The sequence below is a fragment of the Parasteatoda tepidariorum genome, chromosome 7 (assembly GCF_982258835.1).
Source record: "Parasteatoda tepidariorum strain Cologne lab strain chromosome 7, Ptep-v5.0, whole genome shotgun sequence".
In the NCBI taxonomy this organism is placed as follows: domain Eukaryota; kingdom Metazoa; phylum Arthropoda; class Arachnida; order Araneae; family Theridiidae; genus Parasteatoda; species Parasteatoda tepidariorum.
Window position 1 is genome coordinate 81,997,466 of NC_141761.1, and position 72,089 is coordinate 82,069,554.

The 72,089-nt window shown below is 28.0% G+C and overlaps 2 protein-coding genes across 2 annotated transcripts; both read left to right on the forward strand.

Moving 5' to 3' along the window:
- The first annotated feature begins 8,884 nt into the window (after positions 1–8,884).
- Positions 8,885–19,389, forward strand: LOC147807276 (uncharacterized). The gene is made up of 2 exons (XM_087168860.1): positions 8,885–9,130; positions 18,229–19,389. Exons 1-2 carry the CDS (start codon positions 8,885–8,887, stop codon positions 19,387–19,389), a joined length of 1,407 nt encoding a protein of 468 aa, XP_087024986.1.
- A 308-nt stretch (positions 19,390–19,697) lies between these two features.
- Positions 19,698–23,159, forward strand: LOC107446817 (uncharacterized). Its single transcript, XM_016061582.3, has one exon. The coding sequence runs from the start codon at positions 19,698–19,700 to the stop codon at positions 23,157–23,159; it is 3,462 nt and encodes a 1,153-aa protein (XP_015917068.3).
- Positions 23,160–72,089: the final 48,930 nt, after the last annotated feature.

Sequence of the window (72,089 nt, forward strand, 5' to 3'; positions counted from 1 at the left end):
TTTGGAAAAGTTATTAAAAGTATAAGCTTCATTACCTACTTCTTTTCATATTTTCAAGAAATATATATGAATGCTTATTCAACAAGTTGAAGAAGAAAAATTAGTTCTTATTTTGTTGTCTGCTCATTTTTTTCCTTACATTGATGTGCGGAGCGTTTTCTCTGGCTTGCATTATTTGATTACAGAGCGAAACCTCAATTATCGCAAACTTTTCAGCTGAATACTTCTGTTAATGAAAATAATTTCCGAAGACTTTCATTTATTATCGTTAATTAATCTTTTTCGGCACTTGGCACTTCTTTTTTACGCTTCTTCAATTATAATGTACTGTAATGATTCAACGCTACTGAACTGGAGACCTTTTCAAAAGTATTGAGAATATTTTTTAATTTATTGCAGTCTTGATAGCATTGTAAAAGTAAAATATATTTTGCTATTTATAAAAAATATCTACCACAACAAAGATCGCAATTATTGCGTCCCTAATTAAAAATTTTAGTCATGATAAGAATTATTTAGCTGCACATTAAGAAATAAAAAGTATGGTGAAAACTATCGGAATATGGTAAAATTTGCCCAGATTCTAACTCTATGAGATCATTAAACACAAGGTAATTTTTAACCGAAGTGCTTTTGATTTTGGTGAAATTAGCTATAAAATATGGTTTTATAATATGTAATAAAATTTGTTAAATGCATGGCATGTGCTAAAATTTAGTAATTTTATCATGATACCTATGAGCATAGTATAAAAGCCATTTATTCGGTTAAATTTACTTTTCAGTTTTATTTTTGTTACTAAATGAAAGAACAGTTTTGAAAACCAGAATTTCCAATAAACTGCTACCATATGAAGGGAAAGGTTATTAGATGAATGGCTTATATACCATATATGATAGTTTCTTTCTACCAGAATTATAGTTTTTTGTATCAGAAATGTCTTTACCAAACAGAATGGTTAATTTACGAGATTTTTTCCAGTATATTATTTTTGAATGAATGAAAGAGAGAGAAGGGCTACATCACATGCTTGTGCATGAAGTCTTCGTCATAGGAAACTCTGTGACTTAAAAAAACTATAGTTTTGTAAATTTGTGAAGTTAGCAGTTTTGATTTTCAATTTTCTTTATGGAGTTGAAGTTGAAGTTTTTTTAAAACTTTTTGGAGTTTATTTATGTATTTCTTGTGCAATTAAGCTTCACTATGGTGTTCATTTCTAAGAAGGGTGTTACATACATTATACTTTATAACCATGATAATCAGAGTTTCTCTTGAAATTAAATCAATTATTTTTCTAATTAAATTAAATCAATTATTTTTCTAACCAAAAATTTTCGATGATGCGATGTATCTATGGTCAAATTACAGTCAATTAATAGCCAGAAATTTGAGAAAATAGATGCATTACCCATAATTCTTGATTATCTGAAGCATTTATAATCAAAGGCACTTTAAATATTCAAGATTTTACGAAAAAATCTTTCTTTTTATTCTGTTGTAAAAACGAGAAAAACAAGGTAAATTGGAAAATATATTTTTAAAGACAATCTAAGTAAGTAATTAACATCTCAGAGCATTAAATTAGATATCTAAAGAACCTTCAATTACAATGTGGTTGATATCTTATTTTCATAGTTGTATTGCTTAATTTAAAGAACTAGGATATACTGCCTATTTTTCGCTGCAACTATTGTGTACTACATTGCATCATCCTTACTTTTGTGATTAAGGAAACGTTAAAATCGGCAAAAAATTCGTCAGCCCTCTCGACTATATCCGCAGATTAGAGTTCTTTTATATATTGTATCTTGAATATTGTATTTCGAATATTGTAAAAAAGGAAAATATATTAATAATAATTGAGAAACACCAGAAAAATTTGATACAAAAATGACATTATACAAAAAAATTAATTAGAGAATACAAAATAAAGCGAAAATTGAATGAATACACAAAATAAAACATAAAAAGTAACATATAAAACTAGTATTGAAACAAAATGTCGGGTTCTTACTGAAGCACAAAGCCGCATTTAATTTGTCTCTTACCCAGGAATGATTTGAAACTGGTTTTTCGGCAGGTAATTATACACCGAATAATGCAAAGGGGCAAATTTCTCCCAATACTTGATCCAAGAGTTCCCTTGTCTACCGAATTGAATTCAAAATTACAAGGCTATGGAGATGAACATTAGTTATCGTGAATCCAAAAAAATGAGCCGGCTATTCAACGACGGTTATAAAAATAAAATAAAAAATATAAAATTATAAAATTTTAATTTTTATGATTTCCAGATAAATTAATTAGTTTTATTGAAAAAATATTTTATGAAATATTCGGAGGTTTTAGAGACAGATTTTCCCGAATTGGATATGCACATGGAAAAAATATAAGTTTATGTTAATAAATTCTACTAGAATTTTATCACACAGTTATCATAATGATTTTATAGAGAATTTAATTATGATGCTTGGATATCCATTGTTTTAAATACAATTTTAGAAGAGTTTGCCTATTAGCTTTTTGGATAAATAAATATTACTGCAAATTTTTTTTATTTTATTTATATGATTAAAAGTAGTATTTAAATTAATGTTATTGAAACATCAGAATTTCATGTAATATTCCATCAATATTCCAGAATTCCATCAATAAAATTTTAAAATTCAATTCAATATAAAAATAAAATTTCAGGGCTTCAAATTATTTTTTTAACTGTTTATACCAAAATATTTTTTTACACGTATATTAACGCATATTAAGCTTTTAAACAATCTAAGAACGTCCCGCAGTGGACTGATCGTTAAGACACGGTTCCCAGCAGATCACCGAAGTCAAGCACCACTGGCTGCGGTCAGTGTGCGGGTGGGTGACCACTTGGATCAGTCTGCGTAGGGACCGAGGGTGTGCGGTATTGGTCTTCGTTAGACTGTGCTACGGTAAAGTGCTCGACTTCGCGAGCAGGTCGTCGGGCTACCGAAGCGGGGGTGCCATCCCCTCCGCAGAGGATCAAAATTGTGATGGCATGTCTTCGGATCATCCTCAGGGATGTTTCCCAGACCGTCGCCAATAGCCCATTGTGCAGCTCTAGTGCGACGTAAATTAACTACAACAACAACAATCTAAGAACTTCTTGAGGACATGGAAAAAAAATAATTTGGAATACCTTTAAAATTGAAAGATCTGCATTATCAAATTAAACATTTGGTATGTGGTTTCTTTTTTTTTAAGTCCCGCAGTGGACTGATCGTTAAGACACGGTTCTCAGCAGATCACCGAAGTCAAGCATCACTGGCTGCGGTCAGTGTGCGGGTGGGTGACCCACTTGGATCAGTCTGCGTAGGGACCGAGGGTGTGCGGTATTGGTCCTCGTTAAACTGTGCTACCGTAAAGTGCTCGACTTCGCGTGCAGGTCGTTGGGCTACCGAAGCGGGGGTGCCATCCCCTCCGCAGAGGATCAAAATTGTGATGGCATGTCTTCGGATCATCCTCAGGGATGTTTCCCAGACCGTCGCCAATAGCCCATTGTGCAGCTCTAGTGCGACGTAAATGAACTACTACTACTACTACTACTACTACTCTTTTTTTTAATTTCAAAAGAAAATAATAATTAAAATAATTAAATCCATACTACGAAGTAAACAATATTTCTGAGTTATTTTTATTGATTTTTGGGTCTATTTCTAAATAGTGATACTTGCAATAAATAATATAACATCGCTATTTTTATTTCCACAAAACGCATAGACAGCGAACTAAAAGTTTTCAGGAAAATATTTGTCAAAGTATTTATATTTTACTGTGTTAATCAATTGGATTATTCTGCAATAATTAATTCGACTCAGGATGTTTACTTCATTTTCTGACCAGACAAGTCTTAAGACACTTTGCAATTTATTAAATATTGAATTTCTACAAATGAATATTTTTTTAAATTTTATTTACGATACGAACACTGAAATCACGTTTCATTTACAATTGCCATGAAAATCCATAAAATGCAATAGTCACATCAAATGCAATTTCGTTAACATAAAAAAATTTTAGAAATATATTTTGATTCACACAGAAAAATAATAATTTAATCTTATAAATAAAATCTAAGTTATATAAATACAATTCCTACTTGACAAGATATTGAATATACAGTTTGAATTTAAATGTACATTATTTAAGTATAATATAAAATTCCCTTTGGGCATATCTTACAAAAAGGACAGCAAACTAAGTTTCTTTTATGCGACGAAGTAAATATTATCAGAAACAAAAATACAAGCTGAGACATTGTTTACGTATGTGATTCAATTTGAAAATCCCGTTTTGAATGTTATTTAAAGTCATCAATAAGGCTTTAAAGCAATTGAAGAAAATAAAAATAAATACTTAAGATTATATTATTGCTTAGATACTGCTTGTTGAAAGATCTGCGGAAATATTTAAACTATTTCTGTGATTTTTTTTCCTAAAACTGTTATCGAAATCCAAACTATTTTAGAATTTTCTTTTAAATGATAATACTTCAAGGAATTGCTTTCACTCTTGATATACTACTATTTTTATTCCAAATACATATTTTATTTAGCTTCAACTTTTGAATTGATTTCGTGCAAACAAAATTCATATACCTTCATTAAATAATTTCAGAACTTCATTAAGAATTTCAAAACTTTTAAATGGCATAAAATAAATTTTATTTTAAATAAATTTTAATGACTGATTTAACAGATTTAGGATAGACCTTGTAACAAATTTTTTTTAATTGTCTCATAATATTTTCAGCGAACTTTAATCAATATCTAAATTTTCTGCAATTATTAAGACAATTTCAGTCAAGCAATATTTTTTAATTTCACAACAATAATACCCGAAATCCATTTAAACAAAATTAATTTTGTATGAGTAAAACGTTTTAAGCTTATTTAAGCTTTTTTGGTGCGCAGAATATTCTTCTAACTTTATGGCGCACATAAGATAATTTTGTAAATTACATCAAAAACAAAAACTCAATCAAATCTTTAAATTTAGTAGCTTAGAAGATAAAGATGAAGGTGACAAGTATTTATTGAAGTTATTTCCTATCAAATAGCAAAATAAACGTACTCTTTAAAAAATCTGAAAAATTACCATGCTGAATGTAAAGACATTTCTAGAACAATACATGGTAATAAATCTATATATACGGAGTTTAAACAGTTAGTTTGGCAATTTTACCATTCACATGGTAATGGTTTTTCAAAAACTCTTGTTTTACAAAATTAAAGTTCACTTTACCACACATTTCGTACAAAATGCAAAACTGAATAGTAAATTTAATTGAATAAATGGTTTTTCAGCAGTATCTGATGTACCACGATAAAATTACCAAATTTTACAACATTTACCAAATTTTGTAACATATTATAAAGCAATATTTAATTTTTGACTTGACCAAATTATTTCCAAATTTTTTCCGTAAAACGTGCTATGCTCTTTGGTGATCCTTTAGTGCCGGAGGCGTGATAAATTTCATCATATTCCGGTTCCTTTGACCATATTTTTTTCTCCGTGCCATATTAGTCGTGTTTAGGTGATTGCCATTTAAATAATAATTACATATTTCTCAAAATTAAAATATTACAAAAAGAAATTCCTTGAATTTATAACGTAATTTGAAATGACAAGATAACTTAACTGAAAATTTATTAAAAGCTGCGCATAATGCTTTCGAATCATGCATCAATTATGAGGCAATGAAAATAAAAATCGATGTTTTTTTTAACTTTATATACCTTTCGCAATTATGTTTTGATGCTGTATTATAAGACTTAAATATTTCCCACCATTTTAGTATTTATTCATTAAAATGTTTAACGATCACTTATATGCTTGCTTCCAAAGCTATTATAGTGATGAAGATAAAACAACTAGCATTTAAGTTGCACTTGCATACTGAAACATGTCTTCAATTACGATGGGTATAGAAAATCACTCTAATTAATGGTCGATGGTCGATCACTGCAATGATGGAATAATAATCAATGTTTCCTTTTTTACTTTATGTACCTTTCACAATTATGCTTTGATATTGTATTATAAAACTGAAAAATTTCCCACCTTTTTAGTATTTATTCCTCAAAATGTTTAACGATCACTTATATTCTTGCTTCCAAAGTTATTATAGTGATGAAGATAAAACAGCTAACATTTAAGTTGCACTTTCATACTGAAACATGTCTTCAATTACGATGGGTATAGAAAATCACTCTAATTAATGGTCGAAGCCATTATAAACAGGAAACGAAAATAAAGCATTTGTAAAAATGCATCTAGAAGTTCTCGAGTATTCTGAATAACTTTACTAAAAAGAGCTATACTTCCAAACTCCTGTATCTTAATTAGAGGAAGGAAATCTTTCAAGTTCATTTCTTTAAATCGTGAGCACCTGGTACATCGCTAAAGAAGACTTCTTTATGGCTTTTGTTTGAAATCTTTATTTTACAATTTGGGTACTTTTCTGGGAACCAATAGTTTTTTTCCTTCGAAGACTGCAGTATGGTCTAGAATTCTAAATTAAAAATTCCGCTGTTCTAATGGGACTGAAACATTCTATTTTAAGTTTTAAAGACTTTTGCTGAAATTATATTTTATCTGGTAAAACATTTTTCGAGTAAAATGCTTTTTCAGAAAACAAAGAAACTTCATATTTCATTTCATTTTAAAAAAGACAGTTAAGGGAAATAATTAATAATTTATTTAATGTATAGGCGTAGCTTTTATGAAATAGGTGGAATAATTATGTTATTTCAATTTTGTTCCGTTTTAAAATGCAATTTTTCTTTTAAAAAAAGTAACATCTATTTTTTTCCTATTTATAATTGTAAGAGTGCAAATTTTATTTAATTTCTCACATATCAATAAATTGTAATTGTTTTCAAATCTTAATATAAATTATTTTTGGAAACTGAATTATATCGAATAAATCGATTGAAAATATGCAAATAATCTGTACGTTTTTGTGCATATTCTTCGCACTAACGACTAAATTGAATACAAAGTTTTAAGAAAATGTATTTCTGCTTTTTTTCTGTAAATGTTTAACATTTTAGCATTTTATAACTCTTCAAGACGATAATAAATATCAGTGAAAACAATAAATAAAAAAAACATGGATCTGCTTTACGTAATTTACTTTTATCAGACTAAATTAATTAAAAATAGCTGTCTTGTCCATATGTGTTTATACTAATCTGGTCCAAGTACTATGTAAGAGGTGGTGCATATCTAATTTAATTATATTTAACGTAATACTTTAGTAACGTTAATGTAAGTTTAGTAACGTTTAGTAACGTTAATACTTTAGAAAAAACTATAATTCTCAGAATCAGATTGTTCACCATTTCCATTCATAGAAAAACTCTCTGGAAACCTAAAATGTTACAGCCAATTGTGAGAATCAAGTCATATATTGTTACAGTGAACGCGGCTTTAAACTTCGCCTCTTACTTCACTTACCTTTCAGGTCTTGAATACATTTTACCATTTTATGGGTTTTATTGTAAAGAACTTAATTTAAAAAATGGTCTCGTTATGGGATTTTTAAACAGAACTGCCCCAAGAAAAAAATATATGCATTCAATCATTTTAAACAAAAAATGCATACTAAACAGTTTACACTTTTTTTTAAAATGGACTGGCATTATTATTTGTAATTAATTTTGAGTTGGAATTGGAAATATCATATTGCATACCAGAAGCTTTTAATTTGTGGTTTTTTTTAGAACAATTTGAAACAATTTAATGGATATATCAAAGCTAAGCTCACCGGACAAAAAATTAGTCACCCTAGTGCGCAAGCACCAATGAATCGTTAGGTTTCGTTAGATGACGCAGTGGTGACGTCTTCAACTGTGAGCGCACTTCCTCAACGTGATCAAAGGCAAGTAGCCACCAGTGAGATATTTTCTTAAGTGGAAATTGTGTGTAAACATGGGTAAGTGCAATGATGTGATAGAAAGGCCGGGATAGCCTGGTCGGTAGGGTGCTGGGCCCATATCCAAGAGGTCGTGGGTTCGATCCTCGCCGGCCGAATACTCCCCGTGTAGTAAATGGTGACTGATGCACGTTAAATCTGTCGAGTCTCGAAGTCCTCCATGTTCCCACAACAAATCAATACCTCTGGGGGTACTGATCCAGGAGTTTCCTTGTATTCTGGATTGGTTCAAAATTACAAGGCTACGGAGTTGAACGTAAGTAGTCGTAAACCCATGAAATTGGGTTGGCTGTTCAACGACGGTTATAAAATAAAAAAAATGATGTGATAGAGGGGCAAAAAGGGGTAATTGTGTTTGCCCGTGCCCATGGGTGCACGGTGAATGAAGTTTCGGGGCTTCCTGGTGCTTCGATGCGAACTGTTCAACGTGTCTACAAGCAGTGGTGTTATACATGTGGCCACGGAAGACGACGCCAAAATTGTGGTCGGAAAATAATCCTGCATGAAAGGGAACAATCAAAATTGCTTCCAACCCGGACAGGAATTGCTTCAGTTAGTTAATGAAGGTTCACCCCAACCTGTTAGTCACAGAACATTGTGATGAGAGCTGCATGCAGTTTAACATTTGAAATCGAACACCTCGTAAAAGGCCGTTTCTCACACAGGCACATAAAGCTGCGTGACTTCAGTGGGCTAGAAGTTACTGAACGTGGAAATTTGCTTACTGGCGGAATGTAATATGGTCCGACGAATCACGTTTTTGCCTTTATTCAAATGACGCACGTCGTCGAGTGCACCGAAGACCAGATAAAGTATATCCTTAGGGTCAGGTTCGGGACGAAAGTGGGTCTATCATGTCTTGGGGTGTTTTTTTTTTATAATGGATAGAGATGCCTCACTGAGGTTGCCACTAACATGAACCAACATGTTTATTTAAACACTCTGGATGATCAGGTGTTGTCTTTCAGTGAACAAAAAAAACATAATCATGAAGTGTATGCTGTCGATATACCAATAATTTTTCAAGAGGAAAACAGCAAAATTCATAGGTCTGGAGGAATATGTGACTGGTTTTATGATCACTCAGAAACACAATTAAATCTCGAAAAATCACCTGACTTGAACTCCTTTCAAAATGTGTTGTACATGTTGGAACATCGGGTAAAACACGGAAATCAGCATTCTCGAAATTAGGTGGATTTGTGAGATCAAATCCTTAGCGAGTAGCTTAACCTGGATTCGAAGTACCAGCAAAACCTTGCGGACTCACTTCCAAATCCAGGTGGTTATCAAATCCAGATGCAGTATTACACGTTATTAACACGTATATTAACATGTATATTGATGTGTTTCATGATTTATCTAAGGGGGACAAATTTTTGTCCGGTGTGTTTATCTTACGTACAACTTAAAAGAAATTGACAAATTCTGAGTACCGTGCAATTTTCTATCTATTTGAGTTTGTTAGATTTGAATGTGTAAATGCAAACTTAAACAATAAATGTAAAAAATTAGAGAAATTTCGGTAATATTTTAAGGGAATACTGAAGTTGACTTTTCATTTTAATGAGTTAAAACCTTTTAAATCAGTTCATTTCTAGATTTCATGCTCCTTTTTTATCTGAAATTCTAAAGATAAATATTCTATATACTTGTTGTTTCCGCAATATAACGCGTAGGAAAAAGGAAAAAAAAGTTTATTTATTTATTCATTTTAAAAAAAAATCATTCATAGGAGCTTCTCAAAATATAAATAAAAAATGTTGAATGGCTTTGTCATATAAGAATATCATCTTTAATTTGCAAAGAAGATTCAGACATTTTAGATAGTTTTTAACATAAAATGAATTAAACATATAAAATTTTTAACCGTAAGTCATTTATTGAGCTCTTATAAAATTTCCTTTATCTTATTTCATAGAGTCATTTTCGGTTTTATTTTGATTATTATTTGAAATTAAATGCTTAAAAATAGAATTATTAATTATTTATTATTTTACTAAATAATTACTCAATATTACCTTTAGTTGGAACATTTCAAGATAAAGATATCCAACTAATATTTTACTAACTATCAACTAACTTTTACTAACTTTCAACTAACTTATACACGCAAACTATAATATTCGTAACTATTATAATACCAACATATGAATATTTCCAAACTGAGTAAAAAACGTACAACAGTATAACAAATCAATACAGATGCTCTGGAATAACTAAGGTGCACATAGACAAAAACACACGGACAAACTTCCTATTATACGAATTAAAATGTATAAGGTTTGAATTACGTATTGTGGAAAAATTTTACTTAAATTTCAATTTTTTCATTTTCTTATTAGGCAAAATGTGTTTATTTTCTTATTTATTTAATACATTTTTTCATATTTATTATTTATATAAATATATATATATATATATATATATATATATATATATATATATATATATATATATATATATATATATATATATATATATATATATATATATATATATATATATATATATATATATATATATATATATATATATATATATATATATATATATATATATATATATATATATATATATATATATATATATATATATATATATATATATATATATATACATATATTATACACTCTTCGTTCTTATATTTTTTTTTCTAATAACAAAATTATTATATCAATTACTTCATTCAAATTTTTAAAAATGAGTTTCTTACTTGACTTTCAAAGTTATAAAAAAATCCACACAGTCTCTTTTGTGGGTTAATTTGTTACAAGTTCATTAGCTATCGATTATACTAAATTAAACATAATTAGGATGAAGCATAAGGAATAAGAATATGCGAAAGTAAGCTGTGCCACTTACTTTTACGTTCTTAATGTAGATATTGCTCTGGGAGTAAAGATTTATTCAAATTTGAATCCGTTAAGTAATATTTATCTTGAGAATAATTGAGATAATTTATACAACATAACGAAATCTTTGATCATAATATTACCTAATACGCAAGTTTGCTCAAAACTATAATAAAATTCATAAAATGCGATACTTTTACAAGAACAATTTTTTATCAACAAGAACAATTATTTATTAACAAGAACAATTTTCACCCTGATTTAAAAAATATACCTTTTCAAATCAATTTGCAAACATAAGAACACCATATATGCTATGTATAATGTTGCTATTTAATAATCAACCAAAACACCAAGTATCGAATAAGTAGTTAATTGGTGACGTCAATAAGGCATAACTGTTATATGTCTAAGTAACGAAGGCTTTTTTTTTACCTTTTCAGTCGCAAGTCTGAAGTTGAACATGTTTTAACAAAAATTTATTTCATCAAGTGTGAAAAATTTGTGTAAATATAATAGGATCTCAAAGAATTATTTTACTTTTATATAGTAAATAAAGGAAACTGGAAGAGCCATGCTGAGGTTAGGCCCAGATGGCAAGAACTACCAGGGAATGCTTTGGCCTGAACATGTTGTAGGGCCTTTAAAGAAGAAGGGAGAGTAAATTAATATAAGTATTATTTTATTTCTATAATGCATGTGATAATATAGGTCATGCAGATAACGAATTTTGAATAAATGTTTCTTCTAAAATATATTCATCGCAACTTTTTCTACCAACAACTCCAAATTTTGAAAGGAAGTGAATCTATTTTTATTGGATTTTGTATTCCAATACCTGAAGTAGCTGGACCTACTTCGCGCAACTATTATTCATGTGTTCATGTTCGGTTTCAAGAAATTGTAATAAATATATTTTGTTTGTATCTCGTATATTTTGTACATTATTGTTTTATTATTTTCTTTAAAGTTAATATTTATAAGAAAATGTATTACTACATGTTATGGTAAAAAATGTATCTACCTATAACTTTCCATTGATTTTAAAGAAAAAAACTAAATGCCAACTCCTATCATTCATACGCTATCTACTCCGGACAACGACTGCACGTACCCAGATAGTGGGCAACCTTACAACAAACGTTGTATTTGTATTTTCAATTGATTAGCATAGAAAGATTGACTTATTAATCTTTTTTGTAAAAACTTAATAGAAATATTTGTATGTCAATCTTGCTTCCATAAAGATTGAATAAAAGCAAGTAGAAATCTCTTTTTTTAGCCTTTACTGTAAACCTATATTTTTATTTGTATTTTCATTTTAGCTTTGTCCAGGTTCTCAAATGCAATATTTTGTTCGTGTAGAAAGCTTAATAACTGAGCCAACCTTTACTTTTAAAGTATACAAGAAAGTAGATGCAAATCATGCGCAAAAAATCTTGTTTCAAGAATGGTCATAAAATTTAAAATTAACCTTGAGAAGGTGAATTTAACGTCGGTTTGTGAACGCTTCCTACTCTTGATTAGTGAATTTTTCCTCCTCGATTTTAAGAGTTCTCTAGTCTTATTTTGTAAAAGTATCTTTAATCTCCATCTAAAAGTGTTATTTATGAAAGCATAATGCGAATCTCAAATCACGTAAACTAGCATAGTTAAATTTAGCATAATTTCTAGCTCGCAGGGTTCATTTATTAATCCTTCATAAACCTTGTTGGACTTACTGATAAAAGTTTCTGCTGACATTAAAATCAACCTTATACTACTATCTAGATAGTTGGGCGGTTTAAAATCAAAAGCACACGCCTTCACCATTAAAGCATTAACACTCTTTAATTTCTATATTTCTTATAAATGAAGCATTACGATATCTAAATAAGCCAGCTTTGTTACATGTCTAAGCAATATAAATTACGTCCTTATTAATATAAAAATTTAAACTAATTTCATGTGATGTCATTTTGTTACCAAAATGCTTGATAATAACTGCATTGTAATGCTTATCAAAACACCCTTACTACCCAAGATTCAGCCAATATTTTACAAACACGCATAATTTTTCAAAGTACGTGAATATTACAAACATATCTTGTCATACTTGACAGGACAATAACCAATCTTGCAAGTAGAATGATGATACGGATAGTTTGGAGTGTGCTGCCCGTTCTTTTCCTTAATGACATGGAAACAAAATGGGTTTCTGAAAAGCTTTTTCGCATACTTGGCAAATATATGATTCTTAGACCAACGAGTGAAAACATCATTACAGTTAGTAAATGGATTTAAGACTCAAGAAATATTTTTATAGTTCATTCATGGCTTAGGATGAAAATATTTCTCAACTCTTTTAAATAGCTCTTTAAAGATTAGCACTTAAGTCCTTTGATTTACTAGCTGAAATGAGATCCTTAAAGGCTTTCATAAGGAAATAACTCATTTAAATGCTATTGCTTTAGCCCCTAAGGTAATTGCATTATTTTCAAGAGCCATTATTTTTATTTGTGTCGATAATGCAGAACAGCGATATTAATCTAAATGGGTTATTTTTAAAAAAAGTTGAGATTCTTGTTGCAGCTGTGATTTAGATTTGATTGTGTTGATGCATCTTATATTTTAATTTTATATTTATTTTGTAATGCTCTTTTTAACGAGATCATTTGTATTAGTGTAGCTATATATTTCAGATAAAATCGAGAGAGGAATTCGATATATTATAATGTGTAAAACAGCAAGAATCCAGCTTCAATGATACTGGTAATTATTTAATTGATCATTTTTAAACAATTGCCCTTCAGGTTTTCTTCATTTCGTCAAAATTTATAATCTATACATATTAATTGCAAAATCCTTACCCAGGCTGTAAGATATCCCCAAAAAATTGCAATTCAAAGTACTGGCACCCTTAGTGTTGCAGCATCCGTAGAAACTATTACACAAATGATTATTTAATTACAGTGATTCAGTTATTCTACGGTAAATATTACAGTAAAATTTTCGGTTTATCAGAATTTATGTGCAGCAAAACTTTACTGTAAAATACGCAATACTGTAGAATACTAGTGCCGGTACTAAGGGTGCCAGACCTTTTTTACCGTAATTTGATCCAGAATTTTTTGTAGTTATTTCTCTCTAATGATTCTTCCACTTTCCCATAAATTTAAGAAGTTAAAATTAGGATAAATTTTGAATTAGGATTCCATTTAGCATAAATTTAGGAAGCCAAAATTTGGATCATGTGTTCCTTAAAAGATATAAAGGGAAACTGAAACTAATTTCCAATTGAATTATAAGCATAAAGTAAAAAAAAATATGCATTTAGATACTTGAAAATGATCTCGGGAAATAGCCGAATTAGCAATCATATTAACAATGTACCTTCCCTCTCCACCAATTACTATTTTGTATTTGTCGCAGCGCAGCTGATTATGACCCTAGCGACATTAAGCCACGATGAGATGAGATCTTACTGATGGGGAATGATAATGCAAAACTGTAAGGCAATGTAGGCGAATCATCTGACCGCCAATTTGCCTAATTTCGCTTACCAAAGATTCAGAGTCAAGGTTTAGGTGTGACAGTTTGTCTCTGCTGTAGGTTAGTCTTTTTTTTAAATGGCAGAATGTTTATGTTTTTTCGAGCTGTTTCATAGAATTTCCAATTTTCTAATAAATGTATTGATTTAATGAAAGCATTCAAGCACATTTGGATACATACGATTTGAATATTACGCTAAATAATTATATATTTACGACTGATAGTGTTTTAATGCCTTAATAAAGATTTGCTCATAAATTGAAGTTTTGATTATTACCTAAATGTATTCGTTAGAAAATTCATATTACAAAAAATAAAATTTTTATATTTTTGTTTTTGAGTAATAATAATATAAATTATAAAAAAGCATATAAATTGTATTTTTGAATAAATTTTAATTAATAACATATTTTATTTTAAATATACTTTATTTTTAAGGTTTTCAAGCATGTAAAAGTTTCTTTTTACTTTTTACTTCAAATGGTTGAAGTAAATGAGATTTTTTTTACTTCAATACTTCAAATGGTGATACTTATTAAATTCTAACAAAAAATAAAATATGTTTTTACCCTTTTCGGTGTAAAATGTGCTTTTACTAGACTTCGTTTTTTGCTCCTCCAGGTATTGAACAAAAGTGCTACTGAAGCTGAGTTTCTTTCTGTTTCATAATCATTATACTTATATAATTTTTTCAACTTTAGAAATATTGCTTCTCAAATACACAAAAGATAACTACATGAAATTAATTGGATGTTTGAGTGAATATTTCACATAAAAATGTTTTTTCAGAAATTTGAATATTTTTTGATGGAATTTTCGATAGAACTCAAGGAAACAATACATAAATGTCCAATCTCAAATTAAAATATAGTTTTATTTCTTAATCTCTTATGGAAAAACATTTTAAAACATATTCTCTCCATAAATGAAAATGAAATTATGCACTTAAACTTTAAAACTTTAAAAACATTGCACTAAAACTTTACAAACATACAATTTTTTTTAATTTTAAAAACATATGAATTATTATTGTCTTTTCACTTCTTAACTTGGAACAAATATTGCCCTAAATGTTTCTTAAATAAAACTATATTTTATTTATAATATGTTTAGGTACACAATTTCTACACGCATACAAACTGTTTGAAGAATTTAAGCAACAATTAATTACATTGAATCCATTCATTATTATCACAAACGGATTCCTAAATTTGTATCATTACTCATTCAAAAGCCAGGAGTTCGAACTATTTTCAAATTAGGTGATGATTTAAATCGGTTCTAAAAGGATGAATGGAATTTCTCCCCTTGATAGGGACATGATAGGTTTAAATTATTACTCACTATTTGAAACCGGTTTTAATAAATCAACTATTTTAACATTACGTATTGGTAAAAAAAAAGCACTAAGTTGTAAATATTTTGCTTTATGCTTGTAACATAATTAAATCAAAACGTAAATAATTCAGAAACATAATATTCGGTACATAATTAAATTTATACTTCATACACCTTCAAGCTAAACTTTCAGAAACTCTAATTTTAAGAAAAAATCGTGATTAGAAAAGATCTCCACTTATTTTCAAGAAAAATACCTTCATAAATAATTTTCTTGAAATCACCTAAATTTGTGATTTCAAGATTGTATTATTCAGTATAGGGAGATAAGTTTATTATATCCATTAGTATAGGGAGTTAAGTCTATTAATGGATATAATAGACTTAATTCCCTATACTGAATTAGAAGCTTATTCTTCAAACTACTATTAATGTTATTTCATAGATTAAAACAAGAATAGACAAATAAACAATTGTTTTGAATATTTAATTGTCTGCCTTAATTATTATAAACATCAGAGAGTAAAAACCCAGATGTAAATACAAATAGGTTCATTTTATAAAGGGTAATTTAAAATTAACAGTTTAATTTAGTTAGCTTTTGCATTCATTTGTTTAAGCATTTTACCAACTTCTAATTGCATAACTTGAAATAAAATAAGTACATGCTGGTTTTTAATATGAATGCTTAAAGTATTTAATCTCAGTAAGAAAATAAAAATAAAATAAAATTCAATTAATGCATTATTAAAGTTAAACAAACCTTAATGTAAATTGTTTACAGACAAAAATTATATTCGATTAAAAAGTACTGGTTTGCTTAGTTTAGTAAGTGAAGAACATTAAATTATTTAAAATATTTCAGGCAATAATGAGAGTGAGCGTAAAATTTCTTAAGAATTACAAATTTAAGTAATTAGCCGATTAACTAAAATTTGCTTAAATTTTTTTTTCTTCAAATACTTATTAAGAAATATAATTTTTTTAAAATATTTTTTTCCCATAATTGCAACTTTATTACTAGCATCGAAAAATTGACCCAATACTGAGTTACAATGCTAAACTCCATAGTCATATATTTTTGAACCCAATCCGGAAAACTTCGTGGAGGACTTTTGGATGGAACTAACCCGCATTTGCGTTACATGGAAAGGAAAACGACGAAAATCGTTCACAGTTAATCTGGTGGCATGGAAAATCTAACCCATGCTTCTTCTACGGCAGAGAATATTTTACGTCTGCACTGTGAACGGTGCGAGCATAGTGTCTAATTCGTATCGAATTGCAAACTCTGGGATTCGAATATAGATCAAATAAATAGGAGTTATTTCCTGAGTCACTACGGCTCCCATATTTACTATTTAAAATCTAATAATAACATTAAGATTCATTAATGTTTGTTAACTTTACTTTTTTTTAAACAATTTAAAATGTTCCTGTTTTACTTGCTTACACTAAAAAAAACAACCTCAGAACAATTGCTGCACATAATACTGAAAGCTTTGACATGTAAACATTGCTCGTTCACTCCCAATTTGACTAATATGCTCCGCTTGCACATAATAAAATAAGGCTAATAATTATGAATGAAAACGTAAACAGTTGCTGAAAAGGACAATTTTGCTAAATAAAATATGATGAAAACGAATACAATAAGGAGACGAAAATAAAAATCGAAATAGAAAAGTTTAAAAAAAATGTGGTAATTTGAAAGGAATTTATTGCAATTAAATTTTCCGAAAAACAACGACCATTTTTCTAAAGATATATAAAGAGTTAAATTTAAAAATACATAACTAAAACTTCAGCCTAATCAGTTCTCCCTTTATTTGTGATTTCTCTTCATCCATTATGTATATTCTAATTATATTTCGGCTACGTAACAACGCATCAAATATGAAAGGTGGGCGAAACAAATAAAACATATAAAATAAAATGTTTTAACTGATATTTATGACTTAAAAATAAATATTTTAGAACTGTTTTAACTCAAAAAACTAGCAATGTTTGAATTATTAATTTAACAAAATATTATAAAAGGTAAGTGGCATTATTTCTTTACAATGTTAGTTATAAAATTCTAACTGTGTTCGCTGTAATAATAAATTTTCTCAGAATTGCGGGATAACTGAAGTAAAATTAAATCTTAATCAAATTAATTTTAAATATTGAATTGAACTATTCCTTTCTTTTAGCAAGATTTTCCAATTTTTTTATAAACTTTTTATTAGTGTTAGAGATTGTAATATGCTTTTATTGTTGGTGTCACGTGACTCTGACTGCTGCTACTACTTTCATTTAATTTTCATTGTTTAACTTTGGTTTTTATGTTGGCAACTCTTTTGAAATGTTTTTGTGTTGATTATTTTAGTGTTCGAATTAGTTAGGTTTTGTAAATATCACTAAATTTAGATTGCTTTAGAATTAATAAATGTTTGTTAAGTTTTAACTCGTATCTGTTTATTCATCTGTAGAACTTGTAGTTCATTTGAATAACACAAAAAGGCGTCCGCAATATTTATTTCCAATTATTAGCGACATTTGTGGCGTCCGCAATATTTATTTCCAATTATTAGCGACATTTGTGGCGTCCGCGACAGGACCAGAAAGCAGTTTAATTTGCCGAAATTAGAACTTAGGCAATTTAGTGGAGATTTAAAAGATTGGCTACCATTTTGGGGACAATTTGAACAAATTCATAAAGATACAGATATTGCCCCTGAAAACAAGTTTCAATACCTGATTCAAGCTACAACTGTTGGATCTAGAGCAAGAGAAGTTGTAGAAAGCTTTTCTCCAACAGCTGCAAACTATACCAAAGCAGTAGATAGCCTCAAAGCCCGATTTGACAAGGATGATCTTTTGGTCGAAGTTTATGTTAGGGAATTGTTGAAGCTCATAGTTTCCGTTCAAAAACATGAAATGATATCTATGACGTCCCTTTATGACAAACTAGAGTCATATCTTAGAGCTTTAGAAACGGTAGGGGTTACGACCGAGAAATGCGCTTCAATACTATTCCCTATGGTAGAATCTTGTTTCCAAGAAGAGTTTCTAAAAGCCTGGAACCGAAGTTCTTCGTGCGTTGCTTCAGTTGACGCCAAAGAGCGATTAACAAACATCATGGCTTTTCTGAAGGCAGAAACGGAAGGTGAAGAAAGAATTAATTTGGCCATGTCAGGTTTTGGCTTGGGATCTGATGAAAAACGCCAACCCTTTAAAAAGAAAGCAAGAGATTTGCCAACAAAAATATTTCCAACAGCGGCAAATCTATTGACTACAGATGTAAAAGATTTGAAGAAAGGGTGTGTGTTTTGTTCTGGGAAACATAAAAGTTCAGATTGCTTTTCCGCTCGAAATATGACTTTAGCTGAAAGAGAGAGCATAGTAAGAGAAAGTCAATGTTGTTTTGCCTGTTTAATGCAAGGACATCCAGTTCGTAAGTGCAAAGCTTTTATAAAATGTGTCATATGCGGTAAAAGACATGTGGTACTAATGTGTGAGTCTTTAGCTGCAAAAAATCGTGAACCCGATAAATCTGGGCAGAAAAGTGAAAGTTCTGAAATAAACATGTCCAACATCACGTACGGTCCGAAAGTGTTCCTTCAAACTATGAAATTAAAGCTGATATCTGATAGAAAAGAAATTGTGGTGAGAGCAGTTTTAGATTCTGGATCACAAAGAACATATATTTAAAAAAATTTGACTGAAAAGATGGAATATGTTCCCTTGAGAAAAGAAACTCTCATACACTCTTTGTTTGGTGGTCATAAAACAGATAAATTTGAACACACGCGTTATAGAATTAGATTAAGAAATCCAGAGAATAACTTGACCTGTAACATGGAAGCTTTGGATGAAACATCTATTTGTGATACTATAACACCTGTTAGCTTTGGACCCTGGTTAAAAGAGCTTGAAGAAATGAATATAAAGTTGTCAGACGTCGGAAATGAGTCACAACCAGTTCAAATTCTGCTTGGACTGACGTAATAGGAAAACTTATGACAGGAAAACGAAGAGTTTTGGCAAGTGGATTAGTAGCAATAGAGACACTATTGGGATGGACTTTAACAGGGAAAGCACCTGAATATGATTTACCATCAAGCAACGCAATGTTGGTTACTTCCCTTTTAGTAAAAGAAATGGATATTTCTGAGCTGTGGAGATTAGATTCTTTAGGAATAAAAGATCCTTCAGAACAAAAATCTAGAGAGGAAATGCAAGAAGCCTCAATGGAACATTTCTTAAATACAGTGAAAGTTGGAGGAGACGGCCGTTTTATAGTTAGTCTGCCATGGCTTGATGGGCATTTGCCTTTGCCAGATAATTATGATTTGGCGTTAAAGAGATTGCAAATGACAACACGCAAGTTGAAAACCGACAAATTGTATGATGCCTATGGAGAAGTGTTCAAGGACTGGGAGGAAGAGGAAATAATTGAAGAGGTTCCAAAAGAAGACATGGGGATACCTTGTCACTACTTACCTCATCGACTTGTGATAAAGGAGAGCAGCACAACTAAAATCAGGACCGTGTTCAATGCTTCTTCTAAGAGAAAAGGAGTTCCTAGTTTAAATGATTGTGTAGAAAAAGGGTTAAATTTGATAGAAGTAATTCCCTCAATGATAAATAAATTTCGAAGATATAAATTTGGTGTAACAGCTGATATACGTAAGGCATTTTTGCAATTAAGTCTTTATGAAAATGATAGAAATTTCTTACGATTCTTATGGTATGGAGAAGAAGGACAGCTGAAACATTTTCGTCATCGAAGAGTTGTGTTTGGCGTTTCCTGTAGTTCGTTTTTGCTTGGGGCCACTATTCAATACCATTTGAATAATAAACTAGATGAAGCAATGGGAGGGAATGAAAAATACCCTAAAGATATTATACAGGAACTAATATGCAGTTTTTATGTAGATAATTGCCTCACAAGCATGAAAACTGAATCAGAGTTGAAACAACTCATAGAAGTTGCTACTAATATTATGGCTGAAAGACAATTTGATTTACGAGGGTGGGAGTCTACTAACCCATCAGAATCTAATTCTAGTGAGACCAACATTCTGGGAATGAAGTGGAATAGACAAAGTGATACTCTTTCCGTAAATATTCCTGATGTTAATGAAACAAACAATGAAGTGATCACCAAGCGAAATATTTTATCAGCTTCATACAGATTTTTTGATCCCATAGGGATAACCAGTCCAGTGATGATGCGTCCAAAACTCTTGCTACAAAATTTGTGGAAGTCTAAAATTGGTTGGGACGCTGAAGTTGATCTAAAAACGAGCGAAGAATTTCTAAAATGGTTAAATGAGCTTGAATATCTGAAGAATGTAAAGGTGGCAAGATGGTTGCACTGCGATAAAGGAAATATTTCCCTTCCTTTTTTTTGTGATGCGAGCAAATATGCCTATTCGGCAGTAGTCTTTCTGCGAGTTTGTTATGGGACTAATGTTTATGTACAGCTGGTACAAAGTAAAACAAGAATTGCCCCTTGTGGGAAGAAAGAGACAACAATTGCAAGATTAGAACTTCTTGGTGCCACTATATCTGCTCGTCTTTCCATTGAGGTCCGAAAGGAGTTTAAAACCGACGATGTATATTTTTGGACAGACTCCACCACAGTGTTAGCTTGGTTGAAAAGAGAAGAAACGTGGGGTGTATTCGTGCAGAACCGTGTTCAAGAAATTAGGAAACTGACACCAGTTAAAGCATGGAGACATATACCTGGATCCTTGAATCCCGCGGATCGGCCAAGTAGAGGTTGTTCAGCTAAACAATTGTGCCAGTCAAAATGGTGGGATGGTCCCAGTAGGTTGTATCCTCCATCTCGTGAATGGCCAACTAACGACTCAGAGGAAAATGTCAATGAAGAAGAAGTGATTAGAGAAAAAAGAAGAACGATCGTATCTTCAATTGTAAATATTGAAGTTACAGAAATATGGAGCGATAATTTTTCCTCTTACAGTAGAAACATCAGAGTGATGTCATGGATTCTTCGTTTCATACGTAACGCATCACATGAAAATAAATTAAAAGGTAACTTGAGCTATGAAGAATTCAAAGAAGCAGAAACTCACGTTCTCAAATCCATACAATTAAAAGCGTTTCAAGATGAGAAGTTTCTTAACGAAATGCAATTTAGAGATGAAAAGGGATTACTGCGAATAAGAACCAAACTTGTAAATAGTGATGAAACAGAAGATTTTAGATTTCCCATTCTTTTACCTGGTAATAGTTTCGTTATGAAGTTAATACGAGAAGAGCATGAAAAGTCAATGCATGCTGGTTCTTCTATCGTACTTGTCAGACTTAGGGAGAAGTCTTGGATTCTTAAAGCTAAGAAGTTAGTAAAAGAAGTCATTTCTAAATGTGTGACATGCAAGCGTTTCAAATCTAAACCAGTTGAAGTTCCCTTCACTCCGCTGCCTAGAGAAAGAGTAACCTTGACAAAAGTCTTCGAGGTAAGTGTTATAGATTATGCTGGTCCTCTCTACTTGAAGTCAAAAGGAAAAGCTTGGATCGTTTTATTTACGTGCACCGTTTACCGAGCGGTCCATTTTGAACTGGTGCAATCACTCACCACAGATGCTTATATCCAAGCCCTCAGGCGATTCATTGCCAGGCGAGGCCGGATTTCAATCCTTTATTCCGACAACGGCACAAACTTTGTGGGAGCCAGCAGAGCATTGAAAGTATTAGACTGGGACAAGATAGCCGCATACTCAACCGCTCAGAGAATCACTTGGAAATTTATTCCACCTACCGCAGCATGGTGGGGTGGGTGGTGGGAGCGAATGGTCAGAATGCTCAAAGAACTGCTACGTCGAGTTCTAGGGAAATCTACCATCGATTACGAAGAACTCTACACAATATTGTGTGACTGTGAGTCAGTAATAAATTCAAGGCCACTCACTTACATACAAGATAATCCAAATGAATTAGTACCGTTGACACCCGAAATGTTTATTCACGGTGGCGGTAACAACGAAACACCAGATCTAAATAATGTAGACCGATGTTGCCTCATAAAACGTATAAAGTATTTACAAAAGCTACGTGAAAATCTCAGACAAAGATTCAGAAATGAATACCTTGCTCTTTTAGTCCACAAAGGGGTAAGAAGAAATAACGTTTTAGACGTTGGTGATGTTGTGTTAATAGGACATGACAATGTCCGTCGTATCTATTGGCCACTTGGAGTTATTTTAGAAATTTTTCCTGGTAAAGATGGCATTCCTAGAGTTGCAAAACTGAGGACCAGTAAGGGGGAAAGGATCCGTCCTTTTCAAAGGCTTTACCCATTAGAAGTGTCTACCAAAATTGATATTGAGGTCTTAAAAGCTGCTAGAAAGACTGGCAATTTTGTAGAAAACAATGAAGCTTTAGAGGTGAATTATTTTCCTAAAACTAAGTCAGGAAGAATCATTAAAATTCCTTTTCGGTTGGACTTATGAGCATTCTTTTTTATTTTAGCTCTAGTTAGTTTAAAGTTCCAACATTCGTAAGATTTTGGTTGCAAAGTTCAATAAGCCTAACTTTGCAAGGTGGGAGTATGTTAGAGATTGTAATATGTTTTTATAGTTGGTGTCACGTGACTCTGACTGCTGCTACTACTTTCATTTAATTTTTATTGTTTCACTTTGGTTTTTATGTTGGCAACTTTTTTGAAATGTTTTTGTGTTGATTATTTTAATGTTCGAATTAGTTAGGTTTTGTAAATATCACTAAATTTAGATTGCTTTAGAATAAATAAACGTTTGCTAAGTTTTGATTCGTATCTGTTTATTCATCTGTAGAACTTGTAGTTCATTTGAATAACACAAAAAGGCGTCCGCAATATTTATTTCCAATTTTTAGCGACAATTAGTGTTATGTATAATCAAGAATAAAATTTTTAAAAATATTCTTTTTCGATCTGAATTTTTCTTTGATCATAAAAATAACTTCGAAATTGCAGAAAGATATTAAAAACCTTATTATTACATTTAAGTCCTATACAATGAATAACTTTTAATTTATTTAAAGCCAGCATTTCATTTTATTTTATAACCGGCGTTGAACAGAGACCCAGATCTAAATTTATGACCATCAATTTTCAACGCCTAAGCCTTGTAATTTTGTACCAAATTCAGAAGACGGGGGAAAACCTGAACCAAGCATTGGGACAAACTAGCCTTCGTAGAGGAATTATTGAAGAAGCTAACCAGCATTTGAGCTACACGGAATGGAAAACAACTAAAACCTCCCATGTTTTGCCAGATGGAAAGGGGATCCTGACCCATGATCCGTCTATCTCAAAGGATATTTTACGTCAGTGGTGTATTCGGTGTGAGCTATCAGTAGAATTTATATCATACAGTCAACATCGCTCCATCCCCTGAGCCACCGCGACTCTGAAACAATCATTCATCGAAAAAGGCAGAAGCACAACTTTGGGTAAAACAGTTCATAAGAAAATATTTGATGTGTGATTGATATATTTTCAATTATTACGCAATCAGTAAACCAAATTTAGTCAGTAAAATATCAAAATCCCCCTAGCCAAAAAAGGGCGTTTTTGATTAAATAATCAAGATCAATTATATATGATTGAGATATATCCTTTAAGTCTTTTTCTTGCGATTTTTTTAAAGAATCACTATAAGAAATCAAGAGCCGTGGTGGTGCAGGAGATCGAGCTCTCACCTAACAATGAGGTAATCCGGAATGAAATCCCAGCGATGACTGGTTGATATGAATTTCGTATCACCGACCACAGTACTGCCGTAGCTGACGTAAAATATCTTCAGTTGTAAACAGATTATTGGTTAGAGTTTCAATGTCCTCGGGTTAACCGTGGGAGGTTTCCATAATTATCCTTTCCATGTAACGCGGATGCAAGTTAGTTCCATGAAAAAGCTATCCATGTAGGCAAATTTCAACCAATACTTGATTCTTCTGGATAGGTTTCAAACTCACAAGGACATGGAGTTAAACAGTGGTAGTCGTAACCTCGAAAATGAAGACGACTGTTCAGTGACGGTTACGAAATAAAAAATAAAATAAAATAAAACAAGTGATGAAAAAAGTGCGAAAGAGAATGTTGAATAAAGTTTGTAGCTCTAAAACAATGAAAGAAGCAAAAGTGTAAACTTCTAAATACAAAATTACGAAACATTATACACGTGGATAATAAAGTACTATTAAGTAATGAATAACATCTATTTCCGAATATATACTATTTAAACTGATAACTAACGGTCGGATTAATCTACATCAATCTGCATCAAATAGACGGATCAACATTATGTAATCTTATCAAATATAGAAAAATAATTTCATATATTTAATGCAAAATTTTCTGACGCGAGATTCAATTGGAGTATATTTTCTGATTCCCAACATCCCTATTTCAAATAAAAGCAATCAAATGACACAATTAATCAAATGAGACAAGTAAAAGAAGACAGTACAGTAGAACAACAAATGCCATTGGTATGAACATGAAAGGCATCATTAATTTTTGAGGAAATCAAAATCTTAAAACATCTCGAAAATCACCTTTGAAAATTTAGAATTTTGTTTTCGAAATCTGACATTTTAAATAACAACTAACATATAAAATATAACTTAGATTAATACGTTTCCATTTAAAACAAGTCAGTTTACAATATATGCAATAAAAGTTTTCTCCAACTGGGTAATTATATTCAATTGTCATTCAAAATGATAAAAAAAACTTGGGAAGTAACAATTATTATAAGTTACACAATATTTGAGGACATATTTAATATTTCCTTTTAAATATAATTTCGTATTAAGTCAATCGTTTAAGTAACTATTTAAATAAGGTAAATTGCTTTTATGTATCTGAATTCTTAGACGTCAGTAAAAGTTACATTATAAAGTGTTTCAATTTTTCAATTTGTTTTTATATACGACGTAATTATTTCAAAATGAAAATTATATATATATATATATATATATATATATATATATATATATATATATATATATATATATATATATATATATATATATATATATATATATATATATATATATATATATATATATATATATATATATATATATATATATATATATATATATATATATATATATATATATATATATGTAAAATTAGAAATAAATGAAAAGAAAAGAAGGAAAAAATTATGAAAATAAAATATTAAAAAAGTAAATAAAAAATACAATAGAGCTCACACGATTATATCAACAAAAAAGAGTGTTTTCTAATATTGCATCAATTTAGCCAATGTAAAACATATCACTGTAATAGTGTGAGGAGAGCTCAAAAGAAAAAGAAAATTGAAACAAAAAAGTAGACATTAAGTAAAAAATATATTATGTAAAAAAATATAACTTTAAGATAAAAGATTAAGATTTTTTCTTGTTTTCCGGCCATTTAATATTATATTTTTTATTTACTTTTTTAATATTTTACTTTCACCCTTCTTTTCTTTTCATTTATCCTTAATTTATATATATATATATATATATATATATAATTTTAAAATACAATACAATAGTATATCAAAGGGTTAAAATAGTCTGGTACACTGTTAAACTTTTCTCGGAAAAAATGGTTAAATAACAATTTATTCAATTTGATTTTACCATTTTCAAACAAAACAGTCAAAACACCTTAAGAATGCATCCAAATTGTTAACTGTGAGCCGTAACCGTTTATTAACTGTTTTTACTTAATACGCTTAAATATCCCGGCTTCTATCACCGAACACAGGGTCAATTTAATAAAGATATTCAATTCCTTGCAGCTGGATACATATTATTACCGAGAGGGCTAATATGTTAATCTCATGACCAACAGAACCAGGGTTATGATCCCAACATTGACAAAACAATATTTTCCTCCAGTTCATATTCCATAGTTCATTTGACAATACACAACTCAATCATAACCCAACTCCAACGCCCATTACTTAGCTACTTAGAAAAAAGCATAGCTCTAATAATAGCTCCGAATTAAATTTTTTGCAATGGTTTTGAAAACATGCTAGTTGTAAATAATAAAAAAAAACTTTTAACTTTGCATACATAGTTTTAGACCATACTAGTTGTAAACTATTTTAAAAAAGTAAAGATAAAAAAATTTAAAGTTTAAGTTTAATTGGATGAACAGACTGCAGTCGATTATTTTACCGTAATTTTAGAAGTTTCTCACATTGTTTATAATAGCATTTAATAAATTTGATAAATTTGAGAATTGAATAAAATCAAAGGGAATCGAATAGAAACGATTATTTATGTGATGACTGTTTTGTTATTTTGTTTATTGCTCTTTTCGGCATTTGCCAACTTGAATATAATTCATTGCAAGATAAAATTGTTCACTGAATAAATTTTATAATTGCAATTATAAAAATTTCATATTTTCTTATACCAAGATACATATAATACCCTAAATGAACAGCCCGCATTAATCAATGTGTTGTTCTCTAATCGTAAGTAAATATATCGTTAAGTAAATATCATATGAAACAATTTGCCGTAAAACGGGGTAATTCGAAACGCCTCCACCGTAGATAGGGGTATAAAAATTTGAATGCTGCATCAGAATATTCAATATGTTTTGTGTTTGTTTGGGTAGAAGTATCTAAAAGAACTTGATGCAAGTTACGGTGCAAAAACACATTTCCATTTATTAGGTTATCTCTAAATTAAATATACTTATGATTATTTAAAATTTGTTATGCTTTCGTAGTAGATATATAACATCTACTACGGTTAAAACATATTCCTTATCCTTTTGTAGTAACTATGTGACATTTTTATACAAAATACAAACTCCTGCTGACTTCGAGAGAGCTCTAAAGGATATATATGCAACGAAGAAGAGGTTTAGAAAAAAAACTCCCTGGTATATTTAGATTTTCAGAGTTTTATAATTTGATTTCCTGACTTACTTGATCTGGTGTCGATTCTCAATATACATATTAAATCCGTGACTTTCCTACACAAAAAAAATGCCTTAAATTAAATTTTGTAATAACAATTAAAAATGAGGATAAGGTATTTAAAAAGTCGGTTTGTTTTGGGTAGATGTGTGAATTTAACATTTCTGTATAGTAAAAGAAGTTTTTGAATTATCAACTTTTTCATTTTTAGTGTAATCCGAAAAAACTATGTGTTAAAAAATTAATGATCAACTTTATTTGTACGCAGGGAATAGTAATATGTTTCCACCTTTGCAAAGACACATCTCAAAGTTAGGAAAACAACTCTATCAGACAAATAGTTTTATGTTTCACTTCGTATTTCTAAACATTATTTAAACTGAGAAATAAGAATAGATGATTTCCATTCCTTGATCTACAAAAATTTCCTGTCAGTACGGAAAAAATCTGATCATTAGATAGACGGTTATTGAGAATGTTCCTTTTCTGAATTTGCACTGTGTTCATATCTAACGAAAATATTCACCTTTAGACTTACTTATAAAGATGATGATGCCGAAAATTTAAGCTGCAAAATTTAATAATTTTGTAAAACTGAAATCTTGATATGATATAATTTTTTTAAAAAGTGAGAACCATAAACTTTTCTACACTTAAAGATCTTAACTTACTTTCAAAAAACACGATGAATAACGATGGTCAGAAGAAACTTTCAACAAGCAAAACCTCAATTGAATAAACGAAACACGATAGTCCGAAGAAGCTTTATAAAATAGACAAAGTATCAAATACAAATTATCTTACAAGGCAATTTTTGAAGTTGTATACTCTGAATATTCACCAACTTATTTTGAAAATACGACTTTTTCCAAAATTCATTTCAAAAAAAGCTATCCCACTAATATCGCTCAAATTTTATAGATTGATACTTAAAATTACATTCTTAAAAGAATGATGCAAAACATCATATACCTTACAATTCAAAAGTTTTTCGACTATTTTTAAATAAACTAATAAGAAATATTTAGTAAAATATTATATTTTGCTTCGACTTATCTTTGAGGAACATATCTTTTAATTGTGTTAGAAATGTGAATCCGTCCAAAAAAAGGTAGGTTTATTCAAAAAATAGTATGCTTTTGCGTTTGATTACGGAATTAAAAATGCTGTTTGTACTAATTTGGTAGCATATTTGAACACTTTGAACCATTAAGAATGAGTCCCAAAACGTGATGATTCGATTATTATATAAAAAGTTATTCACGATGGTCCGTTTTCTTATTTTACGCCCTTTTTATTGAACTTATATATTAAGTATTTCAGATTTTAAGCTGTAGATTAAAATTAGCTACTAGTGCCTTAGTAAGAACTGAATTAGTCAGCTTATCACAAAATATTAAACAAAAGATAAGACAATTTCTCAACAAAAACCATAAAAGACTAACGCTGATAAGCTTAAAATATTTTAAAATATCGTTGAATTGGTACCATAATTTTTCAATTACAAAATAATTTGAGAAGTAACTGAATTATCCCATTTACAGTTCAGATTGAAATGGCCTTAAGGCAAAACTTTTTGTTCGAACACTTGCAAAAAGGATACCATCGTCGAAAAAAAGAAACTTAGAAATAATCTTATAAGGTTTATTACAAGTAAATGAAGTGGAGAATAAAGTTTATGTATCTAATAACAAAATGCCGAGACAAAATATAAAGGACAGAGATTTTAAATATAGTTACCTAAGGGTACAACTGAAATTATTTTATGCTAATCAAAGGGTAATAATTGAGAAGTGATTTGACATTTTCAAATCCATTTACATAATCATATTTGCTATGTTCAAATATTACTTCAATAAGTCTCTGTGATTTTCAGAGAAACACATTTTTTGCAATTGCAAAAGTAAATGAACTAAAAGGAACGAAATAAATCATTCACAATGACTGTTGACATTTTATGCCTCTTATTTACCCTTATTGTATTCGCATAAAAATTGCAAGAGTGTTATTACGATGCAAAATACAATTGGCCTTCTATATTAATAAAAATATAAGACCTAATAGATTTTTTCAATTAATTTTTTTTATAGTGACATATTTATGAAATAAAATGAAAATTTATGTAAATATACCATACTTATTTTAATTTCAAATTACTTCAATTATTGCATTTAGCAGCAGTAAACACTATATTAATAATAAGCACTATAAAAACAGCAAAATACTATAAATATAAACACTGTAACACTATAATAGTTTCCTAACAATAAACACTATAATAATAACCTTACGGTCATGAGCGATGTGAATAAAATGAAACAGATATTCAATGCTCATAATGGTCGTGCTTTCTTTTTTTATTATACTTTTATTAATATGTTAGGAATTTACTTAATTATGATACGTATTAATATAAAAAAATTAAATTATTTTTTATATATTTATTGAATTAATATCAGCTGAATACACCGAAGAATCATGCGCAGCAAAGAATTAAGCAAAAAACGAAGTACGCTTACACCTGAGAAGAAATATCAATCTCACATAAGTGAAAATAAGAAATTTTCAAAAACCGGTAAGTTAAAAACACTAATGTAGTGGAATATCATCTTAACTTTGTCCACAAAATCAAAACAGACATTTTAAAAAGACGTGGATATTGAGGCAGCTTCTTCACCGTAAGTTGTATAATTAAAAATAATATATTTATTTTATATTTTAAAATAACAAAAAAAAATATTCAGTTTCTAATGAAAAAAAGAGAAATTTTGGCAACCATTATATTAAATAAAATCAGTAAAATTGATTTTTTTTAAAATCAATCAATTGTTTAATTCAATACTTATTTTAACATTTTGTAAAAATGGATCCCCCATCTTCATAGTGTGCTGATGTTTTTCATTACCTGACTGTGAAGCGTGCATAGTGTTAATTCGAAAGTAGGTTTAAACTGCTCTGTAAGACCACGCCAACTAAATGTAGATTCGTAGCATCTTAAAAGAAATAAAGAAATGAATGAAATCGAGAATGGGCTGTTGCTCCAAGTCTTTCGTATTGTAGACTACAGAAACTAACTCAAATTTTCGAAATCTCCCCATTATTATTATTTTACCACCCCGGTTATTTTCGTTATTAGATTAAACAAAACACGTTTTTAATAGTTTATTCCATCAAAATAATGATTGACCGTATTTAGTATCAGTACTCCTAAGCGAGAAAGCACCTTATTCTCTCTCAATTCTGCTTTTCAGAGTATAACTTATTTCTATGCATCAATAACCATTGATTTTGAACTTAGTCTTACATGAATGCATTTCAAAGGCATACAGCCAATATTGGACTTGGTCAGTGAACTTATATTACATGATAAATAAAAACAAATTAAAGACTGAAGAATGTGCAATTATATACATTTAGAAAATGCTTTGTTAAAGCAGTGAGCCTGCAAACATCCATGATATCATATTTTAAATAATTGAAAAGCAAAACAACTGTCTAAATTCCAAGTAGATAGCTCAATTGTTTTGGCAGTTATAAAAAGGATACACACATTTTTGTCTTGTTTATATCAACAGTATACTTAATCTTCCATGATTCAACGAAAACAAATGATATAATAATTCATCTTTTATGAGTCAGCATGCATCACAAGCAAATTAAAGATAAAAGAATTTTTAATTTTTTTACTTTTTTTTACTTTAACAGCTCTTACACTTACTTCTCGAATAAAGAAACTGGATGAAATGCTTCATTTGGCATAAGTGACTAAACATTTAATCAGATAGTTCACCACTAACTTCTTTTTACCCTTTAAAATTTCTCCTGCTGAACTGAAGCTTAATGCAGATATACTTTTTCGAGGAAACAATACATTTTTAAATACATCAAAAAGCAGTTTAGAAATGCAAGTATTCTTAAAGAATCATGTGAATTCCTATGATACATTTAGAATCAAATCTGATAAAATTACCGTAGTATGCGCTAATGATATTTTATGCTTTAAAAAAATAAATTTCATAAAATGAAAATATACGGTATTTAAACCATTTATTTGGCAATGTTTCCTTACATTTGGTAACGGTTTATAGGGTATTCTGTTTTTCAAAATTATAGTTCTTTTATCACAATAAAAAAAAAAGTTTAGTAAAAAATACAAACTTGAAAAGTGATTTTAACCAAATAATAATTTTTATGCCCCGCTAATCATGATTATTATAACATGATAAAAGCTATTAAATTTTTCCTCATTTTCCAGATTTTATCAAATATTATAAAACCACATTTTATTGTTCATTTCAGCAAAATGAGCATCGCAGTGCTTTTGTAACAATTACCCAGCTTTTCGCTGATCGCATAGATCCAGAAACACGGTACATTTTGGCATTTTCTAATGGCTCTGGGAATTTTTTGCGCAGTGCAATTAATAAAAACATTTTCAGTAATTATTGTCAAGATCGAAACATTATTCTACATTTTATAATGTTCAAATAATGCCAGTTCAAAAAACACATCAAATATTGCATGTTGAATAACTTTTAGCGGAAAAAACATGTTTGTTTCTTTACTTTTCATAATTTTTTTTTATTCTTCTATTTTCAAAAAAAAAAAAAAATAATACAATTCTCTTTAATTAAAGCTAAGCAAATAAGAATGATGTTTTTTAATAACGTACATTATTAGCAATATTTTTCTGAAAGCAAATTATACACAAAGAAAATAAACTGCATAACAAGAGAATAATCTACTATGAACTATTGCCTATTTACCTATTTATTCATTTTTTTCTTAGATTTGCACAGATTTAAAATAAACCCAAAATAAACACAAACTCATGGACATAATTCTTCATCAGGATTATTTCTCAAGTTGAAATACTAAAATTAGGATTAAAAATGCATACAATGAAGTTTACTTTACCATATAGCATTTCACAAATTAAATTAGCATGTTTTGAAATTTTATTTGGTTTTTTTTAGCTAAAATATTTATGAATTATAGTTTTTTTTCTACCTAATTTTGTATATTTCAAAAGAAAGAATAAATAACCAGCAATTTTTTGTTCAGTTCAATTGTTAAATTTTCATTTTTGAGAAATACTTAGGAAAAAATAAAGTATATAGTATATTTATAAAATGAGAAATATTCTTAATATATTGCAAAGCTCTGCTTGTAAGAATGCTTGATTTCGTTTCCTAATCATTAGAAGACATCTGTATAGCTTTACAATTAAACAAAACAATTGTCATTACTTCAAATAAGTTTAAATTAGTCAAACAATAATGAGTTTCTCGCTACTTTAAAGCTGAAAAAGAAAGATATTCATCTAACTTTAATGTCTTAGGTTCCTTAAACTGACGAGATTTGCTTCTCAAAAAATTTTACTTCAAGAAAATTGCAGTTAAACTATTATATTTTGACTAACTATTTAAATGACAAGATTTTTTTTTTTAAATGTTAGTAAGCACTCCGGAAATTCGGGTATATTACGGGTTTTAAATTTAAACAAAATAGTCAAATTATCTATGACAAAGTATCTTCAATTTCACAAAAGGAATTAATTAAAAATTTCGTAATAAACTTTTTCATTTATTTCAAGTTAATTAGTAAAATACAAGACGAATATTGGGTTATTGTATACCTTTGAAATGGGAATTTTGAATTCACTACTTCTAATTTTGCTGATTGCAGTTCATTGTTATTTTTAGTTTGTCATATTAAGCATGCAATATATACAACGAAAAATATTTACAATATCTATTCCCAATACTGTTTTTTCTGGTCAATGAAATCTTTTATTTAAAAATTAATTATATTGATTTTTTACTAATATCAGTCACTTTTTTAATATCATACATTTTAAACAATATATTTGCAATATGTTTATATTTCGCATATAACAATGCGTTTGTTAATAGGTTTAAAAAGAAAATTCTAAATATAATTTTGTAAAATTAATTACAGGTATCCTAAGAAGAATTAAAATTCAAATAACTTATTAAAACTACCATACAAATCTATTTTTGACTATGCAGAGGAACTTTACCGTTAAGTTTAATTAATTATTCATTTTATTTTATGTTCTTCAGAAAGAAACATAAGACAGTTATAATAAAAACACAATAAAAATGAAAATATTATTAAAAAAGAATGATAAAAAAGTAAATTTAACAAATTTATGCTATAAATCTTGATACAATTTGATAATTTTAATTAATTACGGATGATTTGATTATTATAGTTATATGAAATCTAACACACTGAAAAACTTCCTAACTTGTCGCAAGAATATTTTGAAGTTACGTAAAATTTAACTTAAAATTATCGCCTTAAAATACCCTTGTCATGATCAGATTTTTCCGAACTACATTTCAGTCTTAATGACGACTGAAATACTTCAAGCCTTCTATTAATCAGTTCAGGCGATATTTAATAGCACGAAAGGATACTTTTTTCTTTATAAGATACTATTTTTTAATGCATTTGCAATTTCCACTATCAAAATAACGAAGGGGAAGTAGCAGAAACTTGGAAGATACTTTTTTTTTCCAATGAGCTGCACAATCGGTCTTGCCGATGAGCAGATCTAGTGCGTTCTCCAGAGACGGTATCCACTTTTTCAGAGACCTCCACAATGGGTGAGATACCGTTGGTCATGTTAATTTGGACGTCTAGTTTCTGCCACACTAGATGGCAGCACCGAGACTCTATTTGGATGCTTAAATGCACTAGGAATTTAATTTTGCCGGAAGTGCCAAGAGCCAATAAGGCACTCCAGGGATCTTTTACATGCCGCATAATCATACGACATGGCCGCTGAGGATTTTCTGCATCCCGAAAGTCCGGTGTCTGGGCCGGGTATCGAACCCGCAGACTTGGGCTCAGAAGGCCGACGACAGACAAACTGCGCCACCCAGCCACTCACTTGGAAGATATAGCGGAAAAAATTTTGTCTGAAAAGGGGTCAAATAGTTTGGTCACTATTTGTTATTTTTTTATATCTACGTTATATCTCGGGTAGTTATTTTGTTATTTAAAAAATAAATGCAGGCAAGCATACTTTTTTTTATACATAGATTTTCATCTAAAAATAATTTTAATACTTATTTGTTACTATGGGGGGATCCTTTAAAGCCGTACAGATTTTTGAGCCTTATAAAGCTGCTTAGTATTATTTAAGACAACAAATAAAATCAATAAAATTTTAAAAAAACGTTGTAATTGTAAACTTATATTTCTGATTCCACTTATGTTAAAATTTCATACTTTATATTTACCATCATAAGTATAATCTTAATATTATTAATATGAAACCTAATAAGCACGAGCCAGATCACCTCTATATTATCATTAATCCGTAAAAGTCTAATTGATAGAAAAATTATCCAGGAGTATAATTTTCTTGCGTGTTGTATTATTAAAACTTATACTTTGCGAATTGTGTTTAAATTACGGAGTTGGTCTTCTCCAATTGTAAACAAATTGAAAAAAAATTAATAATGCAAAAAATTTGAAATAATTCTTTAAAAAAATGTAAATAGTGGTTTTTTTGTCGGCTATTTTTAGAGGAGAAATAGATGGATGTTTGTATAATGTTTAATATATTTTTCGATTTGTGTAAAAACTTTAGTTCAGTTTTGCATATGTTTGTGTAGACCTGAAATAATGAACAAAAAGCAAATTCAAATTAGAATATAATAAAAATAAATTGGTTAGTTGTTAAGCATAATGAATAGTCTCTGAAACGCATCTTTTATCCACTTTTTCATAAAATAAGAAACATTATTTTCTTAAATTTTTTAAATTATTTAACTATTAATAAATTTTGAAACGTTTTTATTTTGACGAGTTCATGCTTTAAACTTAACTGCTTTTGCTGTTTATTTTGAATAAAAAAACAATTCTACCTTAATTTAACATTTTGTTTATTTGTTATTTACAATAAAATAAATATTTTATTTGGCTTAATGTACTTAAACAAATTTTTACATCAAAATCTGAAGTTTCAATTATAGATTAATGAATACTATAAATTTAAATTCCTAAAATACATCTAATATAATTTTCATGTCATTGCAAATAAGCTGCATTAAAAAGCATTAAAATATGTTATCCAGAGAAAATTATTATGTTTGATAAAATAAAAAGTTGTAATTAATATTTTAAATTCTTATTCAAAATTCCAACTCTGAACTTAGATTGTGTCTCATTAGGTATCAAAACATAGTTTTAAACAAATTGAATTTCTGCAATACATTCTTAACATCATTTAATTGGTTAATAATAAAAAACGATGCTAAACAATGTCATGATTTTATGTTTTGGGCTGCTTTAACTTTTTTTTTCGTCGTAAAGAAAGCAGGCAAAAAATTCCTCTTCAGTTAAAAATTGCTTTGGTGCATTTTTTTATAAATTTAGCAAATCAATAGAGAATGAAAGCAAAAGCAGAACTTTAAAAAAATGTCAGTAACTGACAATGACAATTTTTACGCATGTACTGCAAGTCCTTTTCATTTTTATATGGAAAATATTTTTATGCCCCTTTGCACATTGATTAAAGTTTTTGAAAAGGAAGATATGTATTTTGCATTCTCTTGACATCCTTTGAACTGGATGACGCTTTATTTGTCTATTGTTTAGTTGTGTAAAGAAAAAATATTTTTTACTTGTTTTATCTTCGGGGAAAAAACTACTCTTTTGAAGTTCATTAGCTTTGTAAACAAAAGTTAATATTTCCTGGTTTCAAAAACAGTTTCACTAATGGAGCATATGTATATATATATTGATAAATGGCGAAACTTATCAATTTCATTTTATTTACATTTACTTTATCTAAATGCCAAAGGGAGGATGTTTTCATATATTTTTTTTAACTTTATTTGCAAGCGGCATTTCCATATTCTGTTTTCTATAGCTTGAAAAATTGAAATTTTTTATTCGTTTTACTATTCTTCAATTTATGTTATTTGCAGTTCAATTTGAGCCGTGGTGGCTCAGGGGATACAGCGTTCGCTTTCCAATGAGATGAACCGGGTTCAAATCACAGCGATGACTGGTCGATGCAAATCCCGCACCAGGCTCGCACCGACCTCAGTGTTGAAGTAAAAATTACCTCAGTGGTAGGCAGATCAGGGTCCCCTTGCCGTCTAGTTAACAAAGGAAGTTTTTTGTGGTTTTCTTCGCCATGAAACGCAAATGCGAGTTAGTTCCATCAATAAACACGCCACGAAGGCAAAGTTTCACCCAATGCATTTCTAGGAGTTTATTTGTCTTCTTAATTGGGTTCAAAATTAAAAGGCTACAAACTTGAGCATTACTAGTTAAAAACCCAAAATTGGGCTGGCTGTTCAACAATGGTTTTAATGGCTAGTTGATATGAATTCTGTTTCTGGCTAAAGCCGACCACAGTGCTGACATGAAATATCCTCCGTGACAGATGTATCATACGTTAAAATCCTTGCCGTTGGGCTAAACTTTCAAGGTCTTAATGAGGGATGGTTAGATCAAAAAGTCTTCAAAGAAGGCAAGTTTGATTTAGGAGTTCTCTTGTGTTCTGGTCTGGGTTTAAAATTACAAGGCTATGGAGTTGAAAATTAATAGTCGTAAACTCAGAATCGGGTTGGCTTTTCAACGTAGCAACTATGGATGAGACAACACAGCCATGTTCACTACACGTATAAAAACACAACTATGAGTTTAGTGACCTCTTTACTTTTATTTTTCTTATATTTTAAATAATAAGTCTTTTTCCATCAAGAGCAAAACAGAATATTATAAAGTCTAATCAATAATTAATTTTTAAAAAAATATATGCGTTTATACTGGTATTAGCTCTTTTTTTATTAAAGAATGTTGTCTGTGGTGCATTTTTGAAAAGACAGAGAGTAAATTATGTTTTGAATCAGAATATACAGATACGGAAAAAAGTTATTTTTTCTATTCTTTAATCTTAAAAAAGATTGTTTAATCATGGCAAATGTAACTATCTCAAACAATTTAAGGTGTGTAATTTTGAAATCGTAAAGATATTTTGTTACAATCAAATCAAAAATATATGTAGTTACTTTTCCATTTTTTTGTTTTAAAAATTCTTTAGTTAAAACTATATTATCTTATATCAAATAAGAATAACACTTTTCATGCTAAAAGTTAAAATCGAGCTGACTGCGTGTAAGAGAGACATAGTATTATTTCATTGATTAATATTATAATAACTAACTCAGTCTCTGTTTTTGTAGCTATTTAGGAGTGTTTTACTTGACTACATGAAATTAAAACTATCAATTTTCATGTTAAATGTAAGAAACAAGCTGACTGCGGGTAAAGAGTGAAATAGTAAAAGGATAATTTCTTTTGTTATAATAATTATGTAATAGATTTTTAAAAAATGTAATAATTTTCTATATTTTTCCTTGCTTTTTATATAATTTTAAAGTTTATATAATAAACGTTAAACATATATATATATATATATATATATATATATATATATATATATATATATATATATATATATATATATATATATATATATATATATATATATATATATATATATATATATATATATATATATATATATATATATATATATATATATATATATATATATATATGTATGTATATATATAATAACATAATAAGGACAAAAAGAATAAATGAAAAGAGGAATTAAGGAAGAATACAAAGAAAAGTATGAATAAGCTGATAAGTTTTATTTACTGCACATGAGCTGCAAATTCAGCGAACTCAAATAAGTTAAGAATATATAGAAAACGAGGTAAAAGATATAATGATTTCGCAAAGTGGAAAAAAATATTTTAAAAAATGTTTTTAAAAAAGATTATAAATGTAAATTTTTAAAATTTATGGGAATTAGGTTTTCAGAATAAATATTCTTAAAATGTTCAACGTCTGATAATGCTTGCATCTTTTAAACACGTTATAAGGTTTAATCCTTGTTTCAGATTCAAGATTGTGTAATTTTTATTGTAATCGTATTTTAAACATTGTATAAAAAGCAAGTATTATTTTTTTAAAACTAAATAGAAAATTACAATCTTGTTGCAGAAAAAAAATTTGAATTTGACAGATATTTGTCTAGTTCCATTTATTGTGTTTTTTTTTGTTATTTATATTTTCCGTCAACTAACTGAGTAAAAAATTATTTGCTTTTTCGAAAGACGAATGTATTCCTATTTTAAAGAAAATGTCGAAATCATATTTCTGAACTATTAGAGTCTTGCCGCTGCGCTATTTCTGCTACTATAGATAGGTTCTATAATTCCATGTTTTAATTTTATAAAAGAACTGAATTTAATTTGTTAAATAATGTAGTAAATATAAAATACGTAAAATTGAACAATTGGCATGGATTTTGATTAACACATCGTGATATGACATTTAAACGTTTATATTTATTTCAGTTAAACATTTTACTAGAACAAAAAAAATTTAAAAATACATTCTACTTGTATAGTTCAAAAACAACAACACACAAACAAAACCTTACTTCTAAATTTCATTCAGATCAGAAAAAAAGGCATGCACTACGAAAAAATTCTGGATCACATTATGGTAAGAAGTATTGAAACCCACTTGAACGTAATATCCGTAAAATCAATTTTACCGAAATATCCATTTCTGCGAGAAAATTTTACAAGCTAATTTTTATAGTAATTGTTTCAGTGATTTTACCGTAAATATTACAATATAAAAATTACTATAGCTCAAATTTTTTGTTCAGCGGGTGTAGTTTATTATAATTTGATCTGAAATTTTTTACAGTTTGGATTTGATTTTTAAATAAGCACTGGTACAGTCAGTGTGCTACTACCAAACGTAAAAGATAAAGATCACAGTCAAATAAATTACTAACAAACTTATTTTGAATTCATAACAATGCAAAGGAAATTAAACTCTCCTCAGGATTTCGAGCAGCGTCGTTTTATGAAAACACTAGAGATTTCTTAGTATAGAGTAACTAATCTTTAGAAAAAAGGAGGCGCTCATTTTGACGATGAACGAATTTTAGGGGGTGATTATTTCTTAAAAAGTTTTATTAGTTTTCTTCACTTATATTTGAAACCACGAAGGAAAAGTTTGCAAATTAAAAAATAATCATAAAAATTTACTTAAATTGAACAAAAACGCTTTATGAAAGCGACTAATTTTACTGTTAATTATTAGAGCACGGCATAAAAGCATTTCTTCGATTAAATTTACTTTTCCGTTCTGTATTTTTATTAAATTTAATAAGATATGAACTAAATTGAACTAAATGGTAATTTACTAAATGCTAATAAGAACTATAATTTTGAAAACCAAAATTTCCGTCTAGCCATGACCATATAAGTGAAAAGAAAAACGAAATGAATGGTCTGAATACTGAGTATTTTTATTTTTATCACCAAAATTATGTTTTTTATTATGGGAAATGTCATTACTACTGAATGAAATACAGTATGATAATTTTACTCTAATTATTATTTTCTCCGTGTAAGATGTTTTTTTAAACAAATAGGTTTCAACCTTTAAATTTTTTCGAGGAAGTGAATGAAAAAATAACTGAAAAAAGAATATCGAATTAAGAAAACATGTCTAAAGTGTTTTTTAAAGATGAAATAAATAGCAGCCATTAACTTTACCAATTATCAATGATAAACCCACTGCCTCAAAAGCTTATTACATAAGTAGATGTCGAAACTTATTCTCTCTTTGCTATTCTCTTGTCAGAATCTCCTATTAATGCAGGAAGGAAAAGCGATGAATTTTACCAAATTTATTAGTATTTCCTGAACACGAAAGGTGTTTAACATGAATCATGGGTCTTTATTTGCAAATCAGTATCAATACTCTATAAAATCTAACGATAAGAGCAGAACTGAGATAATACGCAATAATTAGGAGATTTAAAGGAGGTTGTTTCATTTAATGAGTTGGTCTTATACATGAAGAAAATTGTAGGTTGTAATTAAATGATATAATTACAAGAACTGGTATACTTTTTCTAAAGCAAAAAAATCCTTAACAAAGTGTTTCTCAAAAGCCTTTTTTTTTCAAAATAGTTATAAAGTTTTTCTAAAATTATTTGAAAGAATGGTATTTGAATAACCTGCGTCGAACATCTGATCCAATTCTGACTTTGCGAATTTGAAAGAATTAGCTACTATGCTACATAAAGATGTTCAATGAAAATTTTACTTCATTTTAGGAAATTCATTTTTACAGCAATGTGAGCAAAGCTGGTTTTAGATACATTTTCGTTTATATGATGATTAATTTTAATTTTATAATTTTTAATCTGTTTTTTCCTAACCAGATTCACTTCTTAAAAACTTAAATCAAAAAATTTGCTCCTTGAACCACAATATTGGCCGATGTTAACAAAAGTATATTCAGTTTTGGATGGAAATTAAACTATGTTTTGACTCAAGGTGTCCCTTTGCCATATTGTGTGATCTAGTGCATAATATTTTCAATTTGGTCACGTGCTGCAGATATGCAAACATATTATCAGAGTAAACCATTACAAAACACATTATATAGATAACAATCTCCTGACACTTTAAACCAAATTCTTTAAAAATTACTATTGCACTATTTAAAACAAAAAATAATTTTAACTATTTAATGGATTTAAAGTTAATTTTCATAAAAATCAGTTTGCAAAGTGAAAGTATCTTTTTACAAATTTATATTAGTATTCTGAAAAAAATCAAAATATCGGTCAAGAAATATGTTTTAATGGAAATTTAATATTTTCAAAATTAGAAAGGAAGAGAACGAATATATTTATGCAAGTCTATTATTATTAAAATCTATATAATCTGTTTCCTAAAGGAAAAAGTATTCCCTGTTATATCTAAACTAATCCAATTTTTGCTCAAAAAAAATTTTTTTAAACGAGTATCTGATTTTTTATAAACTAACTTCTTAATTCAATAGTAAAATTTAAAGAAAGTGCATGTATGCAAAATTGAAAAACAAACAAAAAGAGAACCAATATATAAGAATGTTAGTTTAAAATAACATGGACTAAAACGAGTTTTGAAATGCAAACTATCCAGTAAACACTCTAGATTTCACTAAATACAAAATCTGGTCGATTCGAAAGCAGATATCTTAATACACTATACAAAATATATCTGCATATTAAAAGCAGTGTTTTGTTTCAATTCACCATTTTCAAATTGAAGTAAAACAATAAAATCGTTTACAAAAAACATTAGACGGAATTTGTAACGTTTAAGATATGAAAGCATGCGTAGTTTTATTTTAGAAACCAGATAAAATATCTAGTCCTTTTTTGCAATACGTTAAAAACGAATTTATTCGATATAAAAAATATAGTTTTGAATTTTATGTTTCTAAAAAATAATAGCTCATGTTTAATAGTCACAAAATTCAATATCTTACAAATTTTTAAGATTTATCACCATTTTAAACAAAAGAATAGTTTGGACAATTTATGAAGCACAAAAAATTTCTTTGTATGTAAATGACTGTAAATTTAAACAAATGCGAGAACATAATGTAATGATTTGTTTATAAAAGCATGAGACGTAAAATTCGAGTTCTTGTCATAAATGTCTTATGAATAGCTTTAACAGAACCAAACGCGATAAATCTGTATTCGCTCAAAAATTTTGAATTCATTTTGTATGGATCTAATTTTCATTTGCATTGAGAAAAATATGACAAAACGAACATATTATAATAAAGTTTACCGTATTTTTGATACTATTGTTCCAATAATACTATATAATACTCTAATAATACTCTCCAAAGAGCTATTTTTTATTTTTTAATGGATATCCTCGCTTATTTATAACTTATTTCTTATATCTTGCTTATTTATTTAATATTTCGAGCGGGGCATTCTTTTTATTTTGAAATCAAAAAATAGTCGAACCTTACTTCTGAGTCAGTTATTTCAATAAAAAAATAAAGAAAAAGAGAACTATTAAACCTGAAAGTTGAAATATTGTAACAACTTAAAATACAGTACTGAAATCTAATTTTAGCTCTCGGTAACCTCAAAAGCAAAATTTCGAGCAATAATGTATGTGTTTACTTTTCAGCTATAAACCCAATTTTGAATACAATACTTGGAATATGGAAAGAATTTGTAGTAATGAATGCTATTAAAATAAAATAACGTAGTCTTCATATTTATGTTTATAGTTTTCCAATTAAAGGAATAATTAAAAACTTTTTAAAATAAGTACTTTTTTTCTAGCCAGTATGGCACATTTTGTATATAATCCCTTTTATGATATTTTTCTAGCTACGTTTACAGTTAAAAATGATAACAAATGAGAAAATATTTAATTCTTAAACTAGACTTTCAAACAAGATATATATTCATGTCCTAAACGAAAAACAAACCATTTTTCATAAAACTGTTTCTTTACTTAACAACAAGAAAGAAATGCGATTAATAACACGTGAAAATAAAAAGGTTTATAAATTACCCCAACTATTATTCTTAAATCATTTGTGTTTTAATGGCAGTGGTTATTAAACTATCTAATATATCATTCAATTGTTTAGTAAAAAAATACACAAAATAGAAAAGAATAGTGTACTATTTTCGCTTCAAATATTTTGTCAGGAACACTATGCTACATTAAACGAACGTGAATGAATCGATAAAAAATTTTATAAAGTACACGAAAATAAAACATAAGGAAATGTTTGGTTTAAAGAACTAAAAAAATTTATTTAATAGCAATTGAATTAATTTGAAATTTCGTAATGTGGTAATGCTTTTTAATCTCGTCTCAGTTTTGTTAGCAACTATGTAAAAGAAAAGAGAAGATTTTAAATAAATAGGCACATCCATGTTAATTTTTAAAAAATAACTAAAATTCCTCTAAGTAGTTAATTGGAGTTTAAGTGGTATTTTTTTGAAGATAATATAAAAATAACTTTCATTCTCTAATTTATTGATTAGTTAATTCCTTTTTTAACATGATTAAATACAACGTCAAGAATGTAAGTCTGATAATACAAGTTTCTGAATAAAATTTGTCTTTGAAAAAAATAATTCAATACTGATTCTCATAAGAAATTATTAACTTAAGTGAGAATTTTGAACTATAGAGATAATTAATTGCAGTAAGTCAATGTTATTCCAATGTCTGAATAATAATTACAAATATTGACAGAGATAAGAGTAATAATGACTCGAATAAGAATGACGTTGTGATAAAGTCAGTAAAGAAAATTCAAGGAAACACAATCATATATTGCTTGCTCCTAGTCAGTTTGCACAAAAATAACTAAAGGGTTTAAAAATGGGAATTAATAATATTTCAATTTATATTTACACTTTTCTTAAAATTGGACTTGGTCTTTAAAAAATCAAGTATTATTTAAAAAAAGGATATTACGATTACACAAATCAGTACCTTAAAATATTATGATTCTTTGATTAAATATTAAAAAAAAAATTTAATTTTTTAATTCTAAATTACAGTTTGCAACATTATTAACTGAATTATTTGCTAACTATGTAAATTTTATTAATATCCAAGCTTAGTTCTTGGTCAGTAATTTTTTTTTTTGATTTCTTCAAATGATTTAATAAAAACTCAAAAAATCTTACTACTGTTTGTAAGATATCTGTAAAAATATATTTAAAATTATCATTTTAACTAGGCTTTTTGCATTATGATACAAAATAAGTTTTACATATTATAGCAACATTGTAACAAATTTAACAAATTAGAGCTGACTATAGTTTCATGCTCTAATTATGCCGGCAACTTAATTATCTGAATTTTTAAAATTTTATTTCTAAGAAACTATTCGTACGATTTCGTTCCAATTTTGTATTTTGCCATATAAAATTGCATTTTTTAAAATAGTATAAAAAGTTGCGTACGTTGTCATTTAAAATTTTTTGACTTTTATGAAACAGATTAAATAATATATTAAGATAATAATTATAATGAGGAATATTCAATCGACTCATGGATTATTCAACCAACTTTGCTCAAATTTTGGATTTTGCCGTGTGAATACCTCACCATTCAAATTTTTTTCGCCTATTATTGAATAAAATAATGAAAAATACGAAATATTTACTGCAATTTATTCTTTCTAAGGAATTATCTTCGGATTGACGAATTTTATAATTGTGTGTAAAAATTTTGCCATTCACTTAAAGAATTATCGAGATATGGTGAAATACGCAAAAAGTAAAATTGACACTAATGTATCCAAACCGAACTAAAGTCTCTCGAGTATACTATTGGGACCATATTTCCCAGTTGGAAACTATTAAAAAATGTTTTATTTATTCAGAGAAATTCATTTTCATGTCTGATTTCGCAACTTAAAATATCGTCTGCAATAATTAGTTAGGGTGTTTCAGGTCACCTTCTCGAACCATTATGATTGAGTCCTCGTACCTGAAAATCTGATCAATAGATCAAAGGTTACACAGAATGCTAAGTATATTTTTAAATAAAAAGAACAATAAACATTAGGATAAGGCACAATTAAAATTCTGCTTTTATGTGCTTACAATGCATTGCATTACTTTACTTAAATTATCTACTTTACGGTATTTTTGTTCTCTCCGTACGCTTCAGTTGCTAAGTTTAAAATAAATAATTTTAAGCTAGCAATAGTTTAATAAAAATGCGTTAAAAATGAGAAGCTAGAAAGTACTTATATATTAAATAATGATGCAATTCTAAAATATTTTTATTTTTTAAAATAAATAAATGAACTATATTTTATCTTGATCAGCTGGTTAAAAAAACAATGACTTTGCCAAGATATGAAGTAAAATGAACCGCTAAAATCCAGAACTGGATAAAGGAGAAAGTTTAACAGCTTGAGATGACAATGGGAATCACTAGAACATTTCATTTGCTCGATTGGCTTTTTCCCAAAAAGTTCGAAGCTATTTTTATTCGTATTACCATTCCTAATAGTCGATCAAATATTTCCTGATCTATCTTCTTTATGCCAAAATCTTGATAACGGCAATGGTCCATTTAGCTACTTGAAGATTTAGTAAAATATTTATTAAATTTTCTATTTTTCTCTCAAACATTGTAAGGGACTTTTTTCTTTCGTTTTTGATAAAAGCGTCATTATTTTATTCCATTTTTGGATGAAAGGCTATTTGATATTATAAACCTATGCAGCAAAATATAAATCGATTTTTACGTTTTATGTTTCAACTTTACAGCTTTTTTTTCTAAAAAGAATTGCAAAATTTATTAAAATAAATTATACCTATTATTTCTACAGAAAAATGCAATATCAGTTTGTTGCGCGTTTTAACTTAAACAGCGTAAATTGCGTTTAATTATTTATTGTGAAAATATTGTTTAAGAACAGTTTTTGCTTTCAGCAGAGAATTATACGTAATTCTTCGATGAAATGTTGAGTGGGTTAGCTTTTCAAATATTTCACGAGTAGTTGAGGATGTCAAATTTGATGTCACATGTCAAATTTGAGTTTTAAATACATCTATTATTGGTGGATAACCTTATAAATGACATAAATGTTTCCCAATCATCTTCAAAAGTGGAGGAAGTGACTTTTCTCACAATCTAACTACACTGTTTAAGAAAATCCTGGATCAAATTACTATATATAGTAATGGCACTTTCGCTGCATCATGCATAAAAATGACTAATCACATGAATTTTTAGTATGCTAGCATGTTTTTATTTCCAATTAGGCAATTAGGTATTATTTTCTAGGTAATTTCGTTTTATTTAAAATTAGGAACAATAAAGGAAAAAATAATTCCTCCAGCCTTCCTATTTTTCATTTTGTAAATGTCACTTACCTGCTTATCCCTATAAATTCATATATTTTTAAATTAATTTAGCAAAAATAATTTACTTTTTTTTTAAATTTAATATTATGTGTTGCCCTTTTTGATGGCTTTAAGCTATTGAAGTAAGTAAAACTTGTTTTTTTTTAATTCATCCCAGTAGAATAAAGATAAAATATCTTTAGTATCACTTGGCATGATGTTATTACTCACGGCCAAACCAAAATAGTAAAAATTTACCACTATCAAATGATTTTCTCGGGCACATATCCCTTTTGAGGGGACTTAAAACTCTTCTTTCCTAAGTATCGGTACTTTAACTGCCCAGTCTTGGTTCTGTTTTAATCATCACCAAATATATCACTATCCCCAAATATATATATATATATATATATATATATATATATATATATATATATATATATATTAATGAAAACCTTCCATGACACTGTAGTGTCATGGAAGGTTTGGTGTACCATTTACAGTCTACTAAATATCACTTTCAATTACGAGGAGAGAAAAATAAATTTATATTGAAGAAGTTATTAGCCAGGCTTGCTTTCTTGCCTGAGTTTTAAGTCAAATATATTATTCTTTTAGGAATTTGGATCTTAATTTTCATCGTATTGTAAAATGGTAAAATGGTGTATTGTAAAATAAATTTTTTTAGACAAATTACCTTCCTAAAATGGAATTCAACACTGAGAAAAAGCACTGTCATAACTATAAGAATATGGTAAAATTCTAAGGTAACACAGTTATTTAGTACCAGAATATGTTGTTCCCAGTTCTTTGGAAACCCCAAAGAGCTAAGAAAATTTTAAGGTGCATTTTCAGGAGATTTCAAATATTTGTAGAATTTTTGCATAAGTCTGAATGTTAGAAATCAATTCTAATTAGTGCTTACGCATTTCTAGCACTATTGTCTTTTATCGTTCTCTTTCTTAGCGTCTATTATTTCTCCCTGTTCTATTTAATTTCGTTCAAGCTTTTGCCATTCTAATCATCCTTCTAGCATAACTCTCCATTACATTCAACTATTCATTACATATTACACTGTAATATTTTGTTAAATTCACCAAAGTCATTACAAAGCACTTCGGCAAAAATTAACATGCTTTTCAATTTTCAAATAGATCCAGAAACACTGTCAATTTCATCCTTTTTTGACAGTTTTGTTCATACTTTTTTTCTCAGTGCGTATTTAGTATTTTAAGTGTCATGTATATATATATTTAATAGACATTGCTGCTTTTGTAAAATTTTCTCGATTTAAAACAACCAAGTCTCCCGTAGCATAAAACCGATACAAACAAGTAGGATTGTCTAAAAAAACTTCATTTCTCTTCAGTTTCAGTAAGACTTCCTTTAAATAAACTAAAATATTTAGGTGAAAACATTTACAGGTCACGCATATTTGTGTTCAATAGTGAATACCAAATTGAAGATTAAAATATAAGTATTGCCCTTCCGGAATTTTTATCACGTGTCTTCCACTTCAACCTTTGATTTTCAATAGTGTGGTTGACTGATGTTGCTATATTACAAAACAATTAATCAAAGATCTAACACAGAAACGCTGTATGGTTAAAAATATATTTGTCGTTAAAATGTGAGATAAACGTTCGTAAACTATGGAATGTTCTACTTTTTCAAATAACGTTTTTTTCGACATCATAGGTATATATTTATAGAAACCTACATAAGATACATAAATTTAAGCTTAATAAATAAGCATTTTAAAGCTGAATAACGTTACTGATATTAACTTCTGCATTTTTGTCTCAAATTTCATACCTTTGCTTCTTTAAACAGCTTATTAAGATACTTTACGTTATTTCAAGATTCAAAATATGTGGATAATTTGGATAAAAGCCAGATTTTGAGTCATTTGGCAGCCGTTTCAATACCGAGACACGTAATGAAATGGTAGTTAGTATAAATTTCATTGTCGTACTTCAGAGAACGCTAGCAAGCTAAAGTAAACTCATTTTTGGAATTATTCTGATTTAAATTGTCGTAAATTCCTTTTGAAATTCTTACACTCTTTATGGAAAAATCCTTTTGTTTTATGACTTAAGATAATTTGAAATACTTTTATTATTAGTCGAGCATACAATTTTTTAAACAGCAAATATTTTGCGTATTTACACGTAATACTCACGCTACTAAGAGTATCTAACTAATGAATATCCATTAAATATTTTTGATTTATGAAAATTATAAATTAGGAGAGATTCATTAAAAATATTATACACTTATTTTGTAAATGTGAATTTATAATTTCATTGGTTTTAAATATTAATTGCCTTTAATTATTTCTCATTGGACAAGCCGATTCCCTTTTGTGTGTTATATGTGATAGTGGACGTCCAATGACGGCAGAACATTTGGACGAGTGTGAAGCACTGACAGATTTTTCTTGTACATTTCAATGCTATTGACAAGCAAGAAGTATGATGGCCTAACGGCTAATGTAACTGGCATTTGACAAATTAATTGCCTTTAATTGTAAATGCTTTGTTAAAATTTATAATGATCTTCAAGATTTAGATGTTTTAAGGAAAAAATATTTCGGCAAAAGTAATTTTTCATTTCATTATTTCATTCCACATCAATCTATTCAAGTTAATATATTCAACTCAAATTAAAAGCGGGAACTGAAAGCAAAGAGAAAATTGTCGAATCGATGATTAGGTGTATAATGTGCCAACCGTCTATAATACAGTTCCAAATGTTGCATTAATGTAATTAGAAAAGCTTAATAATAAATAATAAGTAATTAATAAAATTAATATTATGTAATATTAATATTAAATGATAATTAAGTAATAAAATGATAAAGACTAAGCAAGACATTTTTTTTTCAACTTCAATTGATGAAGCATATTTCTCTTTGAAAAGCTCGTTCAAATAGTTAAAACTGAACTCACTAAAATAACTCGTGAAAAATTTCCGTACTGTATGGTAACGACATTTCCGGTAGAAAACCATAATTCTGGAGAAAAAAAACTAAAACATACAGTATTTAAACCATTCATGCATTTTGCAATTTTTTTGTTCATACGGTAATAATTTAGCAAGAATTCAGGTTTTGAAAACTATAGTTCTTATCACCCCACATTTCGTGAAAAATGCCAAACTGCAAACTTGATTTTTTCGAAAAAATATTTTTTATGTCATGCTTTAAGATATTATGATTTAAATACTAAGTTTTAGCACATTTATTAAAGTTTATTACGGATTTAAAAGAAACTATTTTATTGTTTATTTAACGAAAATCATCTCCAGAGCTTTAAGTAAAAAACTACCAAGAGTTTTGGTGTCTCAATTGAACCAGAAACATGGCAAATTAACGTGGAAACGCGGTGGTGGTTCTTGTTAAGATCATAAAAAAGGACAATTTGAGAGCATCAATTTTTTTCTCTGTAGTCGCATTCTTGAAGTCTGTCTGTTTTGAAGGCTGAGACGGGGTGTTTTTTTCAGACAGAGTAAGGAGTTAATAAGTCTCAAATTAACTATCGAAAGTAAATTTTTACTAGTCCTATTCAGAGAAAAAAAGGTATGGTCAAAACTGCCAGAATATAGAAAAAGTTACCACGTCTCTAACTCTATAGGACCACTAAAATTTCGGTAATTTGTTCTGTAGAGCTTTGGTAATGATTTCGTGAAGATAAATAATAAAATATAGCTTTATATTGCGTAAAAATTTGGTAAGAGTTTCAAAATGAGGTATATGTATTATAATTCGTTAGAGCATGACATAAAAGAAAAATATTTATTTAAGTTCACTTTTTAGTTTAGAAAATATAAATTTTTTGTAAACCCCACGCCCCGTTACCATATGAATGAAAAAATTATGAATTACTTAAATACTGTATACTTGGTTATGTTAAGCAGAATTTTTTTTAAAATTTTTATGAAAAAAGTCATTAACTTACAGTACGGTTAATTTTTGCCATCTCCGTAATGCCTTTAAGAATTATAGTTTTTGTTCAGCAAAAAACAAAAAATTTACGAAAATTTGAACATCCAGAACGGCTATGTCAACGTCGCTTATGCTTCTTTAATGCAGATAGAAACGTACATCTAAGCTTTTTCAACCTCTTATTTACTTATGCCACTAAATACTCAAAATAAATACAGAAAATGCCAAATTTAATTTTATCTGAACCTCTCTCAAATCCGCGTTGACATCTGCCATATACTCTGCAAATAACTAAATTCATCAAGTGTAGCTTCCATTTGAACTCTTCATTACTTTCACTTGCTCCAGTTATTTTCCTCATGTCAACCGAAAGACATTTTATTCCTTCTTTGTTTCGACATTATCAATGAAAGCTTCACTTTAAATGTATTACTGACTGAGACAGAAGAATGCTATTTCCATTAAAAGCTTTTCGAATTTAATATCCAGTATTTGATATTTGATAAAAAAGTATATAAGAGATTATACGTCTGATTAATTATTTAAATGATCTGATTATGTAAATATATATATATATACATACATATATATATATATATATATATATATATATATATATATATATATATATATATATATATATATATATATATATATATATATATATATATATATATATATATATATATATATATATATATATATATATATATATATATATGCTGATTTTCCCAACCTTCTTTTAAATAATTTTAAATTATGCTTAAAAAAATTGTAGAAAAAACAGAATTGGTCATAGGAATAGATGATAAAAAACGAATTAGCAAAGCTTTTAAATTTAATTCAAATGCTAGTTTTGCTACATGCAACGAGTGAGAAAATTGTCTTTTTTAAGGGTTTTTATAGAATAGGTTAATTAGAAACTAAGAACAATGTTTTTTTTAATTAAAAAACTTAGTTAAAATAACATTTAATTCTTTTTTAATGAATAATTAGAACTTTACTAAAAGGAACATCGCAATTAAATATGTAGCAGACGTTTTGTATTCAAAAGAAAATTCTCATTATAAAATTCACCTGTTTTTATCTTATCTCCATTGAATACTCAATTTAGGAAATTTAAAAAAGTAGTGTACTAATTGAAAAGCAAATAAAACGATTCAAGTGATGAATAAATTGATTTTTTTATAAACTGGTTATTTTATTACTCTTTAGCTTAAAAAACAAACGAATTTAAAAAAAAAATCATTTTATTCTGGGCATTTAATAAATTCTTTTATTGTCTATCCATCAAGTGTAAAATTGAATCCTTTATACTAGACCTTTTTACTAGAATGTATGTTCAAATATTTTAGCCAAACATGTTACATCAATATAATCAATATTTTACAGGACATTAAGCATTAATTAAATTCCAAACTATGATATTTAAAATCAAGTTGTCTTTCTATAATTTTTCTAAGACACTCTTTTTTTTCTTAGTAATAATTTAAGAATTTATTTAGAATGTAATTTTAGAAACTTTTTAAATGTTTAGCATTTATAATAAAATGTGTAATATTCTTTTACAATTAAAAATCAAGTCTTAAATTTGAATGAAATTTTTTTTCAAGTTTTCATTTGATTTCGTACTTTTCCAATTAGGCTCAATTATCTGTTATTTTTATATGGAGAACATGATATATACATGGAGAACATGCTTTAATTCTAATACCTGATAGTCAATCTAATATCTATAAAGAGCGCTTGAAGTATTAGAAGAAAACTCAATATTTGAGAAAATTTCAACATACTTGCTTTCAATTTAATTTTTAAGAATCATTTCAAATTTTCTCCTCAGAACTTTTAGTTTATAAAAATGTTTCAAACATGAGGTATATTTATAAAAAAAAATATGTAGCATAAACATGATACGCAAATATTACTAATTATTTACTTAAACTCTAAATTAGGATGTTTTTTTTTTCTTTGTAAATAGCAAAAAACAGGGACTTAATTTAAAAAGTTGGTAATAATGACTCGATATATATAATTTTAAGCTCTGATACTTATAATTACTTAACCCCTTAACGATCGGTTAATTTTCAAGAAAACGGTCATAAAAGTGCCTATTTTTTTAATATGTGTATGAACAATATATATATATTCATTTTTAATTTTTGATTTGTCTTTAGATTGAAATTTTAAAAAATTTAAATTTTTAGGAAAAGCCAACCTTCAAGGTTACTAGGATTTAATGTTAGTTTTCCAGCAAACAAGGAAAATTTTAAAAATATGTGTTTTAAACATTAAAAAAGGATTTTTTTAGACTTACGTATAATATAAATAAAGATTAGTAATTTTTTCTTGTGTGATAAATTTCTGTTAAAGGAATGTCTGTTAATTAGAAATGTCTACAGTTAATGTAAACTAATTATTAAAGTTATGTATGTTAATGTAATTATTAAAGTTACAATAAGACCTGTTTTGCACATAGTTTTAAATGAAAAGATTCATTCAATTTATTTTCATGAAAATCTAACCTTTAAATGTAAAAAGGCCGACAGGGGAAATTCAACTGACTTTGAAATTTCTTAGTACAAATGGCTTACAAGTTGACTTTTATCTCACAAAATGAATATAAATGCATTTTTCCACCAAAGAAAATTTTGCTACCTTCGAATATGCCTAAAATCGAATGCAATATGGAGAATTGCTGTCTACTTTTCTCGAACAAAAGTCTTAAACCATCTTTTTTATGCACAAGTTGTATTATTCTTCGAAGTGAGAAGTCAAACATGCTTTAGATACATATGTATGCATATGAAAAATCCTAATAGAAAAAAAAGCATAATTTATAAATATTTCCTCCTGCTATGATCTGATTTGTTTTGTCTCTTAAGAATTATTTTAAACCTTTTTTATTTACTTTGATCTAAACTGAATTACTATCAAGTTACTTTAGAGTTTCTATTATTGTATTGCTGTTTCAGCTTTTAAATAATTACTCATATTAAAATATATTATATATAAAATATATTTTAGATTAAACTTACTCGCGTGTAGATTGAAAGTAAAGACTTAAAAAAATTAGTACGTGGAGTCCCTCCGCGCGTAAGAAGTGAAACTTTGTAATGTGGAAATGAAAATAGGAAGGGGTAGAAATGGATTTTTAGTGAAATCATATTGTTTCTTTTAAGACAAACTTTATTAACAATGCTTACAATTCACAATTGATCGCATCTTTTAATTATCATTTTCGAGTGGAGAAATATCCAAATCTATAACATTTAGAATGGGATTATGATATTTAAAGTAAGATACGAAATGTTTGTGTTCTATTTTTTCAATATTTCTTGCAAAAACTGCATCAATGGTAGTTACCCCTTTGGTTGTTGGATCATTCCTACCATTTATAATTTCCAATCCAAATTTGTCTTTAAGGAAGGTTAATAATGTTTCAGCTTCAGGTAACGAGAAATTCACATTAAAATTTCCTGCAAGGATCACAGGCTGCTCACAATAATCAATTTCTTCACCAGTAACGTCTGCCAGAGTTTGTGAACCTGCAGTGGATAGTGGCAATAAAGATTTTGCAATAAATAATTTAATATCCCTCATCGCTGCATTTGGTGAAATATAAATGGCAATTAGAAAAGAGAAAACCTAACAATCAATTGATATTCACAAGAGACGTACCTTGACATAACCTTAAATCCGTCGCATTGTCCGTGGGATTGTTTTCACTCATTTTTTACAATTGTTATCCATTTGAAAATAAAAAATACTACCCTATTAAATTATATGTGTATCTAATCAAACTAAAATATTTACAGAAAAGCAATACTTTTATGATTTTTATGCTAGTGAGAACCAAAACAATATGGAAATGAATGAGGGAAAACTGGATCCTACCGCGTGATTTCCCGGCCAATAAAAATGTAGCGTTAAACGTTTACCGCAACCTTGCTGGAAGTCGCATAAGAAGTATCACTTCAAAAAAGCATTTAGCATAAACTTGAAAAATCTTGAATAATTTATGAAAAATTAGACTATATATATGCTTCACCGATGTCAGTAAAGGAGAAAGAAAAGTTTCTGTGAGTCTGTTGGCAATGCGGATTGTTACCTTGGACATTTCCTTGTTTTCCCCTCCAGATCATACCTTATTTTTATGGTCAGCCTTGATTCCTTGTTTCAGCAGCGCGTCCTTATAATGTCTACGTCAATTCGGAATCTCACCAAATATAGAATGCGTTCCGCTATGCGTTTTTTTCATGCAAAAGGTTACAGTTGCAAGAGGTCGTGAAAAAGGTATACAGAAGGCATGCAATTCAAAACAAACGTTCTGGATTGCTGAGAAGCGAAGCTTGCTTAAAGCATGATTACAGTCATATCCTCACATTAGGCTTCAAACCAAAGCACTATTCAAAAGTTTCAAACGCAACATTTTAGATCATCCGTCATACTGCCTGGACCTTGCAGCGGCGACTTTTACACTAATTCATTTACCTAACAAAAAAAAACCTATTGTAGGGCAAAACTTTCACGATAATAATGAGATCAAAACTGAGATGATAATCAGATCCAAAATTAAAATGCGGTTCTGAGAACAGGCGATAAAGTTCTATGACTTTGGAGTACAAACACTTTTACCCAGACTTAATAAATGCACCGAAAAGAGTGGCAACTAGGTCGAAAAATAAGGCATGCATCATTATGTAATTTGCAATGTAAATTTAGCGATTCCAGCATTATTTTTTGACCGTCGGTTTCTTAACTGCGGGTTACTTGACCGGCAGTTACAGGCGGTAGATTTATAGCCGTATTAACAGCGTTTGTTTTAAATTTTCGTTGCCATTTTTAAAAAAAAAATTCTATTAAGAGAAGAAGAAAAAATTATTGCATCGAGTAATTAAATTTGAATCTCTCTTTTACTGGTCAAATAAAAAATATGTTTAGTTTCGTTTTCCTAACTGACTTGTATTGATGAGCAAAAGGATCCAAGCTTTATTATTATGAATTTAGATATTTTATTATTATGGATATCATAAAGTCGCAAGCAACCATAGAAATGTAACTGAAATTCAATTAAAAATACTTTTATTTCCCACAATTGTTCAATACTTTTATTTTACACTATGGTCAAGGGGATTATGCTAACATCATTATCATCCTTATTCGCGTATTTTTAATCTTTTTTTCTTCTTCCCCTTCATAACATATTATCGATAACTTAAACCATTGAGAAGAACTTTCCTTTTTAAATTTTAAATGAAATTGTATATAATAAACTTAGTACAGTCCGCAAAAAAAAAAAAAAAAACGAATCACCCTGAATAACTTTCGTTCTAATGATCGGATTTTCACGAACTAAGTGTCAATCTTAATGGTTCCTGGGGGTGACCTCAAATATGCTAATTAATCAGTGCTAACTATTAATTAAGTTACGAAATCAGACACAAAAAAGTACTTTCTCTGAATAAACATATATTTTTTTTTGCATATTTGGATTCCTTATCTTCAAAATATAGGGGGTAGCCGCAATCTGGGAAATGTGGTCCCCATAGTTTGGTCAGGAGAGCGATTCAAAGTTCGCACCCCGTAATGTTAATTTCGCTTTTTGCGTTTTCAGTCATATTTTCAAAACTAATGAAGCAATTCAAAAAAAAAATTGGACCCACTCATAAAACTCATTTACCCAAAGATAATTTCATGCAAAAAATAATTTTTAATAATTATTTATTATTTTTTATTATTTAATTAAAGTGAGGATGAAAAAATATTGAATTATAAGGTATGAATTTTTTTATACCATATTAATCTACATATTTTTCAATTGAAGAATCTAAAGTTTCAACTGTTTTTATTTATTAGAAGCTGAGAAAAATTAAAATTAATTATTTTTAAAAAAATAATTTGGCGACAATAAAGAAATAACTGATTGGGGCGATTAATATTAAAATCTGATAAACTTGGGAGGAACTTGACTTCGCGCGCGTAGCTTAAAATTTCATTCATATTTTTTTCGCTAATATTCGTTTGCTAATCTTTTTATTTTTATTTCTTTCGCACTATAAAATACGATGTTTCTTTTTTTGTCATTTAATAATTTATTTCCAATTTAGTAAAGAATTTTGAATAAAAAACACTTTATTCAACAAATGTCTAGTTTTAAAAAAGCGTGCTTCTGATAGAATACACCAGATTGTGCTTATTTAATGTGATTATTTTTTATTTTTCTTGTTTTGTTTTTCAATAACTGATACAATTTCAATAATATACATACGTATGCAGAGATTTGGAATAGTATATTTATCAATTTCTTGAATATGTATTTTATAAATATTAATAAAAATACATAGTCAACATTTTTAAACATCTCTCACAACATCGCAAATTTCTCAACATCTTATAGGGAAAACTAAACAATGAAGGAACACTTAAGCTTAGCTTGCCTTTAAAAAAAAATCATAAAAATTTCGAAATTTGTAATTTTAGCTAAATGATGGTGTCGACATATTTGTTATTAAATGCAAATTATGTAAAAAAAAGTTAGATAACTTACATAATATTGTTTTAAGCTTTTGGTGGTTTAAATAAAAAGTACTAGTAAGATGACCAAGTGAAGGAACAGTTCTTGCCAGTGAATAAACACTAAATTTTCCAGTGAATGAACACTTAATTTTGAGAATGTTTGATGCTCGTTAGGAATCCATAGGCCACACAAATGTCTAAAAACAAGATTTTTCTTGGAATTACGACATATAACGATAGTTAATGTGGAAAATATTACTTTTTTTTCAGTCATGGAATGGAAAGTAAAATATGTTTGAATACATAATTTTAAAAAAATGTTTTTCATTTTTTTCTCACAGTTTAATAGTCTGTTCTAAATTATGAATGTTTATCATTGTGTAATCCGATAATGTATTTATTATTATTATAATTCGATCATTTTTTTGTTTACTCTTTTCCCCATATTTTTTAAGCTTTTTTTTTTTTTAAATCTTTCTAAGTATTTTTTTTTCTCTTCGTCATGAGTAATTTATTTCTTTTTCTTTTGATTTAACCTTCCTCTTTTTTCCAAATTTTGGGCCAATGTAAATGTATCTCCGAAATTTCTTTTGATTTTCCAGTTCCATTTCCAGAATTCCTCACTGGATAATAAATTAGAAAAAGGAGTTTCGAAGTTTGAGTAAAACCCATCTCTCATTGAATTATATCTAGTAGTTACTTATAAAACCAATTGCTTTTGCAACTAACAATGCCTCAAGAGGACTTATCTCAAAATCAGTTTTCAAGATACTTTCATTATTAATGTTAGTTGTCTCAGCTTCAGAGCCAAAATTTGATTATACAATTGTTCTTTTTGAAATAAATTCTTCAATATTGAAAAAAAGCACAGGCTATTGGATATTTGGGAGATTAAACTTTTCTGTCAATATTCCTTTAAAAATTTGCAACATAACTTGTGAGATTTCCTTCTCAAGCTTCTGAAGAAATAGCGCATCGTTACTCTCAAAGCATGTGTTTTGTTGATAAGTTGTCTTGCTCATTAACTCTTGGTGTCTGTTTTGCATGCATTTGTTACAGTCACCGTTTTCTACATCGAATGGAAAAATATCGCATTTCATAAAAGCATTTTAACTTCATCAGTTGATGCCTCAAATCTTATTTAAAAATGGATGTAAAATTTTCTAGACATATTGTTTTACAATTCTTTTGCTTTCAAGATCTAACGAGAGATTTCCATGAATTAGGTAGAAAACTAAACCAGAAAATTTGTTTTGAGGAACAAAACTTGCTCAGTATCAAATTGATATGAGATTTATACCTATCCAGAAGAAGCAAAATGTGGAATTTGATTGCATTTTTAATTAGCCATGGGTAGAAACATTTGCAATACATTTGTAAAATGTTGCTGCGGTCATCGTTTCATTTCATGAATAGCTTTTTCCAATGAAATATGTAGCAGGGACTGATTATGTAATATCTCAACGAATTCTTCTGTAAGGAAAAACTACCAATGGAGGTACTTTTTCTTTCCTAGGAACTTTAAAATATAAATCCTTATAATTTTTAAGGCAGAAGATTTTTCCCGTTTAAGGGCAGTATTCAACTCTTGTTTCATTCGCATTGTAAATGTAATCACTTTATGAAAGGAAGACAGGGCTACTTCCCTCCTAAAGATTCTTCTGAAGTTCTTAAAACCAGTATTTCGAATATTATTCTCTAAGGGAAGTTTTGCCTTTTGAAATTATCTTCGCATTGCACTGAGTTATCGGTAGATGTCGCCTTAAAAAAAACTTCATCCATTTTTCACCTAGATAATTGTCTTTAAATGGATTTTTCCTACCAGTTCCCGTTAGGACATTAAAGACGGCAATAAGATAATAATTTAGTTAATTATTGGCACAAAATCCTGCCAGGAAATTTTCCATTTAAGCTTCTATTATTATATTCAGTTAATAAACATAGTTTATTAAGGTGTCTAAGGTATGATGTAATAACTAATCACTACATTTATAAAGATAAATAATAAATTAATTATTATTATAATTCTTTAAATAAATTCAGCAATTAAATTTGCATATTTAAATGAAATTGTTATAGGAACTATTCGTACAACATTTAACTGAATTTTAGGAGTCCTCTATGTCGCTGAACTACTAATTATCCATGTAAAATCATATTTCACACATACTATTCATTCACTGAGAAATCTATTCTCAGTGAAGGAACATGCCTGTTCCTTCACTGGTTAGAAGTTTTGTTTTTTTTATTTTTAACATAATTTTGATTTATAATATGACAAAAGGTACAAGAAAATTAAAATTTTCTTTTATTTTCATTAACTTGAAAAAATCCCAGTAAAGGAACACTTGTTTATTCATTGGTTTTTCATCGTTCGGTAATCCAGTTAATAAACACCCCCTAATCTCAGTACTTGCTTATGTTATGATGCTTAAAATAAATAAAACGTAACTTCAATGACCATATTTTGAATTCTTTTTTTCACAATGAGAAAAAAAGCATTATTATATGCAATTAATTGTAGTTTAAACGGATAACAACAAACACTGACCTTATAATTTTGTCAAAGAAACAAGGCGTTGAACAGATACTAACAAATTCAAAACTTTTTCCAGAGAAGACTCAAAGACCAGGTAACTAAATGCATTGTTAGATGACTTCCTATTGTTAGGTAGTAAGCTACTGTTACCAATCAAACTAAATTGAAACGTTTAAAATCTTATTTCTAAGAAATATCTATGAAATGCTCCTTCATTTGTTGGTTTACCCTATATCATCCTAATCTTAAAAGAAATTTCCGGAAGTGTATCGCAGAACTATTTTACCAACTATTTAATTAAATTTTAACATTTTAAAAATCTTATTCTTTACCATTTTACGTTTATTATTTCTTCATTAATATACTAATAAATGTTTTTAGAACTTTAATTTAGATTTTCCTTAATTTAGGTTTCCTTTTTAAATTATAGTCAAGTTTTTTTTAAAGAATTATTGTCTGCTAGCTAAGAATAATACCTTGTTAAGAAATTAAAAACATTCAGCTGTTTAAAATTATTTAAGGCAAAACAGCTGATTATTTACTTAGCATACTATTTTTTTTTGAAAAAAGAATATAAATTATTGATTGTCTTTTTTTTTCGTTTCTTGTGACTTCAACTTAGATTATCTAAAATAGTGTTGATGTTTTATAAGTCACTACAAAGAGGATAAAGATACCGAACAGCTGTGGAATACGTAGCCAATTTTTTTAGTGTCTTAAAATATCTCAGTATCTTAAATGTCGTCCTACTATCTTGGTTGTGAAATTAAATTTTTAATTATCTGACCACGTGTGATTCACTAATTATTTCATTACATCTTTTACTCTTTATGATACCAAGTAGATTTTTTTTCTGATAATATACTAAACTATTTTGTTTAATTTTTTACTTTAGCATGATTTCCAAGATATTATTGTAGTATAATTTATTATCAGGAAAATGCCTTATTATTTTAAGCAGGAAATACTAAAAATTGAAATTTGTAAGGATTCCGAAGCTGTGCCAATTTTAGAGTCATCTGATTTTTAAAAAAAGTGCTTTAAAAAATACACAATTTCCGAACTTATTTTAATAAAAAAAAATTTAAAAAAAAACGTGGCAAGTAGGCTATCATACTTTTTACAGAAACTGTGAAAACTAATTTTTCCTATATTTCGTCAAAAGAGGATAAGAATGATGTTGCTCCAAGGGACCTACTCAATAATTTTGCTATTTCCAGAATGAAATCTGTTTGATCGAAACATATTATTCCTTGAAAATTAAAACGAGGGAAAAATTAATTATTTAATAATTTTAAGCAAATAAGGGTGTAAAATTAAACTCGATCGAAATACTCCGAAAGTATACCCTAAAATATATGTAGAATAAACTTTGGAATCGATATATAAAAAATACCTTTTCAAACAACTTCGAGTAGGACGGAAACGCTAACTTGTTTAAAAAAGTTGTCCTTGTAACTATTTAATTTCGATTCCTGGTATTAGGGGACATTCCATTTTCACATTCGACTTTTGAAATTTCAATTGTAAACGGAATTTTTGTATGACCTTAAATTAAAATGTTAAGGCTTGCAGCAAAAAAAAATTTTTTTTTTTTTACTGCATTGATTTTTTTTACAAAGGAGTGAATTATTATTTTTTCAATCTAAGAACCTGTGCCTATAACATGTGTAAAACTTATTTTAATATCGAGTGAAATAATTTAATGTGTTGTGTCACTAAATGGATAATCCCAAGAAACTGAATCGAAAATATAAAAACGTCATTGATTTAAAAAAATAATAGATGATAATAAAAATAGACATGTTTTGAGCGTCCAATAATAAAAGTCACAAGTTATCCAAGCCTGACAAGTCTTGAGAATGGGCGATTATATTTGAAATCTCGAAACATGTCGACTTATACTTCCCTCTTCATATGTTTTGAAGCCATTTGAGTTTTTATCGTCAATTATACTGCTTTACATTTGGATCTTGATCATTATTTTGATAATGATTTTACACTCGTTAAAGTATGCATTTTAATATTTTATGCATTTAATAAATATGCATTTTAATATTTTATCAGGATTCATGTGGTCTTTAAAAACGTAAGAACATCAATATTGTGAAAGTTATATTTAACTTAAAAATTAACATTTTGACACCAGATATTTTGAGTTAATGAAATTAAATATTTTATCTTTTAAGTTTTTGTGCCCCCATTTCAGTATCTTAAAGATCTTACGAGCTCTGTTTAAAAAGAGAGCATCAGATATATATAAGAAAACAAAAATAACCATAGTAACAGTATTTGGTGGTAAATGTAGCTTATCGTAAATGAAGAATATGCTGTGCGACATTTTATGGTGAATTTGCGAACGTATAAGTTTCAGAATGTATCGAAACATGAGGATGCTATTTGCTAATCATCTTTATCCAAAGAAAACGATGTAACCTAAATATCTAGTAGAATGAAGCGATTTTTTAAGCAATGAATTCTACAATATGCAACATATTATTTCAATATCTTATTCTTAAACATAACATATTTCAATCTTTCTAAAATGCCACTAAACATTCAGTAATTCCTTGAGTTATAGAAGAAAGAAATATCGTAAATTATAGAAAACCTTGTGAATGTGCGTTAGAATTATTATACAATCTACATTTTATTTTTCAAGCACTTTTTTTTTCTTCAAACTTTCTTGCCTAGAAGACTCGATTGAAGCTGTAAAAATGATTATCTCTAAAATTTTGTATATTGCTATAATAAGTTATGTTCATTTGATTTTAGTATAAAATCCTCGAATAAATATAGTAAAAACAGTGTAATCTAAATAATATCAGATAAAAAGTCATGTATTTAAATTCTAAAAACTATCATAAATAATTTATAAATCGATTCAAATTTACTTTTCAAAGGAGATTAAAATAATTTTTTTTTTGCTTTTTGGACAGAAATCCCCTAAAATTGTTTATTGCCAAGAAACTTCGAAATATTTTCTATTAACAATAAATTAAACCTCTCCGAGCAATCACTGAACATTATTTCAATTTTTTTACTATCAAAGCTTGGTTGCGTAGCAACCTAGTAAAACTAAGCACTCCTCTTTTGAATTAGTCAATGGGTTATCTTAAAATATTTATTTGCGCAGGTGTCTTTTTTTGGCGGTTCTCAGGACTATCGCCAAATATATAAACCTTTATTGCGGCCCAATTTACCACCCAATTTTTTTAAAATTTTGTCTACCCCCCCTAATTCAAGTGTCTAGATTCCAAATATGTAAAAAAAAATATATGTTTATCCAGAGAAAGTACGTTTTTGTGTCTGATTTCGTAACTTAATTAATAGTTAGCACTAATTAATTAACATATTTGAGGTCACCCCCAGAAACCATTAAGATTGACACTTAGTTCGTGAAAATCCGATCATTAGAACGAAAGTTATTCAGGGTGATTCGTTTTTTTTTTTTGCGGACTGTACAGTTAAGCATAAATCAACACATTCATATTATTCAGAAGTTATAAATGACTACTATTGTGCTGCCATCTGCTGATGATAAGAGAGAATCGACGTAGGTGATATGATGAATAAGATAATTATTTTTTTAAAGGAAAATGTCATAATCGGAACAAATATTCCGAAACTTTGAAATTTAAAAAAAATTTATGCCTTTAAAAATTTAATTATTTAGATAATTGTACATGGAAATATATCAGTTGTATAAATGCCCCATATGTCATAGAGTAGTCAGGCTACATATTAAAAATTATAACTAAAGACGGGCATTTTAATTTCATTTAGTTTTAAGCAATAAATCTCTTCCAAATGATCTTATTTTTTCGAAATATTCAGCAGATTATTTTATGCTCATAAAATTCTAAATTTCCTGATTTTCAAAGTTATTTAATACAAATTATTGTGTAGTTAAAATGTTACCTCGGATCAAAATTTGCATTGATTAAAGTAATATTTATTTCAGCATAATTTCTAATATATATTTCAAATAATGTATATGTTTTTAAATTTAATTAATAGCTTTATTTTATGGATTAAAATTTTTTAAAATTCTTTTCGTTATCTTCATATCTAAATATTGACATTATTTTGGAAGTTCAACTCTAAACTATTTTTATTTTTGGGCAAGATCTATCATCTCGGTAGATATTATCGAAATCTAAAAACATTTAAAGAATTATAATCTTTTTTAAATTTTATATTTCTTTCAAGTATCGATTTTTTTCTTTCTTTTAAAAAAATAAGTAAAAGTTAGTTAAATTATTTACAATCCTCTTACTTACACTATTCATTTGAATTATTGTAGCCGCAATCTTTATTATCCACGACTTTTTTTTCGAGTGAAAATTTATTTAAGTGCTGTAACGACTGCTAATAATAATTAGAGAAATATATATAGCATCTTCTGTACAAGATATTAATTCAAGAAAATTTAATTTTCATTTTATTAATAAGCGTTTATTTGATATAAATTAATTATAGTTACAACTAGTAAAAAAAAGATCTTATTAAACATAAAAAAAGCAACCGAACATCAAAATAAAGTGTTATTTAATTTTCATCTTATTAATATTATGGTATGCTATATTTTTTTGAAGGCAAGGCAAAGATATAAATTAATTATAGTTGCATCAAGTGAAAAAATTGAGCTCATTGAACATAAGCAACCGAACATCAAAAGTGTTATTTTTGAAAACATAAATAAATAAGAAATCTCCTTCTTCATATCCGCGTTTGCGGATCAAACCAGGGAAATCTGCAGGTTAAAAATACAAAAAGAGAATCGAAATTCAAAACAATTAAAATTATCAAACGAAAAAGAGCAGAAATATAAAAAATACCGACGAAGAAAACGAAGTAAATGAACAAACACTTGTTTACTGCGCATGCGCGGTTACTCTAACCGGGAATATCTTCAGGTTAAAGTTACTTAACTCTGGGTTAGAGTAACTCGCAGTTACTTACACGGTGAAATGAAATTTTGGACCCTGACCTAGAGTTGCTCTCATAAAACCTGTTTTGAACTCTGACAGAGGGTTAGGGTCAATGGTGAATATGGGCATAAGGCTCCCTACTAAGCAATGAAATTTGGCATACAGATAGTTGTATAGTTGGAGACTTGAAAGGTGACTGTACTGCCGTCAATATTAGAACATTCTACAACGAACCGTTATATATATATCTATCTATGTATCTATCTATCTATCTATCTATCTATCTATATATATATATATATATATATTTAAAAAAAATATAAAAGGATGCGTCTGTCTTGAATGTAATGCAATTTATATAAATATATTTAAAGGAGAAAACAAAATCGCTTATCGTCATCAAATAAAATTTAAATAAAATATTGTTACATTTCATTTGTTAAAATAAATATAATTTAATGTCATTGAGAATATCTCATTCGCATTAACTTTGATTATTAAAAAAACTGCTTAAGATTTCTTGAAAAATATCCGTAGATTTTCATGGCATTATACCAATGTAAAATAGGAAAATTTTAGCAAAAATTAATTTGGAAAGTTAAGGAACAAGATATAAATTACTGTTCTCTTTGGTTTAAATATAACATCAGTTATGAACTCTATATTTATTTATTTTTCAATTTACGATATTTTTAGTGATTATTTACAAGTAAACTAAATATAAACATTATTTTGAAATTATATGATGGCTTTCAAAATATTATTTAACTGAATATCTATTTAGAAGGATGTTTAAGAAATTAATTAGTAATAAAAATCTATTTAACACCTAGATGACCAAAACCTGTAGTATATTTGGATGTTTGTAAATATCTAGATAAATTATATTTCTTGAAACAAGTAATGGAAATTAAATAAATTTAAATTTACATTAGGCTCATATTTATTCGATTTCATCCAATTACTTATTAAATAAAATCCTTTTAATCGCAATATTAGCTAAATAAGCTTAATATAATCAATATATTAAAAATAATGGTTCAGTTGAGTTTTTAATTAATTTCTCGACCGTGGGAAATTTATTTAAACGTTTACATAAAATCAGCAATTTTTTTTTTCCTTATTGTAAGTAATGCATTACGATATTTCTACCAAAATGTTTTTAAAAAAATCTGCTATTAAATTTAAAACTTACAAGTTTCTTTTAAAAGTTAATACTCTATAGTTTAAATCCATTTTAAAATATTCATTCGCGATATCATGTTTTGATTTATTACAAATGTTCATTCTAGATTTTCACGATTTTCAATTCTATTAAAACTTTTTAATTAAAATAAAAATGATTTATATACTTAAATATTTTGACTTCTTAACTGTTTAAAAATTTATGTATTTAGAAAAAAAAATCGTAAAATATTTTTTTAAAAAATTATAAAAAACAGCAATTCATTTACAAAATCAATCAATTTAAATTAGAAAATAAAAATCATAAAAATATAGTTAATGTTAATGTTGGTGTATTATTATAATAATGAAGAGAAAACTAAAAAAAATGCAATCGAAATGAAATAATATTTGCATGGTATTCTAAAATAAACACAGAATAAGTATTTGAGAGAGAAAGAAAATTTAAACAAGGAAATTAAATGGACTCAAAAAAATAAAACGTAAACAACGAAAGTGAACTCAAAACTTATCAATTTTCGTTAATCATCAATATTAAAACACTTATTAAAACTTATTCTATTTAACCTAAGATCACAAATATGAGTTTATTATGGAATGCAAGAACTTATATACAAGAAAACAGAATTAATTAGACGCAACCCTTTCAATCTGCTCCTGAAATTAACATTACGAAGGTTCAAAACCTCTTGAAATCATATGCTTGTAACACATAACACGTCACACGCAAAATCAAACCATAAAAGAATCAAAACTTCTTCTAATTTAAATACATTTCTCAAAAGTTATCACTTTTTCGAAAATTCAATTTTTCTTGACATCATCATTGCTAATAGCTATTTGTTTAGATATTCAAACGGACAATGTCAGAATGGGCTATTATTTTGAGGAATTGGCATAGAGTATCCAGTCGCTCATCCTTTTTCACTAAATAATACATTACAAACAGTACACTACAAATAATACATTACAAACAGTACACTACAAATAATACTTAGTAACTAAACTTGATCAAAAATCAACAGTTAACAAATAATATTTAAAGAAAGTAGAACAAAGCTTTTATAAAGCATTATTGTTCTTGACTGATTCAATACAAATTAATAAGTTTTAATCTTGTAACATATATTTTACGGACAACTATAGGTTTAATTTTGAGGGATAGCATCAAAGAATGAATTGCCAGAATTTGAGCCACTCCTCGAGAAAAGAATGTGCTCACAATTAAAAAATGGTGACAGCTGTGGTTCGCGTTTGATTTAATTCAATGTCTGTAAAACTTCTGATGAATAACGCGTGATGTATCGCTAGTAACATTTCTCAGAAGAAGTAAAGATTACTGCAATTTCTTATGAATTGGATGATAAAACTTACAAACTTAATAGTTAAAGAATTTTTTGCACTGTTAAAATTTTAATTTTTAAATTACGGTAAAATAACCAGCAGCAGTCTGCCCATCCAATTACCTGTAAAGTTTTACGGCAAAAAACAGTTTTTTTACGTTCACTGTTTTGAAACCGTTTACAACTAGTGTGAGTAAAAGCCATAAATACAGAAATATACGGTTTTTTAACCATTTACAATTACCATTTACATTATATTTACATTTCACTGGACATCGGAGATAGTTTAACACATTTTTGGTGCTTCAATCTATGTGTGAATTAGAGTATCGTATTCTAAAAGCCCAGGGTCATGAGTTTGAGTGTGCGGAGTACGGATGTTATATGTGTTGAAAGGAATGGAGGAAAGACTGTGGTGTCTACGCTGGAAGTCGAACCTCCGTTCTGTCATTGATGAGACTGGCATATTTGCTACATCGGCTATAATATCTATCTATCTGCAATTAACTAATTGGCTTCATTAGGTGGATCTAGTTGGTGCGATAAAATATATAGTTGTTTAACCTGAAATCAGTTAGAAGGTGGTTTTTTTCACTGTTAAAAGTAACCATCTTATTTATAATCATTTGACTGTTTTGTTTAAATATAGTAAAATTACAATCAAATAAATTATAATTTAACCATTCGTCCAGAAATTTCTAACAGTGTAGGAAAGAAAATTGTAAGATTTATATAAACACAAGTACAAGTTTTATTTCCCTTTTTTGACCGGCATTGTTATAATGATAACAAAATAAGCTAAATTAGATAAATTCGTATATAAGCTATACTATAGAAAAAAAGAATTGGATTATATCTGCATAATGCCATATTAGTCTTGAATGGAAATAATACCTAAAATAATATGCATCTTCTTCCCCTAATTATCACATACCACAAATCTGTAATTCTACTAATTGCTTAGGTTAACCCCTTTAAAACCCGTCAGTTATTTTTCTCACAAAGGGCATAATATACCAATTTTCGATTTGTTATACCTGTATATAAATGAAAAAGAATTTTTTTCCTCAAGCATATGGAATTTTTACCAATTTTTGATTACAATAAATTATTTTAAGTTACCATATTTCATAAAGTTATTTTTTTAGCATACAAATTGAAGTCTTCTTAAAAAAACAAAATCATAATGGAAAAAGTTCCCTTTTGCTAAAACATCACGCTCATTAATTCGGTCGACGTTCATTAACTATCGATTATGTGCTTAACGAAACTTAAACATCATTAAGAAATTGCCAAAGAAATAAGAAATGAGATTAGACCGTTTCCCTTTGTGGTCTCATTATGGGAAAATTACGATGGCTTTTAAGAGTTTTCTAATTTGATTTCATAAAAATGACACTCATATAAAGAAAAATGAAGATAATATGTGTCCATGGATGTTTGGAAATAGCTATCAATTTTACTTAATTACTTATACGTACTTTAAATTCGGAATAACTTCAGAGTCACCTTAAATCCAATTCGATTCCAGTTAAATGATTCTGAAATTTTTATTGCTTTAAATAATTAATTGTTTCAATAAAATTGTTCTGTAAACTTTTTTCGTTTAATAAGAAAGCTACTTTTTCAAATACATATTTTGATTTTGGTTAAATGCAGAAAAAATTTCTATATAATCCTTACATATAGATATATTTCTATATAATACTTTAGAATATATTATCCTTATTTAGTTAAAGAAATTAATCTGTTTCCTGTCTTTGTTCTTTTATATTGGTTTTAACTTGGCAATATTAAATAAGAAATTAGGCATAATCAATGCACTAACACAACACAGCAATAAATTCCGGATCAAATTAGAGTAAAAATTACTAGCCTCCTTAAAGCAGCATTCATAAACTCGATTTCACGGTAACATCCATTTTTACAGTAAAATTGTATATCTTAATTTTTGCAGTAATATTTATTTAATTACTGTGATTTAGTCATTTTGCCGAAATATTGCTGTAAAAATTACGGTGTATCTGATCTTTTATTCCAGAAAAGTTTTACGGATAGAAATACTGCCACTATGAGTGTTGGTACTTTTTACTGTAATTTGATACGGAATTTCTTCCAATGTCAAGTACTTAAAAGCAGGGACCCATTTTCAAGATTTTCCAAACGGGAACGAGAAGCGATTTCAAATATAAAACGAAAAGTTGCCAACGAAAAGTGAAGAAATGAAGGTGCAAAACAAAGCTAGAAAAAAACCACAGTAGACGGGAGAGAAAAAATAAAGACAACAGAACAAGAAAAATCAACCTCGTCGAGAAGCACAAATCAGGATAAGATTTCTTTTCGAGTGACATGCAAAGGTGGTGATCAAGGTATGTCATTAACAACAGAATCCGAAAAGGGTTACTATTACTTATTTCTGTGCTGGTTTTCTCATTTGTATTACTTTCAAAAATCTGCAAATACCAGTTCAGAATATTTAAAATCCCAGATTTTCTATTTGCAAGCGAGTGAATAGATTCTACCTCTTGTTGCTTTTGTTATTGATTTTTTCTGAACAAATATAGTAAAACTATAACTGAAATCATTCTTTTCCTTTTTCTTAAAGTTCTACTGCTGCATTAATTTTATCAATACACATCATTTTTGAGTGTATGAGAGTAAATAAGAAGAGTAAATGAAACATTTTTTCCAGAGATGATAAAAATCAGAATTTTTTAATAGTTGGATAAAGGTGTGGTAAACAAACCTTTTTTGAAAAAAGTGATTTACTTTTTCTACTCTTCTAACATTTTTGAATAATGAATAAAAATTCAAGAATGATTTTAATGAGGAAAAATTAAGATATATATTTGAAAAAATAAGGAAAATCTCAAGCAGATCTTTTCGCTTAAAGAGTGACATTAAATGTTGTATTTTATGCTCCGAATATAATTAATAATTCATAAAATAAAATAAAAAAATAAATTAACTAAGCAGAATTCGCTTTCACCAACGGTGTAAATAAAAACACGAATAAAATGCAATATTTTAAGAGTTTACTTTCTCGCGTCTAATCACCGAGATTTGCTGAATTAGAATGACTCGAGGTTAACAATCATCCTGATTTAACGAGTGTATTTTTCTCTTTCCAGTATCCAGAAAGAGTGGAGGAATTAATCAAATGTAAATTTAAAAGAGATATGCTGAAACTCGTTTTTTAATCAAAATAAAATTTTAATTTTAAGCGGAAATAACATGCTTAAAGTTTTTTCTTTCTCCGAAGGAATTTAAAGTAAATATGTCAAGTAAAAACCAGTTCTTGACAGAAAGTTTTCCAAATATATATATATATATATATATATATATGTTGGTAACTAACAAATCAATGCACAGAACAACAAATCACTTCAGCAGTGCAGTAAGAACGGCATTTAAAACCCTCTAGTTACACTCAATTTAAGCTTTTGTTTTCATATTTTGTAATCTGGCAAACTTGTTGTGAAAACATTTTTAAATCATTCTTGAAAAATTTTCCGTCCATGTAAGTACATCTGATTTCGCTACTCGCTTTATAGTCTATGTTTTATACTATTTTTTCTTTCTATTTTATTTCATTTTCTGTTTTTACATGCTGTTTTTACTTATTGTGCTCTATTTTACTTGTTGTAATTTTTGTAAAAAAATTTTTTTTAGTGCTCCTCACACTATTGTATTAATATATTTTGCTTTGGCTATATTAATATAATATCAGAAGGCACTCTTTTTTGCGGATATAATCGTGTGAGCTGATGAAAAGATTATATCTTTTTTTTCCCCTTTTTTTAAAATAAAATTTTATCCTTTTTCTTTTTTAAGCATCTGTTTGTTATTTTTTTAATTATTATTCCCCCCCCCTCCCATATGTCTATAATTTTTTCTTTGTTTTATCTTCATCTGTAACTTATATATATATATATATATATATATATATATATATATATATATAGATAGATAGACTTTTGTCATGCTGAATCATGTTATGCATATGTCAGCATAAATGATAACAGAAATTCTGAATGTGAAGATAATGTATTTTTTAATTTGGCGATATTCAGCTTAATATCTACATAATAAATCAGTTTTTCGCAAACAAATTTTATTCAATTCTCATGTTTATCCTTCATGTTTTTTAAATTAACGTTTTTATCGCACTCGACCGAAAATAGGCTTAATACTGCAGTGATGCTGCCTTAACTTACCACTCTAATTAGACTGATGATCACCGCCTCTACAACTCTTATACTATACTTCTGTTATTGGAGTAAAGTTTTTTTTTAAAAATAAACTGTTCTGTTTGGTATGAGAATTTCTAAGAAACAAACGACAAAAAGTTTCCTGACAGTTTTGATGAAGAGAAATGTGTACAGAAAAATACTGTTTTTAAGTTAAATGAAAAACAGTTATCTAAATACTATTTTTTTTATTTTAATTTTATTGTTAATATATTCGTTCAAAATTCACAAATAAACTTATGAAACATGATATTAAATGTTTTGCTGCATTTCATGTATTTCTTAATAAATGATTAATATAAAATTACATCAGGAAGAGCGGGTTCTTTTTGTTATAAAACATGTATTTTCATTAAAAAAAAAACTTCAAGCTAAATAAAATTTTATATATTGAAGAATATGAAGTCCAAGATAACGTCTGAAAATTTGATCTCTAGAGTAAGATTTTGATGTTTTAAATAAGATAATTAGTAGAATGATTTATAAAACTAAAACACTAATAACAAAATAAGCTTGATCAAAAGTTTGAATAAAATGTTTTTTTAATTGAAGTTGAATGAAAACTTGAAATATATCATATTATGTTAAAAATTAAAATAAAAAAGATAAAAAAGAATTGTATAAAATATAGCTAATATAATTAAACTATTTTATTCAAATATAGTTCGTATAGTAAAAAATGTAAATAACTATTGAGTAAAAACGATTTTAACAAAAGATATTAAAATGCTTCACATTTCTAGAAATAAATCAAATTTAAATATTTTAATGCGGCATCAGCTAGTAATCTGTTACAAATACTTCTTAATAATTAATTAATAATGTAAAGTTGATATTTTATATAAGTTCAAATATAGGTAGAAAGTGTGTATTAATGATTTTGTAAGCGAATTAAAGGTTTGGTATAATGTTGACATCTATTTAAAGTTTTTATTAACATTAAACTTTTAAAATATTTAAAAT

What these genes read in the sequence shown, in the direction of transcription:
- LOC147807276 (XM_087168860.1), top strand. Translation starts at nt 8,885, where the DNA reads ATGAACCAACATGTTTATTTAAACACTCTGGATGATCAGGTGTTGTCT. An exon ending in TGTACATGTTGGAACATCGG is followed by an intron (nt 9,131 to 18,228) that starts GTAAAACACGGA and finishes TCCAATTATTAG; the next exon opens with CGACATTTGTGGCGTCCGCA.
- LOC107446817 (XM_016061582.3), top strand. Translation starts at nt 19,698, where the DNA reads ATGACAGGAAAACGAAGAGTTTTGGCAAGTGGATTAGTAGCAATAGAG.